The sequence below is a fragment of the Pristis pectinata genome, chromosome 34, assembly GCF_009764475.1.
Source record: "Pristis pectinata isolate sPriPec2 chromosome 34, sPriPec2.1.pri, whole genome shotgun sequence".
Taxonomy (NCBI): domain Eukaryota; kingdom Metazoa; phylum Chordata; class Chondrichthyes; order Rhinopristiformes; family Pristidae; genus Pristis; species Pristis pectinata.
Genome location: NC_067438.1, coordinates 406,574 through 478,662, shown reverse-complemented (window position 1 = coordinate 478,662; position 72,089 = coordinate 406,574). Strand labels below are relative to the sequence as shown.

The window sequence follows — 72,089 nt, the reverse complement described above, 5'->3', positions numbered from 1 at the left end:
TCATCATTCTGGCATGTTGTACTAAAACAATCAAACTGTTAATTTAGTAATGGAACAATCTGTGTGTTTGACATTTCACTGTGATCATTCTAACAGGACAGCTGCACTGACGTAAATACAGTCACAGAGTTGAACAACACAGAAACAGGCCCTTTGGCCCATCCGTCCATGCCAACCTTTCTGCCCATCTATACTAATCCCATTTTTCTGCATTAGGTCTGTATCCTCCTATGCCTTGCGCATTCAAGTGCCTATCTAAATATCTCTTAAACAGTGTGATTGTATCTGAGAAATTGAATGAAAAATGATGGTATTGGTGCTGCTGTGAGAGGGGTAATACAAGTTGGCCTTGCCAGCGATGCCCAAACCCCCTGAATAAATGTAATTTCTGCAGATTCAGTCTTCCACTATATGATTAATGCCCTCTGCAGGGACCCAGTGTGCTGCTCAATGATAAACAATTGCTAACTCACACAAGTACTTGAGAAAAGTTATTTAGCTTGGTCTTTCAGCAGTGGACAGGATCTCCATTCCCTCCCTCATCAGTCAGCTGCAGAATGCAGTGCAGCAAATCACCAAGGATATCCTACTGCACAAATCATCCTCATCAACTCTACCATGAAGAAAGACAAGTACAATAATGTCATTGTAAACTATCCCAAACATCCGGTTAGCCATACATCATTCTGAGTTGGAGATTTATTACTCACTTTTTCATCATCGGTGTTCTGGAATATTCTGACCTGCACCATCAGAAGACTGCAATCAAATGTTTTTTTTCAAACTTGCATCTAGTTCAATGTATATTTTATCCAAGTGCCAATAGGTAATCCAAAATTCTGGACTGCCTGGAATTTCAGAACCAGAATATTCCAACACAAGTTCCAGAGAAGAAGAATATCAGACAAAATAATCACAGAATATAATTGTTTAAACTTACTCTTCTTTATCAAAAATGATCTTTGAAGTTTAGTTTCAGGATGCAAGTAAAGCAAGAGAATATAAATGATCATTGCTATCGTCAATAAAATTCCAAGCCCTTCGATAATCCTGTATGGGATGGGGAACTCTGGAAAAAGGAAATCAAATCTGTGCACAGAATGAACATATTAACTGCTACATGTCAGAACAGAATTTGCTTTTCAAGGTTAACTGTAAGCTTCAAATCGTCTTGGAGTCCGAGCTTTGTATGTTTAAGTCCACTCCAGATGTTGAGCATGTAATCCAGAGTGAGGCAGTGTGAAGCTGCTGGAACACAGCACTGACCTATCGATGGGGTGACTGGACTGGTAGTCTGCAGTATGGAGGCAAGGTGTTGCCTGCTGAAGACACTCTTACCCCATGACTCGATGGTGTGAACTCAGACTCACTTCCTGGTTGAGCATGCTAGAGCAGCAAAGGAGAGCTGATGCAATATCACAAATGCTGGCTTCTAGTTGAGGTCTTCTCTTTATTAACAAATATAAATTTCAAAGGTGAAGGAAATTGCAGAGAATTATCTGTGAAACTGATGGGGTGGAAGGCGAGGACAGTGGAACTTTACAAGTCCATAAACTTCCACATCTGTCTTGATCTCACTCCTCCCACCCTACTCTCTGCAGAGACTCCGTTCCACTCTGGCAGTTTTTCAGGCTCTTTAGTGATTCTGAAACTTGTTTCTTTTTCCTAACTGTGGTTTTCTCCACCATTGTTGACAGGCCTCACAACTTGTAATTCTACTTTCATCCCTTCTCCTACTCCCCTGCAGGGATAGAGTTCCCCTCATCTTTGCTTTCCACCCTTCAAGTTCCACATTCAATGGATCTCCTCCACCTTCAATGAGATGGCACCACTAGACACATCTTCTCCTCCCCTTTCATTATTCCAAAGGGACTGTTTCCCTCTACAACATCCAGATTCACTTCTGCACTTCCACCAACATGCACTCCCCTTCTCCCATTCAACTGCAGGAGATGCAACACCTGCCAGTTAACCTCTTCCCTTCCTTCCATTTAGGGACACACACTTCTGGGTGAAGCAGTGAGTACACAATGTTCATAAGGGTCACCCTCAGCTTCCAGTTATCTGTCACTTTATGTCTCCTTCTTGCTCCCTCTCTGACTTCTCTGTCTATGGCTTCCAACACTGTTCCAATTAAGACCAAAGTTATCTCAATGAACATCATCACATCTTCCTTCCATAGCCCTCAGGGATCAACTCTGAATCCAACAATTTCAGATGACTGGACTATAGTTTATATCAGAATTGGCCAGTTTTGATGCAAGGTCAACTCATAAAGTTATCTCAGTTCTTCTCTATCCACAGTGTCTGCCTTGACCTGTTCCGTATTTCTATCAATGTCTTCAGATTTCCAGCAGTTGTAGTGCTTTGTATCTCACAGTTCCAGCTCTCTCCTCTGTTCTCATTCATCTCCTCCAGACAGACCAATTGTGACTAATAAGTCATCACCATCCTTTCTCAGAGGCACCACCGCCATTTGTTTCAATCAGTGTCTGGTGGTCTCCATCCTATCATAGATGTGTTCCCTTTGTTCTGTCCCCCTTCTCTGCAACTTAAAACATATTTGGTTTCAAACTTTTCCTGTTTCTGATAAAAAGCCATCAATCTGAAAAGTTAACTATCACACAAAAGGAATTGACTTTGACATGTCCAAAATGTGAAGAAGGTATAATATAAATTCAAGATCTTTCTTTGTTATAAATCTTTTACAGTCATCTGAAATAGCATGGGAAATCATTTCTCTCACTCTGCTATTACTGGTAGGTCTAGAACATAGAACAGTACAGCACAATACAGGCCCTTCGGCCCACAATGTTGTGCTGACCTTTAAACCTTGCCAGAACTATCTAATCCCTTCCTCCCACATATCCCTCTATTTTAAATTCCTCCATATACTTATCTAGTAATCTCCTGAATTTGACCAATGTACCTGCCTCCACCACCACCACAGGCAGCACATTCCGTGCCCCAACCGCTCTCTGGGTAAAAACTTCCTCTGATATCTCCCTTGAACTTCCCACCCATTACTTTAAAGCCATGCCCTCTTGTATTGAGCATTGGTGCCCTGGGAAAGAGGCGCTGGCTGTCCACTCTATCTATTCCTCTTAATATTTTGTACACCTCTGTCATGTCTCCTCTCATCCTCTTTCTCTCCAAAGAGTAAAGCCCTAGTTCCCTTACTCGCTCCTCATAATGCATACTCTGTAAACCAGGCAGCATCCTGGTAAATCTCCTCTGCACCCTTTGCAACACTTCCACATCCTTCCTATAATGAGGCAACCGGAACTGGACACAATACACCAAATGTGGTCTAACCAGAGTTTTATAGAGCTGCATCATTGCATTGCGGCTCTTAAACTCGATCCCACGACTTATGAAAGATAACATCCCATAAGCTTTCTTAACTATCCTATCCACCTGTGAGGCAACTTTCAGGGATCTGTGGATATGAACCCCCAGATCCCTCTGCTCCTCCACACTACCAAGAATCCTGCCATTAACTTTGTACTCTGCCTTGGAGTTTGTCCTTCCAAAGTGTACCACCTCACACTTCTCTGGATTGAACTCCATCTGCCACTTCTCAGTCCAGCTCGGCATCCTGTCCCTCTGCAATCTTCGACAATCCTCCACACTATCCACAACACCAGCAACCTTTGTGTCGTCTGCAAACTTGCTAACCCACCCTCATCCAAGTCATTAATAAAAATCACGAAAAGCAGAGGTCCCAGAACCGATCCCTGTTGGACACCACTGGTCACAGCCCTCCAATCTGAATGCACTCCCTCCACCACAACATTCTGCTTTCTACAGGCAAGCCAATTCTGAATCCACATGGCCAAGCCTCCCTGGATCCCATGCCCTCTGACCTTCTGAAGAAGCCTACCATGTGGAACCTTGTCAAATGCCTTACTAAAATCCATGTAGACCACATCTACTGCACTACCCTCATCAATCTGTCTGGTCACCTCCTCAAAGAACCCTATCAGGCTTGTGAGACATGATCTGCCCTTCACAAAGCCATGCTGGCTGTTCCTGATCAGACCATGATTCTCTAAATGCCCATAGATTCTATCTCTAAGAATCCTTTCCAACAGCTTGCCCACCACAGATGTAAGGCTCACTGGTCTATAATTCTCTGGACTATCCCTACTACCTTTTTTGAATAAGGGGACAACATTCGCCACCTTCCAATCCTCCGGTACCATTCCCGTGGACAACGAGGACTCAAAGATCCTAGGCAAAGGCTCAGCAATCTCCTCCCTCGCCTTGCAGAGCAGCCTGGGGAATATTCCGTCAGGCCCCAGGGACTTATCTGTCCTAATATTTTCTAACAGCTCCAACACATCCTCTCTCTTGAAATCAACATGCTCTAGAACATTAACCTTACCAACACTGTCCTCAGCGTCATCAAGGCCCCCTTCCTTGGTGAATACTGAAGGGAAGTATTCATTGAGGACCTCACCCACTTCCACAGCTTCCAGGCACATCTTCCCACCTTTATCCCAAATCGGTCCTACCTTCACTCTCATCTTCCTTCTGCTCTTCACATGTGAAAAATGCCTTGGGGTTTTCTTTAATCCTACTCGCCAAGGCCTTTTTATGTCCCCTTCTTGCTCTCCTCAGCCCCTTGTTAAGTTCTTTCCTTGCTACCCTATATTCCTCAAGAGACCTATCTGATCCTTGCTGCCTAAACCTTATGTATGCTGCCTTCTTCCTCCTAACTAGATGTTCCACCTCTCTTGGTACCTTCACCCAGCCATTCTTTCTCTGCCTCACCAAGACAAATTTATCCCTAACATCCTGCAAGTGATCCCTGAACAATGACCACATCTCCATAGTACATTTCCCTTCAAAAATGTCATCCTAATTTACACTCGCTAGTGCTAGCCTTATAGCCTCATAATCTGCCCTTCCCCAATTAAATATTTTCCTGTCCTCTTTGCTCCTATCCTTGTCCATGAGAATGCTAAATGTTAGGGAGCGGTGATCACTGTCCCCCAAATGCTCACCCACTGAGAGATCTGTCACCTGACCCGGTTCATTACCTAATATTAGATCTAATATGGCATTCCCTCTAGTCAGTTGTCAACATACTGTGACAGGAATCCATCCTGGACACACTTAACAAACTCTGCCCCGTCTAAACCTTTAGTACTAAGCAGGTGCCCATCAATATTTGGGAAGTTGAAGTCTCCCATGATAACAACCCTGTTATTTTTGCACCTTTCCACAATCTGCCTCCCGATCTGCTCCTCAGTATCCTTGTTGCTACCAGGCGGCCTATAGAATACTCCCAGTAGAGTAATTGCTCCTTTCTTGAACCTAACTTCCACCCATCCTGACTCTAGAGAGGATCTTGCTACATTATCCACCCTTTCTGCAGCTGTAATAGTATCCCTGACCAGTAACGCCACCCCTCCCTATCCCTTTTAAAACACTGAACTCCGGGAATATTTAGTATCCATTCCTGCCCTGGTGACAGCCGAGTCTCTGCAAGAGCCACAATATCATAGTTCCATGTACTTATCCAAGCTCTCAGTTCATCACCCTTATTCCTGATGCTTCTTGCATTTAAGTAAATGCACTTTATCCCATCCACCTTACTACTTTTATTTCTACCCTATACTCTGCAGGCATGGTAGTGTAGCAGTTAGCATAACGCTTTACAGCGTCAGCGACCCGGGTTCAAATCTGGCCACTGTCTGTAAGGAGCTTGTACGTTCTCCCCATGTCTGCATGGGTTTCCTCTGGTTTCCTCCCACATTCCAAAGATGTACGGGTTAGGAAGTTATGGGCATGCTATGTTGGCGCCGGAAGTGTGGTGACACTTGCGGGCTGCCCACAGAACACTACGCAAAAAGATGTATTTCACTGTGTGTTTCGATGTACATGTGACCAATAAAGAGATCTTATTTTATCTCAAAGCCTCTCTCTGTTAGATCTGGCTTTACTCCACGCACTTTTCCACTGGCCTATCCCTCCGGTTCCCATCCTCCTTGCAAATTAGTTTAAACCATCCCGAACCACACTAGCAAACCTGCCTGCAATGATATTGGTCCCCCTCAAGTTCAGGTGTAACCCATCCAATCTGTACAGGTCCCACCTTCCCTAGAAAAGATCCCAATGATCAAAAAATCTAAAACCTTGCCCCCTGCACCAACTCCTCAGCTACACATTCATCTGCCATTTCCTCCTCTTCTTACCTTCACTATCACGTGGCACTGGCAGCAAGCCTGAGATTGCTACCCTTGAGGTCCTGTTCTTCAGCCTTCTTCCTAGTTCTCTAAATTCACTTCTCAGGACCTCATCCCTCTTTCTACCTATGTCGTTGGTACCAACATGTACCATGACTTCTGGCTGCTTTCCCTCCCTTAGATAGTCTAATTGAGCTATCTAATAGAAATGTAAGTACCTTTCCCTAATTAGGGGTATATGTACTCTGTGGTGTCTCATTGAGGCACAAATACCTGATTGGTGCTTCACTTTACCCCCGACCTGTGCTGTGTCAGACAATTTTAGGTGGGCTGGTGTTGGTGGAAATCCTTACAGTAATGAACCTCTATTAAGGATCCTGATACTAAAAGATGGTGACTGGTCAGTGATTTTTATCCCCCCTGGGATTCGCATCACTGGTCATAGCTACCATGATGATGATGCTTCACCGTACCAAAGAGAAACCCTCATCAGGTTAGGAGAACAACTAGATTGAATGGCATAAAATTTATGACACAGAAGGAGGTGGCATTTTGGTGCATTGTGTTTGAGGAAGTCTAAAAAGGACTACCCACCTGTGAGTACTAGGTCTGTAGCCCTGTATATCATAATTCTTCAAGTGTATATTCAAGTACTTTTTAAATATTATGTTTATGAGTCGGAGTATAGGAAAGAGATCGAGAGCTAGGTGACATGGTGTCATGACAACAACCTTTCCCTCAATGTCAGCAAAACAAAAGAGCTGGTCATTGACTTCAGGAAAGGGGGTGCTGTGCATGCTCTTGTCTACGTCAATGTGCTGAGGATGAGAGGGTTGAAAGATTCAAGTTCCTGGGAGTAACATCACCAATAACCTGTCCTGGTCCAACCACGTGGACTCCATGGCCTAGAAAGTTCACCAGTGCCTCTACTTCCTCAGTAGGCTAAAAAGAAATTGGCATGCCGCTTTTGACACTCACCAACTTTTATCGATGCACCATAGAAAGCATCTGATCTGGATACATCATGGCTTGGTGTGGAAACTGCTCTGCCCGGGACCACAAAAACCGCAGAGAGTTGTGGACACAGCTCAGCACATCACGGAAACCAGCCTCCCTTCCATGGCCACTGTATATATTTCTTGCTGTCTCAGTAAAGCAGCCAACATAATCAAAGAACCCACCCACCTTGGACATTCTCTCTTCTCCCCTCTCCCATTGGGCAGAAGATACAAAAACCTGAAAGCACCTACCATCAGGCTGAAGGACAGCTTCTATCCCGCTGTTATAAGACTATTGAATGGTTCCCTAGTATGATAAGATGGACTCTTCACCTCACAATCTGCCTTGTTATGACCTTGAACTTTATTGTCTACCTGCACTGCACTTCCTCTGTAGCTGTGACACTTTATTCTGCATTCTGTATTGTTTTACCTTCTAGAGTCATAGAGTACTACAGCACAGAAATAGACCCGTTGGCCCATCTAGTCCATGCCAGCCTGGTTTTCTGCCTGGTCCCATCTACCTGCACCTGGACCATAGCCCTCCATGATTCCTCAGATTCCCCTTAAATATTTCACCTTTCACCCTAAACCTATGACCTCTAGTTCTAGTCTCACCCAACCTGAGGGGAAAAAGCCTGCATGCATTCACCCTATCTATACCCCTCATAATTTTGTATACTTCTATAAGATCTCCCCTCATTCTCCTGTGCTCCAGGGAATAAAGTGCTAACCCATTCAATCTTTCCCTATAACTCAGGTCCTCGATTCCCGGCAACATCCTCGTACATTTTCTCTGCACTCTTTCAAGCTTATTGATATCTTTCCCATAGGTAGGTGACCATAACCACACACAATACTCTCAATTTGGCCTCATCAATGTCTTACACAACTTCAACATAACATCCCAACTCCTGTACTCAATGCCCTGATTTATGCTCTCTTTACGACCCTATCTACTGTGACGCCACTTTCAAGGAATTATGGACCTGTATTCCCAGGTCCCTTTGTCCTACAGCACACCTCAGAACCCTGAGGGGAATAGCTAATGTTGTTCTATTGTTTAAAAAGACTCTAAGAATAAGCCGCGAAATTATCAGTGGGTAAATTACTGTGCAAGTCTTACCCTGTTTTGTCCTCCCAAAGTGCATCACCTCACACTTATCTGCATTGAATTCCATCTGCCATTCTTCAGTCCATTTTCCCAGCTGGTCCAGATCACTTTGCAAGCTTTGATAGCCTTCCTCGCTGTCCACTACACCCCCAATCTTGGCATCATCCGTAAATTTGCTGATCCAGTTTACCACATTATCATCTAAATCATTAATATTGATGATAAACAAATATTGACCCATAATTATGACTGATCCTGAAGCACAAGACCACTTTCCTATCCAATACAGATTGCCTCTGGTTCCAAAATCTAATAATCTTAGTCTTGAATGTCTTCAGTAACTGAACATCTGCAGCCCTTTGAGAGAGAGAATCATAATGGGTGCCCCAAGTGTGTCTGGAAGAGGAGCAGTGTCTGGTCCTTCCTTCAGCTATCAACACCACAATTGGAGACCTGGATACCCATGGGTCCCTGCTCTTCTGGACACCATGGTGTCATGTAAATCGAAGCTCTTTCTCTCTGCCACAGGAGGAGGATGGGGTGGAGGCTCCTTGACTCTTTTTCCTTCAGACTTCCCATGTTTCAATCCAATGGATGGCAAGAAATGGGGCTGATGTGAGAATTTAAATACAAACACAATGGGATACTGACCTGGATCAAAAGCACAGAAGAGGGCTGCAGTCAGTAGTGAGATAAAGGAGAGCAGCTGGAAGAACACAAAAACAGCAGTGAGCTGTACGTGGCGCTTGTGGACTGGAAATACAAACAGATGGAGAGTCAATTCATAATCTCGGAATAATGCACAAGCTTGCAATACGATAGGTTCCATGCAAGGTGCATGAGTTACCTCTGTAAGTTCCTAGGGCAAAAAAGGTGATGAAGACTGATACAGCAAAAGATGTTGATGTGCTCACCAGAGCAATTATGGATGTCACAAAAGCATACCGATGGAGTAACAGCAATCCTGAAACAAGAAACTAGAATCAATATTTCCAAATACAAACTGCAGAAATTAATCACAACTCCAGGTAACATGTAAGAAGCAGACACCATGCGTGCAGGATTGAGGTACGTCAGCTGGTTGAGTAGTGTCGTAACAACAACATTGGGCTCTACATCAGCGAAACCCTTTGTGGACTTTAGGAAGGGGAAGTCAAGCACATACCTGTCCTCATTGATGGGTTTGTGGTGGAAAGGGTGAACAGCTTCAAGTTCCTGGGTGTCAATATCTTGGAGGATCTATCCTGGGCCCAGCACATAGATGCAACCATGAAGAGGGTGCACCAACGTCCCTACTTTCGGCATGTTATTGAAAACTCTGACAAACTTCTACAAATGTACAGTAGAAGGCATTCTGATTGGTTGTATCATGGTCTGATATGGGAACTCCAATGCACAGGAATGCAAGAGGCTACAGAGACTGGTGGACTCTGCCAGTTCCATCACAGGTTACATCTTTCCTCACGTCCATCATTAAGGTTCCCCACCATCCGGGCTATGCCCCCTACTTGATGCTACCATCAGGCAGGAGGTACAGAGGCCTGAAGACCCACACCTCAAGGTTCAACAACAGCTTCTTCCCCAATGCCATCAGGTTATTGAACCGACCTGAAAAACCCTAACACTACCTCGGACTATATATCTTTTCACTTTCTCTTAACTTGCACTAATGTTGTTATGTTTATTTTGTCATGCAAGTTATATATAATTTATGTTAAGTTTATGTTAACTAACGTTTGTGATGTACTGTGTTGCTGCTGCAAAAAGCTAATTTTCATGGCATTTATACCCTGGGTATGCATACCTATGGCAATAAACTTGAACTTGACTTTTCATTCCACGTTGATGGTTAAACCTCCTTGATGCCCATAAGATCTATTTTGTTCTTGTGATGTGGTTGGAGCATAAGGAAGCAGATTTACAGGCACCTACAGTTCCCCTGAGAAGGTGAAGATTGTCACTGAGATTCCTTCCCACTTCCTCTGAGTAGCCATTGGCACTGATGTCTGCTGTTAACTGGGATCTGCCACACACCACACACAGGATGTTTGTGGCCAGTCTCCTTATTTGGGGAACAATACGAAAATTTCTGTGTCCTGTACCATCCTAAACTTCCTTGGTATTTCCACTGCTTATGACACATTGGGGGGTGGGGTGCTGGTCAGGTTGGACTTGCACAACAGCAGTCCAATCCCTGTAAGTTTCCTTCATCATCCTGATTTGGAGACACATTGTTTTTATTCATTGTCACTGAGTCCTGGAACTCTTTCCCTCGCAGTACTATGGCGACACTTTCATCATATGGACTGAAGCAGTTCAAGACAGCAGCAAGCCACCACTTCCTCAAGGGCAACAAACACTGGGACACCCATAAAAGAATAACAGAATCTCAGAGCTTTTCTTTTCTATACAATATCTTAATAGCAAGTTTTGATTGTTGTAGGACAGAAACTTGCTACAGATTGGACCTGGCTTTAATTCAGTGACAAATTATTAACACTTTGTGATTCAAATTTGACTCACAACATCAATGCAAACAAAATCTCTTTCCTTCTAAAGGTGGCAGTGCACAGGCCTTAAAATCCCCAGTTATTTGGTGACATTATAATTTGAAATATAATATAAAAATATAATTTGAAGCATTACAAAACTCACCATTGATAACAAGGACATGAGAGCTCTTGCTCTGGCTGACCTTGTTTTTTATCACACAACTGTACAGTCCACAGTTTTCAATTTGATCACTTTTAATCGTCAACGTTCCATTGTCAGTCGACATTGAGTAAATCTCATCATTTTCAAGTAGTTTGCTTCCTTCATACCACAAAATTTCACCCGTATCCCAACTATTTGCAACACAGGTGAGTTGAGCAACTCTCACGGCATTTTTGGGATTCTGTATTATCATTGGTGCCACCAGAACATCTGTTGAAAGATTATACGAATGCAGTAATTAAATTTGGTGTGTTGTTTGGATCACATGGCAGATAGAAACTGCTGGCTATAATTTAAACCAAATCTGGTCTGATAGCAATGTCATGAAAAGATGTTGATTTCCCCATTATACCCTCCCCCCACCTCTAAACCCCACCAAGAGGCAAGCAGTCAATGCACCTGGGATGTAACATCACTTGGTCTGCAGTTTCCCCAACTGCTGAATTACCAGCGGCTTCTTATCCCAAGTAAACATGTGAAGTGGTGGTTTGAGTTAGTGATTTGTAGCTGAGTAATATGCACTCTCACAGTGATGTACGTGTTTCTACTAGCAGAGGTTACAAGGAACAGGGGTCACATATATGAGGGAAAGGGCAAAAAATACAGCAGAGATGTGAGGAAAACAAGCTGTGATGTCAGGAATTCATTTCCTGTAAGAGTAGAGTCAAGCAGAGTCAAAGCATGGCTTTCAGAAGGAAAATGAATGGACATTCCTTAGGGAAAGAGCTGGGATACAGGACTGAATACAGCCAGCCACAAGGCACTCAGTCAGCTGAGTAACCTCTTGTAATGATCCTAAAATGTACAGAACTAAGATGTGCTGTCCGACCCTGCCCTGCCTTTCACAGGCCAGGCTTGGGGAGGGTTGGGGCCAGTCTGACAAACTGGTGAGTGGAAATCAGACTGGCATTGTGTGAAGACTTGAGGGAGGAGATCAAAATGGATCAGCATGTTTGCCTGAAGGAATGGAGGCAAAAAAAGTCCTGGTTGGAACTGCCAGTTGGTAGTCAGGTCAAGAGATCAGTGAATGGGATTTTCAGTGGGGGGGGGGGGAAATTTTGGGACAGGATGTAAGACGGATGGGACAGTGGGGCTGGTGAGCATAAAGGTAAGTAATTTACATATAGGGTAGGCATCCTTGTCAGGCTTTGTACTGACAAGACCAGGTTAAGCTGGGAGTCGTCCATGAGGGGTTCATGCAGCAAGACTTAGACAACATTCAGGCATGGGCTAGTGGTGGAAAGTAACATCTGCACCATAAAGGTGCCAAGCAATAGTTGCTCCAACAAGAGAAAGTCCACCACCTACTCTTTACCATTACTGTATCTGCCATCATCAACATTCTGGGACACGGGGGTCGGGGCACCATTGACCAGAATCTTAGTTGGACCATTCATGTAAACACTGTAGCTATGAAAGTAGGGAGAGATTGGGTATCCTGCAGTGAGTGACAGGCCTCCTGACATTCCAAAGCCTTTCCACCATGTATAAGATACAGCAGGGGTGAGAGGAAATACTTTTCATTTGCCAAAAATTCTCAAGAAGCTCAACACCACAGGACAAAGCAGACCACCAAACATTCACTCCCTCCACCACCAGTGGATAGTGGCTGTGGTGTGCACTGTCTACAAAATGCATTGCAGTTACTCACCCAGGCTACTCCAACAGCACCTCCCAAACCTATGGCCTCTACTACCAAGGAAGGGCAGCAGGAGCATAGGAATACCACCACCTGCAGGTTCCCTCCAAGTCACACACCATCCTGACTTGGAAATATATCATCTATCCTTCATCATAGTTGGAAATAAATTCTGGAACTCTCTCCCAAACAGAAAATCTGCAGCAGTTCAAAAAGGCAGCTTATAAATACCTTCTTAAGAGGAATAAGGGATGGGCAATCAATGCTGGCCTTGCCAGTGATGCCCAGATCCCAAAAAATGAATAAAAAAGCCTTGCAAAATCCTTTGGTGATCCTTTCAAAATGTGTATTTTCCAATCTTCTGCTGGGAGGCATTTTGGCCATCCAAGGAGCAGCTACAAATCATTGCTGATTACCCAACCACCATCTCACATCTGAGAATTGCATGATGAATGGCTTAAAATCGTATCTTCCCTGATTTCTTGGAAAAACTCATTGGTTAATAATGACAATCTTAATCAAAGATGGAAACACCAGCTAGTAGACATCAGGCCAAGAAGCGTCAGTGAGACCAGCAGCACCTGCTGGATTAGCAGTAGAGTGGTATAACAGGAGCAACAGTTAGAGCAGGAGTGGCCTTCTTGAAATGGACTGTGAAGTAGTTGGTGCTGTGTTTGGATCCCAAGATGGGGAAAATGTTGTAGATAGTATGCTTAGTGAGTTGGTCATGTTGCAGGCACAGGAAGAGAGGAACTGAGTGACTGCCAGGAAGGGCAGTTAGGTAGTGCAGGAGTCCCTTGTGGTCATTCCCCTCTCAAACAGATATACCATGTTGAATATTGTTCGGGGTTGGCCTCCCAGGGGAAAACAGCAGCAACAGAACAGTTTGTTACACCACAGAGTCAACAGGAGATAGAGGAACAGATATGTAGGCTAACAGCAAAGAAATGTGATAAAAATAGGATTATAGTAATAGGGGATTTCAAGTTCCTGAATATTAACTAGGATTGCCTTAGAATTAGGGTCAGAATTTCTGAGGTGTATCTAGGAGAGCTTTTTGACACAGTATATAGGTAGACCAATGAGGGAAGGAACATTACTGGACAGGAAATGTAGCTGGTCAGGTGGAGGGAATGTCAATGGGGGAGCATTTTAAAGATAGTGACCACAACTCCATATATTTCAAAGTGGTTATGGAAAATGATAGGGATGGACCAGAAGGAATAAAGGTCTTAAATTGGAAGAAGGCCAACTTCACTAAAATAAGACAGGACCAGGAAAAGGTAGACTGGAAGTATCCACTTTCAGGTAAGTCCATATCTGCATAGTGGGAAGCATTCAAAAGAGAAATAAGCAGGAGTTCACGGCCATCATGATGCTGTAAGGGTGAAAGCCAAGGGTAACACATATTTGGAACCCTGGATGTCGAGGGATAAGGGTTAAGAATTGAATAAAAAGCAAAAAATGAAGCACATGGCAGGTGTAGAGAACTAAAGACAGGTGGGGCCCAGAAAGGGTATAAAAAATTTTGGCATATGCTTAAAAAGAAAATTAAGAAGGCAAAGAGAGGTTACAAAGTATTACTAACAGACAGGATTAAGGTAAATCTGAAGGCATTTTATAAGTATGCATGAGTATATTAATGTAAAAAGAATAACCAGGGATATAACCAGTTCCATTAGGGATAAGTGGGTTGGGTTGGTGGGGGGGGGGGAGCAATCTGTGTGTGTGGAGTCAGAGAGATGCTAAATTAATCATTATTCACAAAGGAAACGGACTTGTTGGAGAGGTAGAATAAGTTGTTCTCGTGCAAGTCTCCATAAATAACTGCTTTGGTGAGCTTTAAAGTGGATAAATACCCAGGGCCAGATGAGATTTCTCCTAGGCTGCAATGGAAGCAAAGGGAGAGATTGCTGGGGCTCTGGCTAAGATTTTTATATCTTACCTGGCCACGAGTGAGGTCCCAGATGATTGAAGGAAGGCAACTATGGTCCCTCTTTCGAAGGGCAACAGGGAAAAGCCTAGTAATTACAGACCTGTGAGCCTGACATCAGGAATAGAGAAGTTATTGGAAAAAATTCTGAGGGATACAATCAGTGATCACTTGGAAAGGCAAGGACTGATCAAAGATAGCCAGCATGGCTTTGTCAATGGTAGATCTTGTCCAACAAATCTGATTGAATATTTTGAGGTGGTATTAAAGTGTATTGACGAGGGCAAGAAGTAAATATGGTTGACGTGGACTTCAGTAAGGCCTTCCACAAAGCCCCACGTGGGAGATTAGTCCAAAAAGTTAGGGCCCATGGGATCCAGAGCAAGTTGGCAAACTGGATCCAAAATTGGCTTGGAAATAGAGGGTGATGGTAGGGGATTGATTTTGTGATTGGATGCCTGTGACTGATGTTGATCCATAGGGTTCAGTGCAAAGACACCTGCTTTTTGTAATACATGTCAATGATTTAGGTGTGGACGTAGGTGGCATGATCAGTAATTTTTCAGATGATGATACTAAGGCTTGTGGAGTTCTGGAGGGTGGAGGGTGATCTTAGGCTACAGGGTAATATCCATGTGACGGTGAAATGGGCTGAGAAACGGCAGATGTAGTTTAATCCTGACAAGGTCCTAGGGAGAAATCAGGTACCCTGATGTACGAGTCTGAAGACCCTTGAAGGAGACAGTGCGGGTAGATAATGTGATTAAGAAGGCATATGAGATAATCCATTAGTTGGCATATTAAATACAAGAGCAGGAAGGTTATGTTCCAAATTTATAAAACATTGCTCAGATATCAGGCAGAGTACTCAGTGCAGTTCTGGTCACCATATTATAGGAAAAATGTTATAGCACTGGAGAGGGTACAGAAGAGGTTCACCGGGATATGGCTGGGATGGAGCGTTTTGGCTACGAAGTAAGACTGGAGAGGCTGGGTCCGTTCTCCCTGGAGTGGAGGAGGTTGAGAGGGGACATGACTGAGGCACATACAATTATGAGGGATGTAGACAGGTAGACTACAGGAATCTTTTCCCCTTATCAGAGGTGAATAAAACTGGAGGTCATAGATTTAGGGTAAGGAGTCAGAGATTTAGAGGGGATCTGAGGGGGACCTTTTTCAACCAGAGAGTGGTGAGTACCTGGAACACACTGCCGGAGAGAGTGGCGGAATCAGAGTCACTAACAGCATTTTAGTGTCTAGACAAGCACTTGAATTGCCTCAGTACTGAAGGCTATGGGCTGGAAGATGAGATTAATACAGATGAGTGCCCACTGACTGGCATTGACAATGATGGGCTGAATGGACTGATTCCATGCTCTATGACTCTACAACTCGAGGAACATATTCTTCACTCTGAGTATGAATTAGTCACATACAACTGACAAAATTGATCAGGAGGGGAAAAGGGTGCAGGGGAAGAGGGAGACAGGCAGGCTGTAGGCATGAACATATTTAAAACAAGTGTCAGAGGCAAATTGAACAGCATTCAGCATATGGGACAGATGCTGTTACCTTTAACTTCCAGAATTTTTTTATAGTAAAACTTCTCCACAGTTAAACCATATTTTGTTATGGTAATCTCATAAATCCCACGGTCACCCAGATCAATATTGTTCAATGTGAGAGAGCCATTCTTTGTGTTGTAATTTACTCGATGAACGTAGTAATCACTGTAACGAATATCCAATGATCCAATGACATGAAGCACTATCAAGGAATGCCGGTGCCGTAAGACAAGTGACCATTTAATCATCGTTCCCTTTGGAAGTGTGCTTTCATTGTATCCTTCCAGTAAAACTGACGAATAACGGCCAGCAGTAATATATTCCACATTCTCAACAACAGCGTGCAACTGTGAATAAACTACAGACACAAATCATCACCTGATGAGCAGTTTGTTTGAATTAGTGTATAACAGATGGCAAAGAGGGTGTGCGGGATTGGAGGGGAGTGTATCTAGTGAAGTCCACCCCTGTGGGGTGTATCTGGTGAGATGGGGGCTGGAATGTTGTGTGCCTGGTGGGAAAGAGGATGGGGAGGGGGGTATATTACTATGCTCAGTTGCCTGTTGACTGTGCCTTTGTTATGTCCTGGAAAGGGTGGGTGAGAATTCTGCTGAGCTGGGGTCTCTCGGCAATATGTGTTGGGGGGAGGTGGACATTCCAACGGGGTGGTTGAGGGGATTGGGTGACTGTTGTCCCAGGAAGGAGTAGGATGGGGACATCCTGGGGAGGGAGAGAGTGGGTGGACATCTCGGGTAGGTACAAGAACAAATATCCTGGGGGTGGGGGTGGGGGGAGGGAGGGCAGAGTGACTCGGAGAGGGGTAAGGATGGATGACCCAGGGACAGAGAATGGGAGGGAAACAGGGAGGATGTCTTGGGGGGAAGGGGGCAGAGGGAGGACATTCTGTAGAGGGAGAGGGGGTGGATGACCCTGGGTGGTTGTTCCAGTATGTGTCCTAAATTTGGTGGTGGTGGTGGTTGGGGGGGGGGGGGGGGGGAGGGGGTTGTGATACTTTGGAAGGAAGCTCTCTCTCCACAGTGTGTGGAGAAGGATACAGAAGTTGGGACATTACATTGCACAAGACATCAATGAGGCTGCATTTGGAATATTGTGTTTGGGTTTGGTCACCCTGCTACAGGAAAGATGCCATTCAGCTGGAAAAAGTGCAGAGGAGATTAACAAGGATGTTGCTGGAACTTGAGGGACTGAGTTACGGAGAGAGGTTGAGCAGGTTAGGACTTTATTCTTTGGAATGTAGGGGAATGAGGGGTGACTTTATAGAGGTGTATAAAATCAAGAGGGGCACAGATGGGGTGAATGCACAGTTTTTTCCTCAAGGTTGGGGAATCAAGAGCCGGAGGGTACAGGTTTAAGGGGAGAGGGGAGAGATTCAAAAGGAATCTGTGGGGCAACTTTTCCACATGGGGGTGGTGGCTATGTGGAACCAGCTGCCAGAGGAAGTGGTTGAGGCAGGTACATTAACCAGATTTAAAAGACGCTTGGACAGGGACATGGATAGGAAAGGTTTAGAGGGGTAGGGGCCACACATGGGCAAATGGGACTGGCTTAGATGGGCATCTTGGTCAGCATGGACCAGTTGGACCGAAGGGCCTGTTCCCATGGTGTATGCCTCTATGGTTCAGAGAGAGGTGTGTCATTGCTACCATCACCCGGCACCTACCCTCCCCTCCCCTCTCCTCTCCTCTTCCCCCTCCTCTACCCACCTCCCCTCTCCCCCCAGCTCTCCCCCCTCTCTCCTATCTCTCTCTCCCCACACCCCTCCACCTCCTCCACCCCCTCCCCCTCCTCCCTTTTCTCTATGCCCCTCCCCTCTGCCCCCATCTCCCCTCACCCCCAATCCTACCCCCTCACCACCCCCATTCTATCCCCTTACCCCATCCTACCCCCTCTCACCCCCATCCTACCCGTCTCCCACACCCCCCATCCTATCCCCCTCACACCCCCATCCTACCCACTTCCCCCTCACCCCCATCCTACCCCCCTCTCCCCACCTCCCATCCTACCCCCTCACCCCCATCCTACCCCCCCACTCCCCACCCCCATCCTACCCCCACTCCCCCTCATCCTATCCCCCCACCCCCCATCCTATACCCCCATCCTCCCCATCCTATTCCCCCCTCCCCACCATCCCCCCCTCACCCCCATCCTATCCCCCTCCCCCTCACCGGGCCACACCCCCATCCTACCCCCGCTCCCCCTCCCCCGATCCTATCCCCCCGCTCCCCCTCACCCCCATCCTATCCCCCCTCACCCCCATCCTATCCCCCCGCTCCCCCTCCCCCCCATCCTATCCCCCCCTCACCCCCATCCTATCCCCCTCCCCCTCACCCCCATCCTATCCCCCCCCTCACCCCCATCCTATCCCCCTCCCCCTCACCCCCATCCTATCCCCCTCCCCCCATCCTATCCCCCTCCCCCTCACCCCCATCCTATCCCCCTCCCCCTCACCCCCCATCCTATCCCCCTCCCCCTCACCCCCCATCCTATCCCCCTCACCCCCCATCCTACCCACCTCCCCCTCACCCCCATCCTACCCCCCTCCCCCTCATCCTATCCCCCTCCCCCTCATCCTATCCCCCCCTCACCCCCATCCTATCCCCCCCTCACCCCCATCCTATCCCCCCCTCACCCCCATCCTATCCCCCCCTCACCCCCATCCTATCCCCCTCCCCCTCACCGGGCCACACCCAGACCAACATGAACCAGGCCCGGAACCACATTCCGCTCGAGCGCCGCCTCCAACCGACGGATCTCCGTCACCCGGGAGACGGGGCGGGGCCCGGTGCAGGGGGCGGGGCCCGGGGGGAAACCGGTGCAGGGGGCGGGGCCCGGTGTAGGGGCCTGGGGAGGCGGGAGCGCGCGGAGCCCCCGGGTCTCCATGGTGACCGGCGGGGGGGGGGCTCCGGTGTGAGGGACGCCGCAAATTGGTGGAAAAATGAGGTTGTGGAGGCGTGTGTGGGCCTGGTGGTGGTCCGGTGAGGAGAGGGGGCTGTGAGGGAGGGGCGGGGGACTGAGGGGGAGGTAAGAGGGGTGTTGGGGTGAGGGTGGGTGGTCCGGTGAGGAGGGGGCTGTGTGGGAGGGGCGGGGGACTGAGGGGGAGGTAAGAGGGGTGTTGGGGTGAGGGTGGGTGGTCCGGTGAGGAGGGGGCTGTGAGGGAGGGGCGGGGGACTGAGGGTGAGGTTGGAGGGGTGTTGGGGTGAGGGTGGGTGGTCCGGTGAGGAGGGGGCTGTGAGGGAGGGGCGGGGGACTGAGGGGGAGGTAAGAGGGGTGTTGGGGTGAGGGTGGGTGGTCCGGTGAGGAGAGGGGGCTGTGAGGGAGGGGCGGGGGACTGAGGGGGAGGTAAGAGGGGTGTTGGGGTGAGGGTGGGTGGTCCGGGGAGGAGGGGGCTGTGAGGGAGGGGCGGGGGACTGAGGGGGAGGTAAGAGGGGTGTTGGGGTGAGGGTGGGTGGTCCGGTGAGGAGAGGGGGCTGTGAGGGAGGGGCAGGGGGACTGAGGGTGAGGTTGGAGGGGTGTTGGGGTGAGGGTGGGTGGTCCGGTGAGGAGAGGGGGCTGTGAGGGAGGGGCGGGGGACTGAGGGGGAGGTAAGAGGGGTGTTGGGGTGAGGGTGGGTGGTCCGGTGAGGAGAGGGGGCTGTGAGGGAGGGGCGGGGGACTGAGGGGGAGGTTGGAGGGGTGTTGGGGTGAGGGTGGGTGGTCCGGTGAGGAGAGGGGGCTGTGAGGGAGGGGCGGGGGACTGAGGGGGAGGTAAGAGGGGTGTTGGGGTGAGGGTGGGTGGTCCGGTGAGGAGGGGGCTGTGAGGGAGGGGCGGGGGACTGAGGGGGAGGTAAGAGGGGTGTTGGGGTGAGGGTGGGTGGTCCGGTGAGGAGGGGGCTGTGAGGGAGGGGCGGGGACTGAGGGGGAGGTAAGAGGGGTGTTGGGGTGAGGGTGGGTGGTCCAGTGAGGAGGGGGCTGTGAGGGAGGGGCAGGGGGACTGAGGGTGAGGTTGGAGGGGTGTTGGGGTGAGGGTGGGTGGTCCGGTGAGGAGGGGGCTGTGAGGGAGGGGCGGGGGACTGAGGGGGAGGTAAGAGGGGTGTTGGGGTGAGGGTGGGTGGTCCGGTGAGGAGGGGGCTGTGAGGGAGGGGCAGGGGGACTGAGGGTGAGGTTGGAGGGGTGTTGGGGTGAGGGTGGGTGGTCCGGTGAGGAGGGGGCTGTGAGGGAGGGGCGGGGGACTGAGGGGGAGGTAAGAGGGGGGTTGGGGTGAGGGTGGGTGGTCCGGTGAGGAGGGGGCTGTGAGGGAGGGGCAGGGGGACTGAGGGTGAGGTTGGAGGGGTGTTGGGGTGAGGGTGGGTGGTCCGGTGAGGAGAGGGGGCTGTGAGGGAGGGGCGGGGGACTGAGGGGGAGGTTGGAGGGGTGTTGGGGTGAGGGTGGGTGGTCCGGTGAGGAGAGGGGGCTGTGAGGGAGGGGCGGGGGACTGAGGGGGAGGTAAGAGGGGTGTTGGGGTGAGGGTGGGTGGTCCGGTGAGGAGGGGGCTGTGAGGGAGGGGCGGGGGACTGAGGGGGAGGTAAGAGGGGTGTTGGGGTGAGGGTGGGTGGTCCGGTGAGGAGGGGGCTGTGAGGGAGGGGCGGGGGACTGAGGGGGAGGGAAGAGGGGTGTTGGGGTGAGGGTGGGTGGTCCGGTGAGGAGGGGGCTGTGAGGGAGGGGCAGGGGGACTGAGGGTGAGGTTGGAGGGGTGTTGGGGTGAGGGTGGGTGGTCCGGTGAGGAGGGGGCTGTGAGGGAGGGGCGGGGGACTGAGGGGGAGGTTGGAGGGGTGGGGTGAGGGGTGTGGTCCGGTGAGGAGAGGGGGCTGTGAGGGAGGGGCGGGGGGACTGAGGGGGACGTTGGGGGGGTGAGGGTGGGTGGTCGGTGAGGAGAGGGGGCTGTGAGGGAGGGGCGGGGGGACTGAGGGGGACGTTGGGGGGGTGAGGGTGGGTGGTCGGTGAGGAGAGGGGGCTGTGGGGGAGGGGCAGGGGGGTTGCGGGGGTGTAGGGTGAGGGTTGGTGTTGTGGGTGTGAGAAGTAGGGGCAAGGGGGTGTATGTGAGGGTGTTTGACAGGTGAGGGCCTGTGAGGAGTGGGGGTGTTGAGGGATGGGGTGAAAATGAGGGTGAGGGTGGGGATTAGGGTCATTAAGTGGTTGGTGAAAGGGATCAAGATCAGTGGGCAGGGGGTTGGCGAGGGGGCATCAGAGAGGGTGTGAGGGATCGGTAAGAGAGGGTGAGGAGGAGTTGGTGAGCAAGTGTCAGTGAGGAGAGGTCAGCAAGGGTGAGAGGGATCTGATGATGATGAATCAGGGAAGGTGAGAGAGGTGGGTAAGGAGAGGTTGGGAAGGAGGGGCTGGAGAGGTTTGTGGGTGGGGTTGTGGAGGATGAGAGGGCTTTGCGTGGAGGGGTCAGGGTGGGTGAGGGAGAGAAATTGGTGAGCAGGGGTCAGGTTGGGTGAAGAGGGGTCAGGGATGAGGAAGATCTGTGAGGAGGGGTCAGGGAGGTCATGGGTTAGGGAAGGTGGGAGGAGTGGATTAGAAGTACAGAATAGTGGGGGAATAGGGAGGGGAGTGTGGAATTGGGGGAGGTTTGGGGATGAGGAATGGACTGGGGGATGTAAAAGTGGATGTTTTTAAAAATATGACAGCTCCTGAGGTTTGGCTCCTCCTTCTGCAGCTCCCGTGGTTGGACATCACCTTTGGCCTCTAGTGAACAGTACATTGTTCCAGTTACAAGTTTTAATCTTTGCTGGCAAATCCGATATAGTCTTCCTGAGGGTCGTTGTAGCTGTCTGCTCTACTTGTCTGCCAAGCAATCAGTGACTGGGTGGCCACCACTCCATCCCCTTTCCCCACAAGGAATGGTACAAAAGACTTCTTGGGTGGAGAGGGAAGGATGGTGGAGGAGTGGGTGAGGGCAGAGAGGGTAGGATGAGTGAGGGGATTGTGGCTGAGGGAGGGGATGGTGGGTGGGGAGGGAGAGTGAGGGAGAGGATGGTGGGTGGGGAGGGGGAGTGAGTGAGGGCAGAGAAGGGCGGGTAGGTGAGCAAACTACATGTCACTGTGGTTTGGGCAGCATTCACTTTCCCCGAATGTAGTGGTAATAGGAGGAGATGATACTGTTCCCTGCAGCCCTGAGGGCAGTGTTGCCCACAGTGCCAGGGTTAACATCATCTCCTTCGTGCCGAGAGGAAAGATCTGTGGAAGACTGGAAAACCACACAAGTGAACCACACCATGACGATAAACTAACTTTTAAGGAACTAATATATGGGCAAGAAGGTCAATGGAAAGAGTGGTCCAGCTTGGCTGTTGAGAAAGGTCATGGATAGTATTAGATCAAAGGAAAATGCGTAATTTTGCCAAAAAAGCAGTAAGCTTGAGTGTTTGGAAAATGTCATAATTCAGCAAAGCTGATGCAAGTCAACGATTGGGGAAGGGAAAGGAGAATAAAGGGGTAGGGTAGTGAGAAATGTAAAAACATCATAAAAACTTGTGTACATATACAAAAAGGAAAAGAAATAGCTTAAATTGATCTGGGTCCCTTAGACTGAAACAGGATAAATTATTTTGGGGAATAAGGACACAGCAGAGCAATTAAACAAGTTGCTGTGTTGTCTTCATGGAAAAAGACATAGGAAACCTGGAAATAGAGAAGAATTACAGGTGTAGCGTGAATAAGGAGCACAAAGAAATGGTATTAGCAAAATATTGCTATTGGAAAAATTAATGGAATTGGAAGGAGGTAAATCACAAGACCTGATTAACAGGTTATTAAACTATATTAGCGGGCAGGATGTATGGTATCATATGATGGCACAGATTAAGGATTGATTAACTCCTCCCAGAATTGGAATAAATGGATAATTTTGGTGTTGGGAAGCAGTGGGGTGTCACAGGGATCAGTGCCGGGGCCCCAGCTGTTTGTTATCCATCTGAAAGATTTGGATGGGGAAGCAGGTACTCATACAAAGCAAGATGGCAGTGTGGGTTGTGAGCAGGATGTAGAGAGTCCTTAGGGCAAGATGGATGAATTAATTGAATGGACAAGGACAGGGAATACCTTAAACCTATGCCCTTTTGTTTTTGATATCACTACCTTGGGAAAAACACTTTGACTATCTACCGTATCTATGGTCTTGTACACTTCTGCTGGGACGCCCCTTAGCCTCCTTTGGTCCAGGGAAAACCAGCCAATCCAATCTCTCCCCATAACTAATGTCCTCAAATCCAGCAACATCCTGGTGAATCTCCTCTGTACTCCCTGCAGTGCAATCACACTGTTTATCAACATTCCCTAGTGCCCTACAATTTACTGGAAATGTCCTATCCCTATCGGACTTCCAAAAATGCATCACCTTGCACTTGTCAAACTCCATCCGCCAGCTCTGCCCAACTTCCCATCTGTGTGGGAAGCAAGGTGGTACAATGGTGTGCTTCTGTCCCTGGTCTCATTGACTGTGGAGGCAGCACGAGGGGACAGGTGGCCCACTTCTGGCTTGAGTTGTCTTGCTAGGTTTTTATGCCAATAAGTAACAGTAGAAGCTGACCAACCTCCTCTGGTTTTTGCAAGATTGCATCCACCCTCTTCATGCCAGTTGGAGGACCTGACTGAATGCTGCAGAGGCTACTGGAGGGCCTTGCCTGACCCTCCCCTCCCCTCCCCTCCCCTCCCCTCCCCTCCCCTCCCAGTGGACCTGGAGGATCTGACCTGACCAAACCCAACCTGTCTCAGTGGTGACTGGAGGACCTGATCTGATACTCAATAATAAGGACGATCAGACGTTATCTGAGAGTGAGGTGTCCAGTCTTTTTATTTCCAAAAGTTTCCTCAAAAGTATTTGCATTTCCTGGATTTTTCTGCAACACCTTGCCTTTTTATTGTTTCTGTTCTCCATATGGTCCCTTAATTTGTGCTAAACTACCATTGCTGTCATTGCAGGGTTTTTAGCCAGTGCGTCTGCAGCACCTAGGTTTGCTTTGTTGCTGCCCCCTGCCTCAGGAGGAGGAACAGAAAGTGGGGATGTGCTGAAGTGGGGGTACGTCACCCCAGCTTCCAGACACACCAAGGGGAGATTGGATCCTGGACAAGGCGTATCGAATGTAAGCAGCAGGTCTCTCTTGATTGGCAAGTTACTTGACAAGGCTGAGAAGCAAGAGAATGGAAAGGATCGGCATCCCAAACAGGGATATCGCTGTAAGTGCTACAAACTGAGAGGAAGTAGTCAACTCTATGACCATGCTGGCAGAGAGCATTCCTGTCATGTGGTGCAACTAATATCCCCTGAGTTTCATTGTACATTCCTCTATCTTGCGCATTCACTGAGAAATGACACCTGTTATTCAGCGTGGTTAGATCTCTCCCTTCTTCTTTCTGTGCCCTGATCAATGACACTGTTCTGAGTGAGATCTCACCTTGGTTGTCAAACACAAGATGCCCAAACAGGGCATCTGTTCTCAGTCTTCATGAGTGGAACAATGGACAGACGGAGGACTGAGACTGATGGTGTTTAGTCAAGTACTCCAAGCATTCATGAAGGGATTGCAGGAAGGAATGCAAGCTGTTGGATAATGGGTGCCAGTGGTAATAAGAGTGGATCTGACAAACTTCTGGGTGATTTTTCCCCACATCGTTTCAAACGGAGCAAAAACCACCACATCTGATGAAGGGCATACCTGCCTTGGAATTAGTGCAGGAATAGATTCACTAAGTTGGTAGCTGGAATGAAGTGGCTGTATCATGAAGAGAGATTGAGTAAAATTGGCTGAACTCTTGGGTTTACAAGAAAGAGAATTGTTCTCATTGAAGCACAGGATTCCGAGGTGAATTGAAAGGGTAGATAGAACAGAACAGCACAGCACAGGCCCTTCGGCCCAGGGTGTTGTGCCAACCCATACAAACCTACCTTGCAATCAATCTAACCCTTCCCTTCTGCACAACCCATAACCCTCCATTTTTCTTACATCCATGAGCTTATCCAAAAGTCTTTTAAAATGTTCCTATTGTATCAGCCTCTACATCCACCCCTAAACGTTCCTCTACTCATCTTAAACGGATGTCCTCTGGGATTGGCCATTGCTGCCCTGGAAAAAAGTGGTGGCTGTCCACTATCTATCCCTCTCATAGTCTTAGAAACCTCTATCAAGTTGTCTCTCATCCTGTGTCGCGCCAAAAGGATTGAGATACATGATTGTGCAACAAAGTGGACTTCAGGTGCATGATCTTACTGAATGGCAGAGCAGGCCCCAGTAGCTGAATGACCTACTTCTGTTTATGTTCTTTTATTCTTACAACCCCAATTGGCCCTTCTTGTTTGTCTATCCAAGCCAACTTTGAATTCCTTCCTGCAGCTCTCACATTCAGATGTAAATCATTAAGTTTTTAACCTACTCTACTCTTTGCAGACGTGGCCTTGAGATATCCACAATGTTCTGAATGCACCCGATTCTGTGATGGATGCTTCTGGTGCTCAGAACTCTTAAGCCTGGTGTGAAAGCCAAAAATATTGATTGCATTAAATTGTTTAAACAACAGGGAATGATAATTTGATGTAAATTTGTTCTCTTACAGTTAATTTCTTCCATTCAGATACAGAATTTTCACAGCCAGAATTCTACTTGAGGCGTCCTGCTGGTTCTTCTGTGCTGCTAACGATCCTCCCGAGTAGGAAGAGGCGCAAGGTTATTTGGCGGTTTCTGAGCCACGAGTATGATCTGATCATCCTGGAACATGTGGCTTACAGTAACATTGTGTCATTCAATTCCTACTTCAGACACCGGGTCAAATATGATTTAAAGACTGGCTCTCTTTTAATTAATAGATTGGAAGTAGAAGATAGTGGCCTATTTGAAGTGATATTAAGTGAACTCTTGGTCACCAACACAATTCAATCCAAATATGTCCATTTTCACTTGGAAGTGCAGGGTAAGTATGCCTGATGTGACCCACTCAAAATGCAACTTTCATGTGGAGACGTGAGAGACAGCAGATACTGAAATCTGGAGCAACAAAGAATCTGCTGGAGGAACTCAGCGGGTTGATTTGTCCTGTGCCCCACAGATGGTGTTCGACCTGTTGAGTTCCTCCAGCAGATTGTTTGAAGCACCTTTCATAGTTGTGGGGCAGAAGCCCTGTGGTGGTTTTTGTAAAGAGCAGCCTTGCTTGGATGCACCTCCCTGCTTTTTTCCATTATGGTTTAAGTTTCTTGTCCTCAGTTACCCTTCCAACTCCCTTCACATTTATTTCTGACAGCAGCCTTCACCGCCTTTTATTGTAGAGTGCCCTAGGCCCCAACAGCTCTCCCAGGAGTACAGAATGTTGCATGTCGGTGAGACGAAGGAAAACCCCAAAGCATTTTGTAAGTATATTAAAGAAAAGAGGGTAGCCAGGGGAAGAGTGGGGCAAAAGTGACAACTTGTGCATACAGCCAGAAGATGTAGTTGGTGTTAAATGCATTCAGTAAGGTGGAGGACCTTGTAGATGGAGAATTCAAGAAGGGGGATGTGAAATTCTTTGCTTGCCACAAGTGAGATGCCAGATGACTGGAGGACACCAAGGGTGACCGGGTTATTTCAGCCTATGAGTCTAATTGTCACTGGTAGGGAAATTATTGAAGAAAACTCAGGGGAAGTTCAAGGGAGATATCAGAGGGAGGTTTTTCACCCAGAGAGTGGTTGGTGCCTGGAAGGCACTGCCTGGGGTGGTGGTGGAGGCTGATACATTGGACGAGTTCAAGAGATTGTTAGGTAAGCATATGGAGCAATTTAAGTTAGAGGGATATGTGGGAGGAAGGGGTTAGATCATCTTAGGTGTGGTTTGAAGGGCGGCACAACATGGTGGGCCGAAGGGCCTGTATTGTGCCGTATTGTCCTATGGGGCAAAATATTTTGGTCCTTGTAGACTGCATCAAATTACGTTTCCATATGGGAAACTGGTCTAAAAATTTAGAGCCCCTCTCACCTTAAATACATGCCCTCTAGTACTAGACATTTCAATCCCAGGAAAAGATACTGACTGTCCACTCTACCTATGTCTTGTGTCATTTTATCAAATCTCCCCTCAGCCTCTGCCACTCCAGAGAAAACAGCCCCAGCTTGTCCAACCTCCTCCGAATCAGGCAGCATCCTGGTAAACCACCTCAGCACCCTCTCCAAAGCCTCCACATCCTTCCGATAATGAGGTGACCAGAACTGAATGCATTACACTAAATGTGGCCTAACCCGAGGTTTATAAAGTTCTAACATGACCTCCTGGCTCTTGAACTCGATGCCTTGACTAAAGAAGGCAAGCATGCCATATGCCTTCTTTACCACAATATCAACCTGTGCAGCTACGTGCCTGGACCCCAAGATCCCTGTTTCATCACTGCTGTTAAGAATCCTGCCATTAACTGTGTACTTTCCTTTTATGTTGGATCTCCCAAAGTGCAGCATCTCAGGCTTGCCCAGACTAAACTCCATCTGCTACTTCTCTGCTCATGTCTGCAGCTGATCTATATTCTGCTGTATCCTTTGGTAATCTTCAATGCAATCCACAATGCCACCAATCTTTGTGTTGTCTGCAAACCTACTCACCCACACGTCACATTTTCATCCAGATCCCGGTACAGATCACATTGGAACACCACTAGTTACAGACCTCCATCTAGAATGAGGCCCTCTGTCTTCTATGGGCAAGCCAATATAGGATCCAATCAGCCAAGTCACCATGGATCCCATGCATCCTAATTTTCTGGATGACCGTACCACGTGGGACCTTGTCGAATGCCTTACTAAAGTCCATGTAGACAACATCTACGGCTCTACCTTCATCAATCACCTTCGTCACCACCTCAAAAAAAAACTCAGATTTGTCAGACATGACCTACCCTGCACAAAGCCATGCTGACTGTCCCAAATTAGACCATGCTTTTCCAAATGCTCATAAATCCTATCCCTAAGATTCCTCTCCATTAGTTTCCCTACTTCTGACGTGAGACTCACTAGTCTACAATTTCCTGGATTATCCCTATTTCCCTTCTTGAACGAAGGAACAACATGAGCTACCCGCCAGTCCTCCGGCACCACATCTGTGGCCAGTGAAGATACAAAAATCTTGGTCAAGGCCCAGCAATCTCATCTGTCACCTCTTTCAATAACCTGGGGTATATCCCATCAGGCCCTCGGGACTTATCCATCTTAATGTTTTAAAGAGACCTAACACTACCTCCTTCCTAACCTCAAAATGCCCTAGCATCTTAGCATGCTCCACTCGCATTTCACTATCCTCTACATCCTTCTCCTTGGTAGATACCGGCACACAGTACTCATTTAGGATCTCGCCCACATCCTCAACCTCCAAGAATAAATTCCCTCCTTTATCCTACTGCTCTTGATGAATGTGTGGAATGCCTTGGGATTCTCTTTAATTCTATTTGCCTGGGACTTTTCATGACCCTTTCTAGTTCTCCCAAGTCCTTTCTTGAGTTCCCTTCTGGCTCGTTTATGGTCCTCAAGTGCCTGTTTGATTCCAGCTTCCTAAGCCTTACTTACGCTTCCTCCTTCTTGACAAAATTAACTACCTCTCTCGTCATCCAAGGTTCCCTTACCTTGCCATCCTTGGCTTTCCCTCTTACTGGAACAAACTGGTCCTGAGCTGTGCAGCTAGTCTTTAAGCAACCTCTGCATGTCAGATGTGGTTTTGCCTGGAAACAACTCTTCCCAATTAACTCTCCCTAGCTCCTGTCTAATGCCTTCGTAACTTGCCCTTCCCCAATTTAATACTTTCTTGCAAGGTCCGCTCTTGCCCTTATTCATAGCTAGTTTAAAGCTTGAGGAGTTGTGATCACCCACTGAAAGGTCATTCACCTGGCTGGGCTCATTCCTCAGTACAGGATCCAGTATGGCCTTGAGGGAACAGTTGGACAATCCACATACTGCTTCAAGAAACCCTTTTAGACACACCTAACAAATCTGCCCCGTCTAAACATTTTGCCCCAAGGAGTTCCTAGTCTCTGTTGGAGAAGTTGAAGTCACCCACAATGATAACCATGTTGTTTTTGTTTCTTTCCATAGCCTGTTGCGTATCTGCTCCTCAGGATCCATATGGCTATTTCAGGGTCTATAGTCTAAAACTATCAGAGTGATGGCAACCTCCTTATTTTTGAATTTTACCCAAATAGTCGATGAGCCCTCCATTTCTTACCGAGTGCAGGTGTGACATTGTCCCTGACCAGTAATGCAAACCCTCTCCCTTTTTTACTTCCCTCCCTATCTCTTCTAAAACATTGAAACCCTGGAACATTAAGCAGGCAGCTCTGTCCCTCTCTCAGCCTGATCTCTGTAATGGCCATACCTTCAGAGTTCCATGTACTGATCCAAGCTCTGAACTCATCGCCCTTACTCTTAATGCTCCTTGAACTGAAACAAATCTCAATCCACCTGTCATATGACGGTGGAGGGTTTTTGTGATATGGCAGCCTGCAGCCAGTGCTCAGTGTAGAACCCTTACTGTTTGTTATTTAGATTAATAATTTGGATATGAATTTAGGAAGTATGATTAATAATTTCACACATGACATGAAAATTGGTGGTTTTGATGGGCAGAGCAATGGCAGATGGAATTTAATCCTAACAAGTTTAAGGTGATGCACTTAGGACTGATAAGAGTAGGACATACACAGTGGTGCTCTAGGGAGTATTGAGGAACAGAGGGACCCTGGTGTACAAATCCAAGGATCCCACAAGTGGCAATGCAGGTAGATTTGGAGGTGAAGAAGGCATACGGGATAGTTGGGGCACAGAATATAGAACAGTACAGCGCAGGAACAGGCCTCCATGTCTGCGATGACCATTCGTCCATGCCAACCAAGTTGCCTACCTGAGATCGTCCCATTGGCTCATATCCCTCCAAACCTTTCCTATCCATCTACCTGTCTAAATCCTTTTCAAACATTGTAATTATACTGACCTCTACCACTTTATCATTCCACATATACACCACCCTTTGTGTGGAAAAAGTTGTCTTTCAGGTCCCCTTTTAAATCTTTCCCCTCTCACCTTATACCTATGCCCTCTAGTTTTAAACTCCTCTACCCTGGGAAAAAGACCGACCATTCATGATTATATGAGAACCAGAGTGTTAGATCAGATGATGGAGCAGTTGGTGTAAAGGTAGATGCATTATGCAGAGAGACTCTGAGGAAGGATAGACAGTCATAAACACGGTCAGTTGGATGGGTTGAAATGTCTTGTTTTTAATGCAAGTAGTATTAAGAATAAGGGTGATGAACACAGAGCACGGATCAGTACGTGGAATTACAATGTTGTGGCCATTACAGAGGGCAGGATTAGCTGCTTGATGTTCTGGGGTTGAAATGTTTCAAAAGGGATAGGAAAGGAGGTAAAAGAGGGGCGTGGGGGAGTGGCATTGCTAATCAGGGATAGTATCACAGCTGCAGACAGGGAGGATATCGTGGAGGGATCATCTACTGAGTCAGTGTGGCTAGAAGTCAGAAACAGGAAGGGAGCGATCACTGTATTGGAAGTTTTCTGTAGGCCCCTCAACAGCCACCGGGACACTGAGGAGCAGATAATTGGCAGATTTTGGAAAGGTGCAATAATAGTAGGGTTGTTGTCATGGGAGACTTCAACTTCCCTAATATTGATTGGCACTACCTTAGTGCAAATGGTTTAGATGGGGCAGAATATGTTGGGTGTGTCCAGGAAGGACTCTTGACACAGTACGTGGACAGGCCGACCAGAGGAGAGACCATACTGGATCTAGTACTAGGCAATGAACCTGGTCAGGTGACAGACCTCTCGGTAGGTGAGCATTTCGGAAATAGTGACTACAGCTCCCTGACCTTTAGCATAGCCATGGAGAGGGATAGGAGCAGATGATATGGGAAAGTTTTTAATTGGGGGAGGGCTAATTATGATGGCATTAGGAAGGATCTTGGGAGCGTAAACTGGGAATAGATGTTTTCGGGGAAATGCAAAGAGGAAATGTGGATCACTTGCGATCACTTGCATGAGGTTCTAGATAGGTTTGTCCCACTGAGAAAGAGAAAGGATAGTAGCGTAAGGGAACCATGGTTGACAAGAGAGGTGAAGTATTTCGTCAAGAGGAAGAAGGAAGTATACAAGGTAAAGGAAGCAAAAATCATGCAGGGCTCTTGCAGCTGTTATAGGTCCCTGGTCAGGCCCCACTTGGAGTATTGTGCTCAATTCTGGTCGCCTCACTACAGGAAAGATGTGGAAGCCATAGAGAGGGTGCAGAGGAGATTTACAAGGATGCTGCCTGGAATGCGGAGCATACCTTATGAAAGCAGGTTGAGGGAACTCGGCCTTTTCTCCTTGGGGAGATGGAGGATGAGGGGGGGACTTGATAGAGGTGTATAAGATGATGAGAGGTATTGATAGGGTATATAGTCAGAGGCTTTTCCCCAGGGCTGAATTGGTGGCCCCAAGAGGACAAAGGTTTAAGGTGCTGGGGAGTAGGTATAGAGGAGATGTCAGGGGTAAGTTTTTTACTGAGAGTGGTGAGTGCATGGAATGGGCTGCCGGAAATGGTGGTGGAGGTGGATACAATAGGGTCTTTCAAGGGACTGTTGGATGGGTACATGGAGCTGAGTAACATAGAGGGCTATGGGGTAAGCCTAGTAATTTCTAGGGTAGGGACATGTTCGGCACAGCTTTGTGGGCCGAAGGGCCTGAATTGTGCTGTAGTTTTTCTATGTTCTAATTATAAGGTTGCCAGGAAAGACCTTAAGAATGGACTTGGGAGAGCTAGAAGGGGACATGAGAAGGTTTTGGCTAGTCAAATTAAGGAACACCCCAAGGAATTCTATACAGACATGAGGAACAGAAGGATGACAAGACTGAGGGTAGGACCACTCAGGGATAAAAGAGGAAACATGCCTGGAGGCAGAGGAGGTCCTTAATGAATACTTTGCTTCAGTATTCACCAGGGAGAGGGACTTTGACGAATGTGAGGTCAGTGTAGAACAGGCTAATGTGCTGGAGCATGTTGAGGTTAAGAAAGAGGTTGTGTTGGAGCTTCTGAAAAACGGTAGGATAGGTAGGTCCTCGGACTGGACGGGATATACCCCAAGTTACTACGGGAGTTGAGGGAGGAGATTGCTGGGAAGTTGATGATAATATCTGCATCCTCCATGGCCACAAGAGTGGTACCAGAGGATTGGAGGATGGCAAATGTTGTTCCCTTGATTAAAAAAGCTAATAGGGATGATCCTGGGAATTATAAACCACCGAGTCTTATGTCAGTGGTAGGCAAACTATTGGAAAGGATTCTTAGGGTCAGGATGTACGAGAATTTGGAAAAGCATAGTCTAGTTGGGGATAGTCAGCATAGCTTTGTGAGGTGCAGATCGTGCCTAATGAACCTAACCGAGTTTTTCAAGGAGGTGACAAAACAAATAGACAAAGGTAGAGCAGTGGCTGTGTGTGTCGACTTTAGTAAGGTTCCCCATGATAGGCTCATCCAGAAAGTCATGAGGCATGGGATCCATGGAGACTTGGCTGCATGGATTTGGAATTGGCTTGCCCACAGAAGGCAGAGGGTGGTAATAGATGGAGAGTATTCTGCCTGGAGGTCGGTGACTAATGGTGTTCCATAGGGATCTGTTCTGGGATCCCTGTTCTTTGTAGTTTTTATAAATGACTTGGATGAGGAAATGGGGGGATGGGTTAGTAAGTTTGTGGATGACTCGAAGGTTGGGGGTGTCGTGGATAGTGTAGAAGGTTGTCGTAGGTCACAACAGGATATGGACAGGATGCAGAGTTGAGCGGAGAAGTGGCAGATGGAGTTCAATCCTGAAAAGTGTGAAGTGATTCACTTTCGAAGAATGAACTTGAAGGCAGAGTACAAGGTTAATGGCAGGATTCTTAGCAGTGTGGAGGAACAGAGGGATTTTGGGGTCTCAAGTCCAAAGAGCCTTCAAAGTTGCTGTACAAATTGACAGGGTGGTTCGGAAGGCGTATGGTGTGCTGGCCTTCATTAGTCGGGGGATTGAGTTCAAGAGCCGCGAGGTAATGTTGCAGCTCTATAAAACTCTGGTTAGACCACACTTGGAGTATTGTGTTCAGTTTTGGTCACCTCATTATAGGAAGGATGTGGAAGCTTTAAAGAGGGTTCAGAGGAGATTTACCAGGATGCTGCCTAGATTAGAAAACATGTCTTATGAGGAAAGGTTGAGTAAGCTAGGGTTTTTCTCTTTGGAGCGAGGTAGGATGAGAGGTGACTTAATAGAGGTGTATAAGGTTATGAGGGGCATAGACAGAGAGGACAGCCAGCACCTTTTCAGAGGCCAATACCAGAGGACATCCATTTAAGGTCAGATAAGGCATGTTCAGGGGAGATGTCAGAGGTAGGCTCTTTACACAGAGGGTGGTGGGTGCCTGGAACACACTGCCGGGGGTGGTTGTAGAGGCTGATACAGTAGGGACTTTAAAAGGCTCTTAGATAGGCACATGGAAGTAAGAAAAATGGAGAGTTATGGGCTGTGTAGGAGGGAAGGGTTAGATTGACCATGGAGTAGGTGTTCATATAGTTCAGCACAACATTGTGAGCCGAAGGGCCCGTACTGTGCTGCACTGCTCTATGTTCTATATGCCCCTCATGATTAAATAAGCCTCTACTGCCACTGATGTCACTGATCGGGTCCACAGGATTCTAGAGCGGGAAGGAGAACAGCCAGAAGTCGTGGTTCATGTTGCTACCAACGACATAGGTAGGAAGAGGGATGAGGTCCTGAAAAGTGAGTATAGGGGGCTAGGCAGAAGGCTGAAGAACAGGACCTCAAGGGTAGCAATCTCGGGATTGCTGCCAGTGCCATGCGATAGTGAAGGTAGGAATAGGAGGAGATGGCAAATAAATTTGTGGCTGAGAAGTTGGTGCAGGAGGGAAGGTTTTAGATTTTTGGATCATTGGGATCTCTTCTGGGGAAGGTGGGACCTGTACAAAGAGGACATGTTACACCTGAACCCGAGGGGGGCCAATATCCTTGCAGCCAGGTTTGCTAGGGTGGTTTGGGAGGGTTTAAACTAGTTTGCGAGGGGGATGGGAACCGGAGGAGTAGGTCAGAGGAAGAAGGGGATGGGGAAATTCAGATCTAACAGGTAGAGAGGCTTTGAGGAAGGAGAAGCAGAATATAGGGTATAAAAGTAGTTAAGGTGGATGGGCTAAAGTGCATTTACTTAAATGCAAGAGGATCCTCTCTAGAGTCAATATGGGTGGAAGTTAGGAACAAGAAAGGAGCAGTTACTCTACTGGGAGTATTCTATAGGCCCCCCGGTAGCAGTAGGGATACTGAGGAGCAGATTGGGAGGCAGATTTTGGAAAGGTGCAAGAATAACAGGGTTGTTATCATGGGAGACTTCAACTTCCCAAATATTGATTGGCACCTGCTTAGTGCCAAAGGTTTAGACGGGGTGGAGTTTGTTAAGTGTGTCCAGGACAGATTCCTGTCACAGTATGTTGACAGGCCGACTAGAGGGAATGCCATATTAGATCTAGTTTTAGGTAATGAACCGGGTCAGGTGACAGATCTCTCGGTGGGTGAGCATTTGGGGGACAGTGACCACTGCTTCATAACCCTTAGCATCGTCATGGACAGGGATAGGAGCAAAGAGGAAGGGAAGATATTTAATTGGGGAAAAGCGAATTACAAGGCTATAAGGCGAGAACTTGCAAGTGTAAGTTGGGATGATATTTTTGAAGGGAAATGTACTATGAAGATGTGGTCGTTGTTCAGGGATCTCTTGCGTAAATTTGTCCCGGTGAGGCAGAGAAGGAATGGCAGAGTGAAGGAACCATGGGTGAGAAGAGAGGTGGAACAACTAGTTAGGAAGAAGAAGGCAGCATACATAAGGTGTAAGCAGCAAGGATCAGATAGGGCTTGTGAGTAGCAAGGAAGGAACTTAAGAAGGGGCTGAGGAGAGCAAGAAGGGGACATGAAAAGGCTTTGCGTGTAGGGTTAAGGAGAATCCGAAGGCTTTTTTCTCATATGTAAAGAGCAGAAGGATGGCAAGAGTAAAGGTAGGTCCGATTAAATACAAAGGTGGGAAGATGTGCCTGGAAGCTGTGGAAGTGGGTGAGGTTCTCCATGAATACTTCTCTTTAGTATTCACCAAGGAGAGGGGTCTTGATGACGCTGAAGACAGTGTTGGTAGGGGTAATGTTCTAGAGCATGTAGCTATCATGAGAGAGGATATGTTGGAGCTGTTAGAAAATATTAGGACAGATAAGTCCCCACGGCCTGACGGAATATTCCCCAGGCTGCTTCATGAGGCGAGGGAGGAGATTGCTGAACCGCTGGCTAGGATCTTTGAGTACTCGTTGGCCACGGAAATGGTACCGGAGGACTGGAGGGTGGCGAATATTGTCCCCTTATGCAATAAAGGTAGTAGGGATAGTCCAGGGAATTACAGACCAGTGAGCCTTATGTCTGTTAGAAAGGACCTTTGAGCATTTCGAAAATCATGGTCTGATCAGGGACAGCCAGCATGGCTTTGTGAAGGGAAGATCTTGCCTCACAAGCCTGATAGGGTTCTTTGAAGAGGTGACCAGGAAGCTTGATGAGGGTAGTGCAGTAGATGTGGTCTATATGGATTTTAGTAAGGCGTTTGATAAGGTACCTCATGGTAGGCTTCTTCAGAAGGTCAGAGGCCAAGGGATCCAGGGAAGCTTGGCTGTGTGGATTAGGAATTGGCTTGCCTGTAGAAAGCAGAGGGTTGTGGTGGAGGGAGTGCATTCGGATTGGAGGGCTGTGACTAGTGGTGTCCCACAGGGATCGGTTGTGGGACCTCTACTTTTTGTGATATTTATTAATGACTTGGATGAGGGGGTGGAAGGGTGGGTCACCAAGTTCGCAGATGACGCAAAGATCGGTGGTGTTGTGGATAGTGTGGAGCGCTGTCAAAGCTTGTAAAGGAATATTGATAGGATGTAAAGCTGGGCTGAGAAGTGGCAGATGGAGTTCAATCCAGAGAAGAGTGAGGTGGTACACTTTGGAAGGACAAACTCCAAGGTGGAGTACAAGGTTAATGGCAGGATTCTGGGCAGTGTGGAGGAGCAGAGGGATCTGGGGGTTCATATGCACAGATCACTGAAAGTTGCTTCACAGGTGGATAGGGTAGTTAAGAAAGTTTATGGGATGTTAGCTTTCATAAGTCGGGGGATCGAGTTTAAGAGCCGCGAAGTGATGATGCAGCTTTATAAAACTCTGGTTAGGCCACACTTAGAGTACTGGTTCCAGTTCTGCTCGCCTCATTATAGGAAGGATGTGGAGGCGTTGGAAATGGTGCAGAGGAGATTTACCAGGATGCTGCCTGGATTAGAGAGTATGGATTATGAGGAGAGCTAGGGCTTCACTCATTGGAGAGAAGGAGGATGAGGGGAGACATGATAGAGGTAAACAAAATATTAAGAGGAATAGAGTGGACAGCCAGCGCCTCTTTCCCGGGGCACCAATGCTCAAGACGAGAGGGCATGGCTTTAAGGTTATGGGTGGGAAGTTCAAGGGAGATGTCAGAGGGAGGTTTTTCACCTAGAGCGTGGTTGGTTCATGGAATGCGCTGCCTGGGGTGGTGGCGGAGGCTGATACATTGGACAAGTTCAAGAGATTGTTAGATAAGCATATGGAGGAATTTAAGATAGAGGGATATGTGGGAGGAGAGGGTTAGATAGTCTGAGGTGTGGTTTGAAGGTCGGCACAACATGGTGGGCCGAAGGGCCTGTATTGTGCTGTATTGTTCTATGGTTCTACAAGGTCAGCCCTCACCCTGCTACACTTCAGTGAAAAAGTCCCAACTATCCAATCTCTCCCTATAACTCAAGCCTTCCAGTCCCAATAATCTCCTCAGGATTTGTTTCTGCACCTGTTCCAGCTAAATGACATCTTTCCTACAGCTGGGTTACTAGAACTGTACACAGTTTTCCAGGTGTGATCTCACCAACGTCATGTATAACTGTAACATGACATTCCAACCCCCATACTCAATGCACTGACCGATAAAGGCAGGCATGCCAAATGTTGTCTTCACCACCCTGTTGCCACTTTCAGGGAACTATGTACCTGTACCCCAAGATCGCTCTGTTCTACAACACTCTCCAGGGCCCAGCCTTTTACTGTGTAAGTCCTGCCCTGGTTTACCTTCCCAAAATGCATCACTTTGCACTTGTCCGAGTTAAATTCCATCTTCTATCCCTTTGCCCACTTTCCAAGTTCTGGATATTGTCATAATCTTCAATAACCTTCTCTATCCACTATACCACTCGTTTCTGTGTCATCTGCAAACTTACTGATCATTCCAACTACATTCTCATCCAAATCATTAACACAGATGACGAACACCAGTGGACCCACTGATCCCTGTGGCACGTCAATGGTCACAGGCTCCAATCTGGAAAAACTACTCTCTGCTCTGACTCCTACCACCAAGCTAATTTTGTATTCAATTGGCTACCTCACCCTAGATCCCATGTGATCTAACCTTCCAGGCCGGACTGTTATTCGGGACCTTGTCAAAAGCCTTGCTAAAGTCCATGTAGACGATGTCTATGGTCCTACCTTCGTCAATTCTCTGAGGTCACCTTTTTTAAAAAAACTCAATCACATTCGTGAGACATGATTTCCCATGCACAAAACTACACTGACAATCCCTAATCAGTCCTTGCCTTTCCAAATGCAGCTAGAACCTGTCTGAGAATCCTCTCCAGTAACTTTGTCACCACTGATGTTAGGCTCACTGGTTGTGGTTCCCTGGCTTGTTCTTGCAGCCCTAACTAGAGGCACAAGGAATGAAATGCCCTTCCCAACAGCAAATGAGGGTGCCTTCACCACATGGACTGTAGTCCTTCAATGCGTTAGCTGACTAAATTTCTCTCTCTTCCCTTCCTTTGTGGCTGCAGGGTGACCAAAGCAGGGAACTAAATATTTCAGGGCATTTTCCATTTAGGGAGGACAGGCAGAAAAGCAAAGGTGTGGTTAGCATTTATATTAACAAGTAGAAGAGTTCAGCGGTGAGATATGATCTTTGCTTGGCAGATCATGATGTAGAACTAAAATTAATTTGGGCTGAGTTAAGAAATAGCTTATTTATTTACAGGCATAGGTGGGGCATAAATCAGGAAATTAGAGTTGTGTGTAACAGGTAAATCAGTAACCCTGACATGCAATTCTGCAGATGCTGGAATCTGGAGCAATACACACAGTGCTGGAGGAACTCAGCAGGTCAGGCAGCATCCATGGAGGGAAATAAACAGTCGCGTTTTGGGCCGAGATCCTTCATCAGGACTGGAAAGGAAGAGGGCAGAAGCCAGAATAAGAAGGTGGGGGGAGCGGGAGAAGTACATGCAGGCAGGTGATCGGTGAGTCCAGGTGAGGGGGGAAGGTAGGTGGGTGGGGGAGAGAAGAAGATGTAATAAGCTGAGAGGTGACGGGTAGAAGAGGCAAAGGGCTGAAGAAGGAGGAATCCGGTAGGAGAGGGCAGTGGACCATGGAGTAAAGGATGGAAAAATGGAGGGGAGGAGATGGGCAGGTCATCAAGGCAGGGCAAGGGAGCCACAGGAATAAGGAAAGACAAAGGAGTGTGGGGAAAGGAAAAGGAAGGGTGGGGTTACTGGAAGTTAGAGAAATCGGTGTTGATGCCATCAGGTTGGAGAACACCGAGGCGGAATACACGGTGGTGCTCCTCCAACCTGTGTCTGGCCTCAACGTGGCACTAGAGGAGGCCGTGGATGGACATGTCAGTGCGGGAGTGGGACGTGGAATTGAAGTGGGTGGCTACCAGGAGGTCCTGGCTGTTGTGACGGACAGAGCGAAGGTGCTCGACGAAGCGGTCACCCAATCTGCGTCAGGTCTCGCCAATGTACGGGGGTTATCAATGGGGAGGGACGAGTGGACAAGGGAGTCGCGGAGAGCGTGGTCCCTTTGGAAAGCGGAGAGAGGAGGTGAGGGGAAGATGTGCCTAGTGGTGGGATTCCGTTGGAGGTGGCGGAAGTTGTAGAGAATGAGGGGATAACCAACAGTCATAGGATGGTAATCTTAGAAGGCTTTAACCTACGTGTAGACTGGCAAATCAAATATGTTGTAATAAAATAGAAGATGCACAGAATGTGTACAAGATGCTTTTCAACATTGATATTGCTGAGGAGCCAACTAGAGAGCAGCCGAGAGACACGAGAATGCAGATGCTGGAATCTGAAGCAACAATCTGCTGGAGGAGCTTAGTGGGTCGAGCTGCATCTGTGGGGGGGGGAATGGAGTAGCTGACATTTCGGCAGGGTGTCGAACAGAAACATTGACAATTCCTTTCTCCTACAGATGCTGCTCGACCAGCTGAGTTCCTCACGTGGATTGTTTGTGGTTAGAGAAAAGATATTTTACATCTGTTTAGTGCAATGAAAAGGGGTTAAATGATAATCTTGTCAAGGGATCTTTGGAAACAGCGACCATGATATACCAGCATGCTACATCAGATCTGAAAGCATTGTAAATCCATGCAAAGCTAGAGTCTTAATTAAACCCCAGAAATTATGAAGGCGTGAGAGAACAGTAGGCTGTGCTTGATTAGGGGAATACATTGAAGGGCAGGATGATGCAGACAACAATTAGTCTTGAAAGAAATAAGGCAAAGAAACATTCCTTTAAGGCACAAAAACCAGCAGTTAAAGTCATTCATTCATATCTGATAAGATAAATTAAAGATAGCATTAAATTCAGAGGCTTATAAAATTAACAGAAATAGTGGTAGGCCTGATGATCGGGAACACTATAGAACTTATGGTGGCCCAGGTAGTTGATAAAGAAAGCAGATGAAGTACAGGTCTGGTTGCCACGTTGTGGGAAGGACACGAATTACACTGGAGAGGCTGCAGAGGAGATTTACCAGGATATTTTGCATGGGATGTAACCTTTCCATGAGGAGACACACAACAGGCTGCATTTGTTTTCCTTGCAGCAGAGGAGGCTCAGGGGTACCAAAAGAGGTTTACAAAATTATGAGGGATGTAGGCAGGGTGGATAATGAGAAATATTCCCATAACATGATCTGAGGGGCAAGTTTTCCTCAGAGAGTGTGGTGGGTATATGGAACGAAGTGCCAAAGGTAAAGGCAGATACAATTACAACGTTTAATAGGTTTAAACCCTTCCCTCCTACACAGCCTGTAACCTTCCATTTTTCTTACTTCCATGTGCCTCAGAGTCTCTTAAATGTCCCTATTGTATCAGCCTCTACCACCACCCCCAGCAGTGCATTCTGGGCACCCACCACTCTCTGTGTAAAGAACCTACCTCTGACATCTCCCCTAAACATTCCTTCTCTGACCGTAAATGGATGTTCTCTGGTATTGACCATTGCCACCCTGGGGAAAAGGTGCTGGCTGTCCGCTCTACCTATGCCCTCATAATCTTATACACCTCTCATCCTGTGTTGCTTCAAAGAGAAAAGCCCTAGTTCACTCAACCTTTCCTCATAAGACATGTTCTCTAATCCAGGCATCATCCTGTTAAATCTCCTCTACACCCTCTTTAAAGGTTTCACATCCTTCTTATAATGAGGTGACCAGAACTGAACATAATACTCTAAGTGTGGTCTAACCAGAGTTTTATAGAGCTGCAACATTACCTTGCGACTCTTGAACTCAATCCCCTTTCTAATGAAGGCCAGCACACCACACGCCTTCTTAACCACCCTATCAATTTGTGCAGCAACTTTGAGGGATCTAGGATATAGACCCCAAGATCCCTCTGTTCCTCCACACTGCTAAGAATCCTGCCATTAACCTTGTACTCTACCTTCAAGTTCGTTCTTCCAAAGTGTATCACTTCACACTTTTCCAGGTTGAACTTCATCTGCCACTTCTCAGCCCAACTCTGCATCCTATCTATATTATATCTTATTATAACCTATGGCAGCCTTGTACACTATCCACACCTTCAACCTTTATGTCATCTGCAAACTCACTAACCCACCCCTCCACTTCTTCATCCAAGTTATTTATAAAATTCAAGATGCCACTGCCCTCTCTTACTGGATTCCTCCTTCTTCAGCCCTTGGCCTCTTCTACCTATCATCTCTCAGCTTATTACATCTTCTCCCTCTCCCCCACTCACTACATTCCCCCTCTCACCTGGACTCGCCTTTCACCTGGACTCACCTATCCCCTGCCTGCATGTACTTCTCCCCCTTCCCCCCGCCCCACCTTCTTATTCTGGCTTCTGCCTTCTTCCTTTCCAGTCCTGATGAAGGGTCTAAGCCCGAAATGTGGACTGTTTATTTCCTTTCATGGATGCTGCCTGGCCTGCTGAGTTCCTCCAGCACTTTTTGTGTTTTGCTCCAGATTCCAGCATCTGCAGAATTTCTTGTGTCTCCATCTTGTGTGTTCCTCTGGTATTAGACATTTTAATCCTGGGAGAAAGATACCGGCTGCCCACACTATCTATGCCTCTTATCATCTTATAAACCGCTATCAGGTCTCCCCTCAGCTTCTGCTTCTCCAGAGAAAACAACCCATTTGTCACACCTCTCCTGATAGCACATGCCCTCTAATCCAAGCAAACCTCTTCTGCACCCTCCCCAAAGTCTCCACATCCTTTCTGTAATGTGGCTTGACTGGAGTTTTATAAAGCTGCAACATAACTTTCTGGCTCAAGAGTCTTCGGCGAGCAGAGGCCGAGGAAGAGCTAGCACCCTGAGAGGTAAGGCCTGTAAGTTCCTTTAAGCTAATTAAAGTTGGATTGGGTAATGAAGGCAGCAGCTAGGGCAGTTGTGTGCTCCGAATGCAGTATGTGGGAAGTTAGGGACAGCACGCTTATCCCTGATGACTACACCTGTAAAAGGTGCATCCAGCTGCAGCTCCTGTCAAACCGTGTTAGGGAACTGGAACTGGAGCTGGAGCTGGATGAACTTTGGATCATTCGGGAGGTAGAGGCAGACATAGGAGTTTCAGGGAGATAGTTACACCTAAAAGTCAGGAGGTAGGTAGCTGGGTGACAGTTAGGAAAGGGAAGGGGATTAGACAGAAGGAGCAGAGCACCCCTGTGGCCGTTCCCATCAACAATAAGTATACCGTTCTGGATACTGCTGGTGGGGATGACCTACCAGAGACAAGTTACAGTGGTCGCGTCTCTGACACTGAGACGGGACCCTCAGCTCAGATAGGAGGGAGGTTAAAGAGGAGAGCAGTAGTGATAGGGGATTCAATAGGTAGGGGGACAGATAGGAGATTCTGTGGGAGAGATCGAGAATCCCGGATGGTCTGCTGCCTCCCTGGTGCCAGGGTCTGTGATATCTCAGATCGAGTTCTTGATATTCTCAGGAGGGAGGGTGAGCAGCCAGATGTCGTGGTCCATGTTGGGACCAATGACGTGGATAGGAAGAAGGAGGAGGTCCTGCAAAGAGAGTTTAGGGAATTAGGTGCAAAGTTAAAGGACAGGACCTCCAAGGTTGCAATCTCAGGATTGCTACCAGTGCCACGTGCTAGTGAGGCTAGAAATAGGAGGATCATGCAGCTAAATACGTTGCTAAGGAGTTGGTGCAGGAGGGAGGGCTTCAGGTTTCTGGATACTTGGGCTTTGTTCCAGGGAAGGTGGGATCTGTTCCGAAGGGACGGTTTACACCTGAACTGGAAGGGGACTAACATACTTGCGGGTAGGTTTGCTAGTGCTGCTCTGGTGGGTTTAAACTAGATTTGTAGGGGGAGGGGAACCAGAGTGTTAGAGAAGAAAGGAGGAAAATGATCATGCGAGGTCTGCAGGTATGGACAGAAATCAAAGGTTTGTACATGATAGTAATGTTCTCAGGTGCATCTATTTCAATGCAAGGAGTATTGTAGGTAAGGCGGATGAGTTTAGGGCGTGGATTGGCATGTGGGATTACGATGTTATTGCTATTAGTGAGACATGGTTGCAGGAGGGGCAGGACTGGCAGCTTAATGTTCTGGGCTTCTGTTGTTTCAGACGTGATAGAGGGGGAGGGATGAAAGGGGGAGGGATGAAATGGGGAGGAGTGGCATTACTGGTCAGGGAACAGATCACAGCTGTGCGTAGACAGGACAGCCCGGAGGGCTCGTCTACAGAGGCCATATGGGTGGAGTTGAGGAACAGGAAAGGTGTGGCCACACTAATAGGGTTGTATTATAGACCGCCCAATAGTCAAGAGAGAATTGGAGGAACAAATCTGTAGGGAGATAGCAGACCGATGTAAGAAACAGAAAGTTGTAATAGTTGGGGATTTTAACTTTCCACATATTGACTGGGACTTCCACACTGCGAAAGGGTTGGATGGCTTGGAATTTGTCAAATGTGTTCAGGAAAGTTTTCTAAATCAAAATATAGAGGTACCAACAAGAGAGAATGTAATACTTGATCTCCTATTAGGGAACCAGGCAGGTCAGGTGACAGAAGTATGTGTAGGTGAGCATTTTGGGTCCAGTGACCATAATGCAATTAGTTTCAAGATAATTATGGATAAGGATAGGTCTGGTCCTCGAGTGGAGGTTCTAAATTGGAGAAAGGCCAATTTTGTGGAAATGAGAAAGGATCTAGGTAGGGTGGATTGGGATAAGTTATTTTCTGGCAAGGATGTGCTCAGTAAATGGAAAGCCTTCAAAGATGAAATTTTGAGAGTGCAGAGTTTGTATGTTCCTGTCAGGATTAAAGGCAAGGGTAGCAAGCATAGGGAACCTTGGTTTTCAAGGGATATTGGTGAGCTGGTTAAGAAAAAGAGAGGTATATAGCAGGTATAGGCAACTAGGAACGGATGAGGTACTTGAAGAGTATAGAAAATGTAAGAAAATACTAAAAAAGGAAATCAGGAAGGCAAAAAGAAGACATGAGGCTGCTTTGGCAGATAATGTGAAGGTAAACCCGAAGGGTTTCTACAGGTATATTAAGAGCAAAAGGATGGTAAGAGACAGAATTGGTCCCCTAGAAGATCAGAGTGGTTGTATATGTGTGGAGCCTCAGGAGATGGGGGAGGTTTTAAACGGTTTTTTTGCATCAGTATTTACTCAGGAAACTGGCATCGTGGATATGGAAGGAAGGGAAACAAGCAGTAGTGTCATGGAACATATAGAGATTAAAAAGGAGGAGGTACTTGATGCTTTACAGCGAATAAAGGTAGATAAATCCCCAGGACCTGACAAGATATTTCCTTGGACCTTGAGAGAGACTAGTGTAGAAATTGCAGGGGCCCTGGCAGATATATTTAAAATGCCCTTAGCCATGGGTGCAGTGCCAGAGGACTGGAGGATAGCTCATGTTGTTCCATTGTTTAAGAAAGGCTCGAAGAGTAAACCGGGTAATTACAGGCCAGTGAGCCTGACATCAGTAGTGGGTAAATTATTGGAAGGTGTTGTGAGAGATAGGACATAGAAGTATTTGGATAGCCAAGGGTTGATTAAGGATAGTCAGCATGGCTTTGTGCATGCTGTTTAACGAATCTTGTGGAGTTTTTTGAGGAGGTCACTAAGAAAGTAGATGAAGGTAAGGCTGTGGATGTTGTCTACATGGACTTTAGTAAGGCCTTTGACAAGAGATTAGTTCAGAAAGTTCAGTCAATGGGTATCCATGGAAAGGTTGTAAACTGGATTCGAAATTGGCTGTGTGGGAGAAGACAGAGAGTGGTTGTGGATGGTTGTTTCTCAGATTGGAGGCCTGTGACTAGTGGTGTGCCTCAGGGATCTGTGTTGGGGCCATTGTTGTTTGTTGTATATATCAATGATCTGGAAGATAATGGGGTAAATTGGATCAGCAAGTTTGCTGATGACACTAAGATTGGAGGTGTAGTGGACAGTGAGGAAGGCTTTCAAAGCTTGCAGAGGGATCTGGACCAAATGGAAAAATGGTCCAGAAAATAGCAGATGGAGTTTAATGTAGACAAGTGTCAGGTGTTGCATTTTGGAAGGACAAATCAAGGTAGGACATACACAGTAAATGGTAGGGCACGGAGGAGTGCGGAGGAGCAAAGGGATCTGGGAGTTCAGATACATAATTCCTTGAAAGTAGAGTCACAGGTGGACAGGGTTGTAAAAAAGGCTTTTGGCATCCTGGCATTTATAAATCAAAGTATTGAGTATAGGAGTTGGAATATTTTGGTGAGGTTGTATAAGTCATTGGTGAGACCAAATTTAGAATATTGTGTGCAGTTCTGGTCGCCGAACTACAGGAAGGATGTCAGTAAGATTGAAAGAGTGCAGAGAAGATTTACAAGAATGTTGCCGAGTCTTCAGGAGTTGAGTTACAGGGAAAGGTTGAGCATGTTAGGACTTTATTCCTTGGAGCGGAGAAGATGGGGGGGAGATATGATACAAAATGATGAGGGGCATAGACAGAGTTAATGCAAGTAGGCTCTTTCCACCTAGATTAGGAGAGAGAAGTACAAGAGGACATGGCTTTAGGGTGAAAGGGGAAAGGTTTAGGGGGAACATTAGAGGGAACTTCTTCACTCAAAGAGTGGTGGGAGTGTGGAACGGGCTGCCATCTGATGTGGCAAATGCGGGCTCGATCAACTTTTAAGAGTAAGTTGGATAGATACATGGACGAGAGAGGTCTGGAGGGGTATGGGCTGGGGGCAGGTAAATGGGACTAGCCGAATAATGTTTTGGCACAGACTAGAAGGGCCGAATGGCCTGTTTTCTGTGCTGTAGTTTTTCTATGGTTCTTCTGTGGTTTCATGGAACTCAATGCCTCGACCTATTAAGGCAAGCATGCCATATGCCGCCTTTACTACCCTATCAACCTGTGCAGCCACTTTCAGAGAGCTATAATATGTTATTTGTAAGTTAGCATCCGAGATGGTGCAGTGTTCTGCTCTCTCACTCTGCAGCAAATGTCACTCTGTGTTATTGCCTCAACTCCCTGCAGTGAAAGCTGAACTCATGACCTTGTGCACGGGGTGAGAGAGTTCTCTCCTATACTCTCGTCAAGACTGTTATAAGTAGGATTGGGAATCTGAAGACTGATTAAGTTTGACCAACTTTGTCTTTACTTTCTAACAGATCAGTTGCTAACCCCACTGATCTTCCAGGTCCCCAACTATGTCTTAGATCGTGTTCGGCTGAGCTGCGTTGTGAAAACTGGCAAAGCAACTGACATCGAATGGCTGAAAGATGGTGTGCAATTGAAGAACCATTCACATTACAGAGTAGGATTAGATGGTACTTCGCTATTCATTGATAATTTGGAAGTCTCGGACTGTGGCTTGTATACCTGCAGAATAACCAATGACGTCAGCAAAAACCAAAACACTCACTTTGTCACTGCAAACGGTAGGATTTCGCATTGTATTAAGGGAGAGTTCACAGTTGGACACCATGTGCCACACAGATTATTTTTTGATTGTACTGGGTGAGATTTATAGTGCTAACCACTTTGTAGAAAATGGAACATTTTCCTGTCCCCTGTAAAATATATCTTAATCTTCTGAAATTAATTTCCTCGCTGTGAAATTTCCAATGAGATATGGTATTAACCTGCTGGTTCCTGCCCTGCCCCTGTGGTTATAGAATTGCCAATCCCATGGTAACATAAAGTATTTCTTAAGATGTAGTGGGAGCAACAGGGAAACGTGTTACATTCTGCTGAGCTGTGACTGTGTTTCCCTTGGAATGTTGGATTGTGATGGAGATTTCTTGGAGCAATGTTATGCAAACAGTTAGCTCGTTGGTACCAAATTCTGTCTCTGCTGTTTAATGGAAGTGTGATACGCGCAATTTGTCCCAGTTCGTTAACCATTTTTGTCATCCCATCTGATTGCTGTCTTAATATGAAACATGAGGAGTAGAAGCAGCAAGAGGTTCTGCAGCACCCAATGTCAGGGTTCATTCACTAGAATGAACTCCACTGTGCTGCTTGATGTGTCGAGATTTGTTGATTCCCTTAGTACCCAAAAATCCACCAATTTCAACCCTGAATATACTCCATCATTGAGCATATCTGGAGAAGAAATTTGCAGATATTCACCACGCAATGAGTAAAGAAATTCCTCCTCATCTCAGCCCTAAATATCCAGCCCTTTACACTGAGTCTGTGCCCCTGCTTGTCGAGTCTCCCACCTGAGCAAACTTCCCAGCAGTCCCTCTGCTGCATGTCGGAATGACAACAGACCTTTACCGGACTAACTTTCAGTGAGTATGAGGAAATCATATTCAATCTCTCTTTACCAAACATATCATAAGACAGGACCTGGCAGAATTAGACTGGAGCAGTTTCTTGCAGCTCCGTCTTCATCGGGCAAATTGGAATAATTCAAAAGAGAAATAATGTCGGTTTGGGTCCAATATGGGTCCAAGGATTGCTGGATGTCATGGATATTGCAGGCTGGATGATGAAAGAATCTGTTCTTGGGTATTCTCTCTCTCTCTCTCTCTCTCTCTCTCCAGTACTGCAGTTTTCTCTTTAGCCATCTTTTTTCCCTTCTCTGTCTTTTCTGAACACGTTACATTGAGGAATATTTAGTACCCAGCTCTGCACATTTTAGCCACGTCTCTTGCCATAAAATCATAATGCCACATGGCTAATTGTGCCTGTAGCTCTCCAACCTCGTTTAGCAAATCTTAACACATCAAAGAACTTTCCAGTATGGATGCTTTTTAAGTCATTTTCTGTTTCCGTATAAAACTTTACTTGTCTTATGTACAGAAGTGGTGTTTTAAAAAAAATGATGAACCTGCTTCAGAGGGAGCAAAGATTCATCAAATGTTCTTGGCAGATGCTTCAGTTACTGGATACGAGAAGAGATGGAGTAGGATATGTCTCTACCTTCGAGAGCTTAGAAGAATGAGAGATGGCCTCACTGAGACATTGAAACATACAAATGAACAATGTAGTTTAGCTGAAGTAAATTGGTGTTATTTTTCTGTTTCAGGTATTCTGTTGATTATTTTCTATGCATATCTGATGTCGGTCGTTGCTCTGGTCAGTAATTCCACCTCCTTCATCGCAGCTATAATGATCACCTTCATCATCATCAGGAATACACAAGGTGTTTGTGTTCAGTGCTCGTCAACTCCTTGTCCTTTTGAGATTACAATATCAGATTTGTTGATTCTCAACCCATAATGTTGTGGTAATCTGTTTTCATTTTTGCAGTTGAGAAGTACCGGAGAGAATTTACCACCATCTTTCTGACCTTTCAGCTTCTATCGTTTATCTGCCTGCTCATTGCAAGTCTTCTCTGTGTATGTGATTCAGGTAAGAGCCCACAGAGCCGTTCAGTCTAGGAATAGGCCCTTCGGCCCAACACGTCCACGTTGACCTTCAATAATCCCATTTACCAGAACTTGTCTGTTACCTTCTAGGCCCCTGGCCAATTCCAGTGCCTCATTTGTATGATGCTCGGGCCTGCAGGTGGCTGCTCGGGCCTGTACACCTTGTAAACACAAGCACTACTGCTGCGTGCCAGGCTGCCATTGCTGTTAGTGTCAGTTTGCAGCACTGGCCCACACTCACTCTCACCTGCTCTCATGTGCTCAGTGGTTAAGCCACTTGACTCGCATTCGGAGGCTTTGATCACTGACCTGCAGGCATGAACTTATTTCCCACTTAAAACAAGTGATTAAACAAACTGGAATAAAAAGCTGGTTTCACTTAGGGCGACAGTGACATTGCTGTTTTGGCAGGCAAGGCTGTCTAGTTCACTGATGCCCATCAGACGAGCTGTGTCATCCTATCTGATGCGTGTGCGAGTCCAGAGCTCTGAGGTGGTGCAGCAAGCCATTCGATTTGAGAGATTAGGGAGGGACAATGATGCTAGCCCTACCATTGATGATTGCACCGGGGAATGAAAAGGCAACAATTCTCCCTTGCTTTCCACATCCCTCCTTCCTCGGTGACTTTCTCCTCCTCCTTCTTCACGTGCCCGTTCTGCTATGTTTTTGTTTGAGACTGACTGACAGATCCAGCCTTGGTTCTCATCAGGCAATGTTATAGAACTGAGTGGACAAGGCTCGGAGTGCAGTGGGTGAAGTCCCATATCACTCTGATATTTCACAGCACCCTCTGGTCCCTTTTCCAGGATTCGCACCATTGTTCAGAATCATTGCAGGGTTTGGTTGTGTCTTCAGTGTAACGATGATCATCTATGTTGCTGTACTCTTCCTAAATCCAGAAACCGAGGAGTCTTCCATATTCGTATTCAATAACTGTAAGTTTAAAGAGTGATATTCATTGCCGTGTCTGTTCTCTTCCTCTGCCCAGCTGCAGGAGGCTTTCTGTTCACAGTCCCTTCACAAGTGGATGGTCATACAAACAATGAATTCATTAATGATGTGATTCTGTCTGTGATACTGGGGATGTATTATATATACAGTGTGATCCCTGGTTATCAGGACATGGTCATGATTGGGCTTAGAGATTCCTCCATGTTCAAAAGCAGATGATACCACAGTATAGAGCTATACAACACTGAAACAGGCCCTTCACATCCATCCCAACCAAGTTATCTACTTGAGCTATTCCCATTTCCCCACATTTGGTCCGTATCCCTCTAAACCTTTCCTATCCATGTACCTGTCAAAATGTCTTTTAAACATTGTAGTTGTAGCTGCCTCTACCACTTCCTCTAGCAGCTCATTCCACATCCCCACCACCCTTTTGTGTGGAAAAAGTTGCACATCCCCTGTCAATCTTTCCCCTCTCACCTTAAATTGATGCCCTCTAGTTTTAGACTCCCCTACCCTGGGGAAGACAACTGTGACCATTCACCTTATCTACGCCCCTCATAAGATCACCCCTCAGCCTCCTGCACTCCAGGGAAAACAGTCCCAGCCTGTCCAGTTTCTCCTTACAACTCAAGCCCTCTAGTATGGAAAATGATTGTTGTTCAGGGGTGTGGAGTACATGGAACACTAGTGTCCACTTGTAGTTTAGGAATGGTAAGGTAACATGGTCCCTTTAGAAAATGAAGAACTGAGATGAACTGTTTTATTCGCTTCCAGATCATCGTTGTACCATGTATCTACTGGGCCCGGTTTCTGTGCTGGTTCCATCTGTGTTACTCTACAACACTGTACACATTGGTGAGTGTGCCAGAGGAATGAAAATTGGAAAACCAAAGTAGTAGGTGAGGCAGTGCCATTTGTAGCAGTTAGATAAGTGAACTGGTAATATGTCAATGCCAAGGGCGTACTTGTTCTCCTAGATTTGTTATGTATAAAGCCCCCCAAAGAGGATACTGAATCAATATCTAATTGAAATCCTGCATTTGATATTGATGTCTCTATACTGTTTAGCACTGTTTGTCGACTATGTTTAATATTATTCACGCTGGTGTGTGGGCACTGTATTTAAACTTGTTGTCTTTCTAACCTGTACTGTTTGATAGTGTGAGTAAAATTTCATCTTGGTCTATATTGTTTTTCTGTGTAAACTACTGAGGATTGGTGTCTTTTACACTTAATCAGTATCCTCTCATACTGTTAGACGATACTATGGGCTGCATTGAACATTTCAAAGTGTAATCTGAACTGTTTGACATTGTATGTGACCATGTTTAACAGTGCTATCTCTGTAATAGGTACTTTCTGACATTGTGCTTGTGTGGACTGTGTTGAATCTTGCTGCTGCCTCTCGTCTGTAGTGTTTGTCTTTGTGTGTGGACAACAGTTAACACCGTGGTCTCCATAATTCATAACTGTTTTTCAGTGTGTGTTGTGATTTTGGTGTCTTTAACACTGTGGGCTGTATTTAATACTGCCAGTCTTTGATTAATAAAAAGGGTAAATTTCTGGAAAATTACGTTAAGCAAAATTTTGGAAATTGAAACGGCTGAGGGAAATGAGTGATGGAAATTTTGGTTCAAAGTATTCCGATGCACAGAGCTGAAGTATATTTTAGTGGAAAATAGCTTTGTTACTTGAAAATACATTCCTCTAAGATTCAAAGGTGTTACGGAGAAATTTTTGTAAATTGAGGAGTTAGTATGTTTGTGTCTTATTATCTATAATGTTTTGCTGCATATGAATTGTACATAATATTGATACTTGTATAACCATGAATCATTAGACAAGTGTCCTTGTGTGGGCTGCGTTAGTTTCTGTGATCCATGTCTGCATTAATAATGATACTGAGATTCTCACAGTGTGATTTTCCCCCCTTGCTGTCCAGCTATTCAATGCCGATATTCAAATGAACTGCTGATAGTACGGGGTATTCTTGCTGGGCTCATCTCCATCTTCCCAGTTCTGGTGTTTGCACTCTTTTATACCATGCACAGTAAGTAGTGGGCAAAGGTAGCTCAGATGAGGAATTCACAGAATGGCTTTTGAATAGTTTCTTATACTACCTGGTGCAGTAAAACTCGGATAACCTGACACATTTTCTGGACAATTGTATGCTATTCCCATTGATACCCCACACAGTATTAATCCACTTTTTTTGCTAGATGCTATGCAGTGTTATAAGATTCCCAGTGTACCAGACAGGTATAAAGGGAGCCCAAGAAAGAGGACGCTGGTTAGTTTAATCACTGCAGTTCAGAAACACTGACCATTTTGATCACTTTACACTAAAATAGACCTTGTTTTTTCTTGTTCTAAATGTGTTTTTCTTGTAAAAATTGTGTACAGTTGATGGTTCTCTTGTGAATGCTGCTTATTTGATGCTCTGTGCCTGTGATGCTGCTGCAAGTAAGTTTTTCATTGCACCTGTGCACACTTGTGCATATGACAATAAACTCGACTTGGATTTTTAAAGAGTAGGTGGGAAACAGGAGCAGGGTGAGTTGAATGGGAGATTCAACACAAACTGGGGCCCTGGTGAGTGGGAAAGAGCTGTAGAAACCGGGGCCCTGGTAAGCGGGAAGGCAACATGGGAAGTGATTCCCCACCTAGTGGTCAATGTCCTTCCTCTGTTTAAGAAGGGCAGTAAGAATAATCCAGGCAATTATAGGCTCGTGAGTGTCACATCAGTGGTAGGGAAATTATTGGAGAGACAAGGAAACTGCTGGAGGAACTCGGCGGGTCAGGCAGCATCTGTGGAGAGAAATGGACAGTCGACGTTTCGGGTCAGGTTCCTTCATATGGACTGAAAGAGGGGAGGTAGCCAGTATAAAGAGGTGGGGGGGAGGGTTGGAGCAAGAGCTGGCAAGTGGTAGGTGGATCCAGGTGAGGGGGGAGGGTGATAGGCAGATGTAATAAGTGACAGAGACTGGGAGTGATAGGTGGAGGCTACAAAGGGCTGCAGATGATGGAATCTGATAGGAGAGGAAGGTGGAACCAAAAAAGGGAGGTGGGGAGGGCAGATGGGAAACAGTGTGGGGAGAGGACACCAGTGGGGGAGGTTGTTCTGGGTGACAGATGGAGTGGGTGGAGGAGGGGCTCAGAGGGTGGGATGGGTGTAGGAGAAATGGTATGATCAGGTGAGGGGGGGGGAGGGGTTAGAAAAGGGACAGGGGCAGAAGGGGAGCAATTTACCTGAAACTGGAGAATTCAGTGTTCATGTCATTGGGTTGTGGACGACCCAGGGGAATATGAGGTTCTGTTCCTCTAGTTTATGCTCACCCTCACCCTGGCAATGAAGGAGGCTGAGGACAGACAGGTCAGTTGTGGGAATGAGGAGGGGAATTAAAATGGCCGGCAACATACGGCCATAGCTGACAGAGCACAGGTGCTCAGCAAAGCGGCTGCCTGGTCTGCGCTTGGTCTCACCAATGTAGAGAAGGCCACATCAAGAGCACCAAATGCAATAGACGAGGCTGGGGGAGATGCATGCGAATGTACTGCCTCATCTGGAAGGGCTGTTTAGGTCCTTAGATGGTGGTGAGTGACGGAGATGTAAGCTGGATGTTGCGCTCCCTACGGTTGCAGGAGAAAGTGCCTGGGGAGTTCCGCAGGGATTAGTGCTGGGACCTCTGTTATTTGTGATATCGGTTGTGAAGAAGGTCGTCAAAGGATACAGCAGGATATCAATGAGCTTCAGATAAAGATGGGGAAATGGCAGGTGGAGTTTAATCCAGGGAAGTATGAGAAATTGCACTTTGGAAGGTCAAATGTAAAGGGAAAGTATACAGTAAATGGCAGGGCCCTTAGCATCATTAATGTACGGAGGGATCTTGGGGTCCTAGTCCATAGCTCCCTGAAAGTAGCAACACAAATGGATAGGGTGGTAAAGAAGGTGTATGGCATGCTTGCCTCCATTGGTCAGGGCATTGAGTATAAGAGTAAGGAAGGCACGTTGCAGCTTTACAAAACTTTGGTTAGGCCACATTTGCAGTACTGTCTTCAGTTCTTGTTGCCCCATCACAGGAAGGATGTGGAGGCTTTGGAGAGGGTGCAGAAGAGGTTCACAGGATGCTGCCTGGATTAGAGAGTATTAGCTATAAGGAGAGATTGGACAAAATTCGGTTCTTTTCCCTGGAGTGTCAGAGGCTGAGGGGACACTGATTTAGGTTTATAAAATTATGAGAGGCATCGATAGGTAGGTAGGTAGAGTCTTTTTCCCAGGGTAGAAATGTCAAATCCTGTCCCATTTCCCAAGCGTAGGTAAAGCTTTGCCGTCTCCCTAGTAGGGTCTTCAATATATTGCGTGAGGAAACTTTCCGGAACACAATAAATTCGACCTCATCTCAGCCCTTAGCACCACGGCAGCCCTAGTCTATATCGGGAAAGTGAAAATCCCCTGCTATGACAACCCTATCATTCTGCAAACTCCTTGCGTATTTGTTCCTCTAATTCCTGTTGACTATCAGGGGGCCTATAGTACAATCCCAACAAGGTGACCATCCCCTTCTTATTTCTCAGCTCCACCCATAAAGCCTCACTGGATGATCCCTCAGTAATTTAATCTTGGACTACTGCCGTGATGTTCTCCTTCATCAGAAATGTAACTCCCCCTCCTCTCTTTCCTCCTCCTCGATCCCGCCTGTAGCACCTGTCCCCTGGAACATTTCGCTGCTAATCCTGTCCCTCCCTTAGCCACATTTCTGTAATGGCTATAATATCCCGGTCCCACCTAGCTATCCATGCCCTGTTCTCCACCTTACCTGCCAGACCTCTTGCATTGAAATAAATGCACTTTAATCCAACAGTCTTTCCTCGTTCCATCCGCCATGGCCGTTTGCAGCTCCCAGTCGCCAGCCATTTTAATTCCCCTTCCCATCCCCACACTGACCTGTCTGTCCTCCGCCTCCTCCACTGCCAGGGTGAGGCCAAACACAAACTAGAGGAACAACGCCGATGGCAAGAACATTGAATTCTCTAATTTCAGGTAACCTGCTTCCCCTCTGTCCCTTTTCTCTCCTCCTGATCTTCCCAGTTCCTTGTACGTCCCTCACCCCCAACCCGCATCACCCTGTCTCTTTCCCCTCCCCCACCCACTCCATCTGCCCATCACCCACACACCCCTCCCACTGGTTGCCCTCCCACTACTCTTCCCATCTGCCCTCCCCACCTCCCTTATTTGGTTCCATGCTTCACCTTCCTCTGCTATTAACTTCCGCCATCTGCAGCTCTTTGTGGCCTCCACCTATCACCTCCCAGCTTCTGTCATTATTTCCACTCTCCCCTTCTCACCTGGATCCACATCGCCTGCCAGCTCTTACAGAGTCATAGAGTACTACAGCACAGAAACAGGCCTTTCGGCCCATTGAGTCCATGCCACCTGATCTTCTGCTTAGTCCCATCTACTTGCATCCGGACCGTATCCCTCCAAACCTCTCCCATCCATACACCCATCCAAACCTCTCTTAAATGTTGCAATTGAATCCACATCTACCACTTCCACTGGCAGCTCGTTCCACACTCGCTCCACCCTCTGAGTGAAGAAGTTTACCTGCAGATTCCCCTTAAGTATTTCACCTTTCATCTTAAACTTATATCCTCTAGTTCTAGTCTCACCCAGCCTGAGGGGAAAAAGCCTGCATGCATTCACCCTATCTATACCCCTCATAATTTTGTACACCTCTATAAGATCTCCCCTCATTCTCCTGCGCTCCAGGGAATAAAGTCCTAACCAATTCAACCTTTCCCTAAAACTCAGGTCCTCAAGTCCTGGCAACATCTTCATAAATTTTCTCTGCACTCTTTCAAGCTTATTGATATCCCTTCTGCTGGTGACCAGAACTGCACACAGTACTCTAAATTCAGCCACACCAACGTTTTGTACAACTTCAACATCCCAACTCCTGTCTTCAGTGCTGTGATTTACGAAGGCCAAAGTGCCAGAAGCTCTCTTCATGACCCTATCTACCTGTGACGCCACTTTCAAGGAACTATGGACCTGTATTCCCAGGTCCCTTTGTTTTACTCCACACCTCAGAGCCCCACCATTCACTGTCTAAGTCTTACCCTGGTTTGTCCTCCCAAAGTGCATCACCTTACACTTGTCTGCATTAAATTCCATCTGCCATTTTTCAGCCCATTTACTGAGCTGGTCAAGATCATGGTGCAAGCTTTGATAGCCTTCCTCACTGTCTAGTGTGCCCTCGATCTTGGTGTCATTTGCAAATTTGCTGATCCAGTTTACCCCATTATCATCTAAATCATTAATATAGATGATCAACAACAAAGGACCCAGCACCGATCCCTACCGCACACCACTATACACAGACCTCCATTCAGAGACACAACTATCTACTACCACTCTCTGGGTTTTCCTGCTAAGCTAATGTTGAATCCAATTGACTACTTTATCCTGAATGCCAAGTGACTTAACCTTCTGGACCAGCCTCCCATGCGGGACTTTGTCAAAGGCCTTGCTAAAGTCCATGTAGACAATGTCCACTGCCTTTCCATCATCGACATTCTGGTAACCTCCTTGAAAACCTCTAGAAGATTGGTTGGACATGACCTACCACGCACAAAGCCACATTGACTATCCCTAATCAGGCCCTGTTTATCCAAATACTTATATATCCTGTCCCTCAGAATACCTTCCAATAATCTACCCATGACTGACATCAGGCTCACCGGCCTATAATTTCCTGGCTTATCCTTAGAGCTTTACTTGAACAATGGAACAACATTAGCTATCCTCCTGTCCTCCGGCACCTCAACCATGGCTAAGGACATTCTAAATATCTCTGCCAGGGCCCCTGCAATTTCTGCACTAGCCTCCCACAAAGGTCCGATGGGGGACACCTGGTCAGGCCCTGGGGGTTTATGCACCTTCATTCGCCTCAAGACAGCCAGCACCTCCTCTTTGGTAATCCGGATATGGTCCATGACCTCACCACTCTTTTGCCTCTGTTCTATAGACTCTGTGTCTGTCTCCCGAGTAAATACAGATGCAAAAAATTCATCTAAGATCTCCCCCATCTCTTCCGGCTCCATGCATGGATGACCATGCTGGTCTTTAAGTGGACCAATTTTGTCCCTGCTATCCTTTTGCTCTGAATATTGGCTGTAGAAACCCTTGGGATCCTCTTTCATCCTGTCTGCCAGAGCAAACTCATGTCCTCTTTTAGCCCTCCTGATTTCTCTCTTCAGTGTTCTCTTGCATTTCTTGTATTCCTCAAGTGCCTCATTTGATCCTACCTGCTGATACCTGATATACGCCACTTTTTTTCTTTACTAGGGCCTCAATATCCCTCAATAACCAAGATTGCCTAAACCTGTTAGCATTGCCTTTTATTCTAACAGGAACATACAGATTCTGTACTCTCAATATTTCACTCTTGAAGGCCTCCCACTTACCAAGTATCTCTTTGCTGCAAAACAACCTATCACAGTCCACGCCTGCCAGATCTGATGCCATCAAAATTGGCCTTACTCCAGTATCGAATCTCAACCCAAGGACCAGTTTCATCCTTCTCCATAATTATCTTGAAACTAATGGAATTATGATCACTGGATCCAAAGTGTTCCCCTACACACACTCCTGTCACCTGCCTGTCTCATTCCCCAAGAGGAGATCCAGTATTGCGCTCTCTCTAGTCGGATCCTCTACATATGGATTGAGGAAACTTTCCCGAACAAATTTGACAAACTCTATCCCATCCAACCCCTTTACAGTATGGGAGTCCCAGTCAATATGTGGAAAGTTAAAATCACCTACTATCACAACCTTATTTTTCTTGCAACAGTCTGCTATCTCTCTACAAATTTGTGCTTTAAATCCCACTGACTATTGGGAGGTCTATTATATTGTCCCATTAATGTGGTCGTCCATTTCTTATTCCTCACTTCCACCCAGATTGCCTCAGTAGACGAGCCCTCGAGTATGTCCTCCCTGAGCACTGCCGTGACATTTTCCCTGATGAGTAATGCCACCCCTCCCCCTTTAATACCTCCCCCTCTATCATGTCCGAAACATCAGAACCCCAGAACATTGAGCTGCCAGTCCTGCCCCTCCTGCAACCAAGGCTCACTAATGGCTACAACATCATAATTCCACGTGCTGATCCATGCTCTATATTCATCTGCCTTACCTACAATACTCTTCACATTGAAACAGACACATCTCAGAACATTAGTCCCACCACACTCATCAACTAGCCGATTTCTGTCTTTGCTTGTAGGCTTAACATCTACTTCCCCAACAGCTACTCCACTTGCTGCCCTGCCACTCTGGTTCCCAGTGCCCCCCCCCCCCCCAGCAACTCTAGTTTAAACCCCACCGAGCAGCACCAGCAAACCTTCCTGCAAGGATATTGGTTCCCCCTCCAGTTCAGGTGCAAACTGTCCCATTTGTACAGATCCCACCTGCCCTGGAAGAGAACCCAATGATCTAAAAATCTGAAGCCCTCCCTCCTGCACCATCTCCTTAGCCACATGTTAAACTGCATGATCTTCCTATTTCTTGCTCACTCGCACGTGGTACAGGTAGCAATCCTGAGATCTCCACCCTGGAGGTCCTGTCTTTTAACTTGGCTTCTCGCTCCCTGAACTCACTGTGCAGGACCTCATCGCCCTTCCTGCCTATGTCATTGGTACTGATGTGGACCATGACTTCTGGCTGCTCACCCTCCCCCTTAAGAATGCTGTGGACTTGATCTGAAATGCCTCTGACCCTGGTACCTGGGAGGCAACATAACATCTGGGAATCTTGTTCTCGTGCACAGAATCTCCTATTTGTTTCCCTAACTAATGAATCTCCTATCACTACTGCACTCCTCTTCCCACCCCGTCACTTCTGAGCCAGACTCAGTGCCAGAGACCTGGCTGCTGTGGCTTTCCTCTGGTAGGTCGTTCCCCCCCAAAAGTATCCAGCACAGTATACTTAGAACATAAAACAATTACAGCACAATTCAGGCCCTTTGGCCCACAAAGCTTTGCTGAACATGCCCCTACCCTAGAAATTACTAGGCTTACCCATAGCCCTCGATTTTACTCAGCTCCATATACAGATCTAACAGTTTCTTGAAAGACCCTATCGTATCAGCCTCCACCACCATTTCCGGCAGCCCATTCCACGCACTCACCACTCTGAGTAAAAAAACTTACCCCTGACATCTCCTCTATACCTACTCCCCAGCACCTTAAACGTATGTCCTCTTGTGGCCACCAATTCAGCCCTGGGGAAAAGCCTCTGACTATCTACCCTATCAATACCTCTCATCATTTTATACACCTCTGTCAGGTCCCCCCCTCATCCTCCGTCGCTCCAAGGAGAAAAGGCCGAGTTCCCTCAACCTGCTTTCATAAGGCATGCTCTGCATCCCAGGCAGCATCCTTGTAAATCTCCTCTGCACCCTCTCTATGGCTTCCACATCTTTCCTGTAGTGAGGTGACCAGAACTGAGCACAGTACTCTAAGTGGGGTCTGACTATATAGCTGCAACAATACCTCCTGGCTCCTAAATTTAATTCCCCAATTGAAGAAGGACAATACACCATATGCCTTCCTAACCACAGAGTCGACCTGCGCCACCACTTTGAGCATCAAAGTGTACCTGCCCCACCCCTTCCCCTCACTGCTTTGTACCGGCTATCTCCCCTCTATCTTTCAGTCCAAATGAAGGGTCTCCACCCAAAATATTGACTGTCCATTTCCCTCCACAGAAGCCGCCTGAGTGCCTCCAGCAGTTTGTTTTTGAAAAAACTTCTAAAGGATGTTTAGATTCACACACAATATCTGTCTTCCAGTTCTTCTAGAGTTTGAGCCTCGAGTAAAATTGAAGCACATCAAACGAGCAAGATAATCTCACTGAGGTTGTGATGAATGCAGCCAAGGTACAGTAACCAAGTATGACATTAAGCACACTCTGTGTTGCCATGAAGTGCCCAGTATAACATGTTTGTCCCCCACTCCCTGATGGGGTTTGTTTCTCTCCCTCCATTGCCCCCTGCTCCCATCACTCCCACTAGGCCAGTGGTTTTGAGTTGCTGTTTCTCAGTAATCTTCCACTGGAATGCTCTCCAAATCGTTAGCACTGTGGTGCTTACAGCTGCCACTGCCTGTAGCCTGTCTGACTGCCCATCGTGGACCCTGTGATTTGGAGCTGCTGATGGAGTCTGTGCTTGTTTTTGCAGAGTTCCAGGTTCCAGCAGGATGCCAACGAGCTTTGTGAGTGTGTCCTGTGCCCTCTTCCTCTCATTTACATGGACTGCTGAGCCTCCACCAAAGTTGGTCAGAGAAATCACAACTCAGCCACAGAAAACAGCAGTTTATGACTATAAACATCCTTACAAAGACCTCCAGGCAAAGACTACACTGGACTCTGGTAACGTAATGTAAAACGGGGAAGTACTTGACACGCATGTAACATTGGACATTAAGTTGTGAAAGCACAGTTGAAACTGTTGGATTTACCTACATGCCCCTATTGTTCATTAAATGAGGCTTCAGCTCTGCTGTTGTGCTGAACTTGACCTTCCCTCCTCCCCAGAGATGAATGAATGGCAGAATGTGTCCCTCTGTGTGAGGGAGAACGGTTCATGAGGGGCTTTGGTGGGCTGTGAATCATGGAGAAAGACCGCACTGGGTGGTGAACCACTGGCGGGGGTGGGGGGGGGGTGCAGTGGGTTGAAGGGTGGGGGGACTGTGAATGGTGGGGTGGGTGAATTGGGGGGGGGTGAATGATGGTTGGAGGCTGAATCAAGGGGGTGTGAATAGTGCGAGGATGGTGAATTGAGGGGGGTGAATGGTGGGGGGGTGAATCGAGTGGGGCTGGATGATTGGGGGTGAACAGTAGGGGGGGAGGTGAATGGTGGTGTGGGAGTGAATTGAGGGGGCATGAATCGAGCGGGGATGGATGATGGGGGTGAATAGTGGGGGGAGGTGAATGGTGGTGTGGGAGTGAATTGGGTGGGGGATGTGAATGGTGGGGGGTTGAATCGAAGGGTGGAGGGTGAACCTCTTACAAGAACACCATTGTTCAGGGTGTACTTGAACACATCTTTGGGTAGAGGACTATCCCGGTCATGGGGACCGGGCTCCCGTCAGATGGAGCTGCCTGAGGTTCAAAACCATTATTTCTGTTTGTGGAAACTTACTTACCTTGTGCTCCCGACGTGTTTACAGTGAATACACTGACTGTCAGAGGTACTGACCAGACATTATAACCACTGTAGAAATGCTAGTCATTGTAAGTTTGGACAACTTTTGTCTTGGAGGGAGAGGTAGAGGTGACAGTGAAGGCTGATGCAGTAACAATCTGGATGTAAGTCTGCAAAGTCCAGAGATAACATGATGTCGTCAGGTAAATGCAGCACATGATAAAACACAATGACTTTGCCTCACAACTATACTCCTGTGGTAATCACAATTAGCTCAAGCAACTCAACGATTCACTGCATCGTTTCAAACAAGACACATCAACTCTTTAGTTTAACAACTCTTTGACTTACTCAACTCTTTGGTTTACTTTCACAACTTCCATCTACCTGTGTTCAGATATTATCCACTGTTGAACCAGGCTGAGGTTTGATATCAGTAAGTTCTTCTCTGAGTTCCTGACTGAGGGTCTACTTCAGTGGTCGCTCTCCGGGGTCACTGCTGCTGGTTATCTCACAAGGCACTTTTTTTTTACATTTCTTCGCATACCTTCCAGACATTGCTTAGCTCTTTGTTGCCAATTATACGGCTACAAGTCCATCCTCATCCATATGAGTATGTGTTTCTTTAACCCCTTCAAATTCCTGGTGGGACCAGTCCACAACTATCTCAACCGTCGGTTCCCTAGTTATAGAACGTAGAATAGTGCAGCATAGGAACAGGCCCTTCGGCTCACAATGTTGCACTGAACTAATTACATTAGTAATAAAATGCCCAACTAAACTAATCCCTTCTGCCTACAATGCCCATATCCTACCATTTCCCTCACATTCATGTGCCTATCTAAGAGTTTCTCGAACACCCTCATTGTATTTGCCTCCACCACCACCCCAGGCAGTGCATTCCAGGCACCCACCACTCTCTGTGTAAAAAAAAAACTTGCCCCACACATCTCCTTTGAACTTACCCCCTCTCATCTTAAATGCGTGCCCTCTGGTATTAGACATTTCAACCCTGGCGAAAAGATACTGGCTGTCTACTCTGTCTATACCTCTCATAATCTTATAATCTATCAGATCTCCCCTCAGCCTCTGCTGCTCCAGAGAGAACAGCACATTTGTTCAACCTATCCTCATAGTACATGCTCTCCAGTACAGGCAGCATCCTGGTAAACCTCTTTGGCACCCTCTTCAAAACCTCGACATCCTTCCTATAATGGGGCAACCAGAACTGAATGCAATACTCCGGATGCAGCCTAACTAAAGTTTTATAAAGTTGCTGCATAACTTCCTGACTCTTGAACTCAGTGCCTCGACTAATGAAGGCAACCATGCCATATGCCTTTTGTACCACCCTATCAACCTGTGTAGCCACTTTCAGCGAGCTATGGACTTGGACCCCAATATCCTTCTGCTCATCAATGCTCTAAGGGTCTTGCCATTAACAGTGTACTGTCTCTTTACATTTGATCTCCCAAAGTGCAACACCTCACATCTGGCCGGGTTGAACTCCATCTGCCACTTCTCCGCCCATATCTGCAACTGATCTATATCCCGCTCTATCCGCTGCCAGTCTTCCACACTATCCACAACACCACTGATCTTCGTATCATCTGCAAATTTACTAACCCACCCATGTACATTTTCATGCAGGTCATTTATATGCATCACAAACAGCAGAAGTCCCAGTACAGATCCCTGAAGAACACCACTAGTCATGGACCTCCAGCTAGAGTAAGTCCTATCAACCACTACCCTCTTGTCTTCTATGGGCAAGCCAGTTCTGAATCCAAATGGCCAATTCACCATGGATCCCATGCATCTCAATCTTCTGGATGAGCCTCCCATGAGTGACTTCGTCAAACGCCTGACTAAAATCCATGTAGACAACAACCACAGCTCTACCTTCATCAATCACCCTCGTCACCTCGTCAAAAACTTCAATCAAGTTAGTAAGGCACAACTTGCCCTGCACAAAGCCATGCTGACTGTCCCTAATTAGACCATGGTTTTCCAAATGCTCATAAATCCTATCCCTAGGAATCCTCTCCATTAACTTCTCTATCACTGACGTGAGACTCACCGATCTATAGTTACCAGGTTTATCACTGTTTCCCTTCTTGAATAATGGAACAACATTAGCCACTCGACAGTCCTCCAGGACCTCGCCTGTGGCTAGAGAGGACAAGGAGACAGAGAAACAATGGACTACAGATGTTGGAATCGAGATGAAAAACACAATGAAGCTGGAGGAACTCAGCAGGCCGGGCAGCATCCGTGGAGAAAAGCAGGTGGTCAATGTTTTGGGTCAGGACCCTTCTTCAGGACTGAAGATAGGTAAAGGGGAAGTCTAATATATAGGAGGGAGAAGCAGAACAGTGATAGGTGGACAAAAGAGGGGAGGTGGGGCGGGCACAGGGTGGTGATAGGTAGATGCCAGTCAGAGATAGTGATAGGCAGGTGTGGGGGAGGAGGGGAGAGCTGATCCACCGGGGGATGGGTCACAGGTAAGGAGAGAAAGGGAAAAAAAGGTTGAAAAAAGGGAAACAGGATAGGAAAGAGAAGAAGCCTGGTGGTGGGGGGGGTTACTTAAAGTGGGGGAATTCAATGTTCATGCTGTTAGGCTGCAAGGTTCCAAGGTGGAAAGTGAGGAGCTGTTCCTCCAGTTTGCGCTTGGAATTCTCCTGGCAGTGGAGGAGGAGGCTGAGTACTGACATATCAGTGACAGTGTGGGAGGGGGAGTTGAAGTGACCGGCAATGGGGAGATGCAGATCGCGGTTACAGACAGAATGCAGGCGTTCTGTGAAACGGTCACCTAGTCTGCGTTTGGTCTCACCAATGTAGAGGAGGCCACACTTGGAGCACCAAGTGCAGTAGATGATATTAAGGGAAGTGCAGGTGAATTTCTTTCTCACCTGAAAGGACTGTTTTGGTCCCTGAATGGAGGTGGTGTAGGAGCAGTGTGTTGCACCTATGGCAAGGTCAGTGGAAAGTTCCCGGGGTGGGAGTGGGATGGGTGGGCGGGGGTAGGAGTGAACTAGGGAGTTGCATAGAGAGAGCCAAAGCAACAAAGAGCCATAGAAAGAGGACACGAAGATCTTGGTCAAGGCCCCAGCAGTCTCATCTCTTGCATCCCTCAAACCTGGGGTACATCCCATCTGGCCCTGGGGACTTATCCACCTTAATGCTCTTTAAGAGACCCAACACTACCTCCTCCATTATCTCAAAATGCCCTACATATTAGCTCGCTCCGAACTGATCTTCCATGTCCTTCTCCTTGGTAAATACTGATGCAAAGTACTCATTAAGGACCTCACCCACATCCTCCGCCTCCAAGCACATGTTCCCTCCTTTATCCTTGAGTGGTCCTACCCTCTCCCTCGTTATCCTCTTCATGGATGTATAGAATGCTTTAGGATTATCTTTAATCCTACTTGCCAAGGATTTTTAATGGCCCCTCCTGGTTTTCCTAATCCCTTCTTGAGTTCCTTCCTGGCTTCTTTATAATCCTCAAGTGCTCTGTTTGATCCTAGCTTCCTAAGCTTTACATACTTTTCCTTTTTCTTCTTGACTAAATTCACCACTTCTCTGGACATCCAAGGTTCTCTTACTTTTCCATCCTTGTCCTTCCTTCTTGCTGGAACGTACCTGTCCTGTACTCTGTGCAGTTGGTCTTTAAACACCCTTCACATGTCAGATGTGGACTTGCCCAAAAACAGCTGTTCCCAATTAATTCTCCCTAGATCCTGCCTAACGCTCCCGTAATTTGCCCTGCTCCAATTTAATACTCTCCCGCCAGGTCAATACTTATCTATAGCTTTATTAAAACTTAAGGAGTTGTGGTCACTGTTCCCTAACTGTTCTCCCACTGAAAGGTCAGTCACCTAGATGCATCTAACAAATTCTGTCCAATCTAAACCTCTGACACTAAGGAGGTCCCATTTTATATTGGGGAAGTTGAAGTCCCCCATGACAACAACCCTATTAGTTTTACACCTTTCCCTAATCTGCCTGCATATCTGTCCCTCAATGTCTCAGTGGCTGTTGGGGGGTCTGTATTATAATCCCATCAGAGTGATTGCACCTTTCTTATTTTTGAGTTCTACCCATTTAGACTCAGTGGACAAGCTCTCCATTATGTCCCCTCTGAGTGCAGCTGTCATATTGTCCCTGATTAGTAGTGCAATTCCCTAATGCTGCTACGCTTCCCCCCCCCCCCCCAACACTCTTATCTCCCTCTCTATACTTTCAAAGCCCTGGAACATAAGCACCCATTTCTGTCCCTCTCTCAACCAAGTTGCAATATCATAGTTCCGTGTACTGATCCATCTTCTAAGTTCATCACCCTCCTAGCATTCAAATACACACTTATCAATACATCAGTGTCTGTTTGTGCCTTTGCAATTTATCAGAGTGTCCCTTTCATAAGATGTCAGTTCCCAAAACATCCCCATTGCTTGTTCTGCTCTCCAGATGGTTCAGAATGAGATAGGTCACACTGGGATGGAAAGCTCTATCAGCCATGTTCTCACATTGACATTGATCAAGTGTCAATCACATGACCTTCCTTCACTGAGCTTCTTGGTTCCCACCGTCTCTTCCTTGTCAGCAGAATGTTCTCCCAGAGCCTGATGGCGTACTTGACATCTCTCTTTGACTGCTACAATGAAAATTGATGGTGGTGTTGACTGTGAGAAGGTGGTCTTCAGCTGTAAAACAAAACTGAACAACATTGAATACAGGAGTTGGGACATAATGTTGCAACTGTAGAAGTTGTTGGTGAGACCACACTTCAAGTATTTTGCACAGTTCTGGTTTCCCAGCTAGAGGAAAGATTTCATTAAGCTGGGGAGGGTGCAGAAAAAATTAACAAGGATGTTTCCGTGACTGGAGGGCTAGAGTTATAAGAATAGGCTGGGATGTTTTCCCTGGTGTGTAGGAGGCTGAGAATGACCTCATAGAGGTTTATAAGAAAATTAAGGTGGATGTCCCCAGGGCCTGATGGGATACGCATTGCAGTGCCAGCGACCCGGGTTCAAATCCGGCCACTGTCTGTAAGGAGTTTGTATGTTCTTCCTGTGTCTGCGTGGGTTCCCTCCGGGTGCTCCGGTTTCCTCCCATATTCCAAAGATGTAAGGGTTAGGAATTTGTGGGCATGCTATGTTAGCGCTGGAACCCTGGCAACACTTGCAGGCTGCCCCCCAAATCACTACGCAAAAAGATGTATTTCACTGTGTGTTTCGATGTACATGTGACTAATAAAGAAATCTTATCTTAACTTATCTTATATACCCCACGTTATTGAGAAAGGCGAGGGATGAGATTGCTGGGGTCTTGACCGAGATTTCTGTGTCCTCTCTAGCCTCAGGCAAGGTCCGGGAGGACTGGTGAGTAGCTAATGTTGTTCTGTTGTTCAAGAAGGGAAATAGGGATAATCCTTGAAACTAAATACTGGTGAGTCTCTCGTCAGTGGTGGAAAGGATTCTTACGGATAGGATTTATGAGCATCAGAAAACCATGGCCTAATTAGGGCAGTCAGCATGGCTTTGTGTGGGGAAATTCATGTCTTACTAACTTGATTGAGTTTTTCAAGGAGGTGATAAAGGTGGTTGGTGTAGAGCAGTGGATGTTGTCTACATGGATTTTAGTGAGGCGTTTGACAAGGTCCCTCATGGGAGGCTCATCCTGAAGATTAAGATGTCTAGGATCCATGGTGACTTGGCTGTTTGGATTCAGAATTGGCTTGCCCATAGAAGACAGAGGGTAGTGGCTGATGGGACTTCTTCTGGCTGGAGGTCCGGGACTAGTGGTGTTCCGCAGGGATCTGTATTGGTATTAGTTTATTATTTTCACTTGTACCAAGGTACAGTGAAAAACTTGTCTTACAAACCGATCTTACAGGTCAGTTCATTACATAGTGCAGTTACATCAAGTCAGTACAGAGTGCATTGATGTAGTACAGGTAAAAAAAACCAATAACAGTACAAAGTGTCACAGCTACAGAGAAAGTGCAGTGCAATAAGGTGCAAGGTCACAACAAGGTAGATCCTGAGGTCATAGGTCATAGTCCATCTCATTGTATAAGGGAACCGTTCAATAGTCTTATCACAGTGGGGTAGAAGCTGTCCTTAAGTCTGGTGGTACGTGCCCTCAGGCTCCTACCCGATGGAAGGGTAGAGAAGAGAGAATGTGGTGGGTGGGGTCTTTGATTATGCTGGCTGCTACACCAAGACAGTGAGAGGTAAAGACCGAGTCCAGGGAGGGGAGACTGGTGTCCATAATGTGCTGGGCTGTGTCCACAACTCTCTGCAGCTTCTTGCGGTCTTGGGCAGAGCAGTTGCCATACCAAGCTGTGATACATCCTGATAGGATGCTTTCTATGGTGCATCGGTAAAAGTTGGTGAGAGTCAAACTGAATTCCTTTAGCCTCCTGAGGAAGTAGAGGTGCTGGTGAGCTTTCTTGGCCATGGCATCCACGTGGTTTGTCCAGGACAGGTTGTTGGTGATGTTCACTCCCAGGAACTTGAAGCTGTCAACCCTCTTGATCTCAGCACCATTGATGTAGACAGGTGTATGCACACTGCCCCCTTTTCTGAAGTCAATGACCAGCTCTTTAGTTTTGTTGACATTGAGGGAAAGGTTGTTGTCATGACACCATTCCACTAAGCTCTCTATCTCCTTCCTGTACTCCGACTCATCGCTGTTTGAGATACAGCCTACAACGGTGGTATCATCTGCAAACTTGTAGATGGAGTTAGAGCAGAATCTGGCCACACGGATGTGAGTGTACGGGGACCTCTGCTGTTTGTGATAAATGCCTTGAATGAAAATGTAGATGTGGTAGTAAGTTCGCAATTGATCCAAAGATTGGTGACATTGTGGATTGTAAGGAAGGTTGCCAAAGGATACAGCAGATACACAGTAGATCAGTTGCAGATCTGGGCAGAAAAATGGCAGATGGGGTTTAATCCGGGCAAGTGTGAGGTGTTGCACTTTTGGAGATCAACTGTAAAAGGACAGTACACAGTTAATGACAGGACCCTTAATGGTGTTGATGTACAGAGGGATCTTGGGGTCCAAGTCCATGGCTCCCTGAAAGTGGCTGCACAGGTTGATAGGGTGGTAAAGAAGGCAGATGGCATGCTTGCCTTTATTAGTCAAGGCACTGAGTTCAAGAGTCAGGAAGTTATGTTGCAGCTTTAAAACTCTGGTTTGGCCGAGCCTGGAGTATGGCATTCAATTCTGGTCACCCCACTGCAGGAAGGATAGAAACATGGAAAACCTACAGCACAATTCAGGCCCTTCAGCCCACAAAGCTGTGCCAAACATGTCCCTACCTTAGAAATTACTAGGCTTATCCATAGCCTTCTATTTTTCTAAGCTCCATGTACCTATCCAAAAGTCTCTTAAAAGACCCTATCGTATCCGCCTCCACCACCATTGCCGGCAGCCCATTCCATGCACTCACCACTCTGAGTTAAAAACTTACTCCTGACGTCTTCCCTATACCTACTCCCCAGCACCTTAAACACAGCTCTTGTGGCCACCATTTCAGCCCTGGGGAAAAGCCTCTGACTATCCACATGATCAATGCCTCTCATCATCTTATACACCTCTATCAGGTCACCCCTCATCCTTTGTCACTCCAAGGAGAAAAGGCTGAGTTCACTCAACCTGTTCTCATAAGGCATGCTCCCCAATCCAGGCAACATCCTTGTAAGTCTCCTCTGCACCCTTTCTATGGCTCCCACATCCTCCCTGTAGTGAGGTGACCAGAACTGAGCACAGTACTCCAAGTGACCAAGGTCCTGTACTGCTGCAACATTACCTCTCGGCTCCTAAATTCAATTCCACAATTGATGCAGGACAATACACCGTATGCCTTTTTCACCACAGAGTCAACCTGTGCAGCTGCTTTGAGCATCCTATGGACTTGGACCCCAAGATCCCTCTGATCCTCCACACTGCCAAGAGTCTTACCATTAATACTATACTCTGCCATCATATTTGACTTACCAAAATGAACCACTTCACACTTATCTGGGTTGAACTCCATCTGCCACTTCTCAGCCCAGTTTTACATCCTATCTATGTCCCGCAGTAACCTCTGACTGCCCTCCACACTATCCACAACACCTCCAACCTTTGTGTCATCAGCAAACTTACTAACCCATCCCTCCACCTCCTCATCCAGGTCGTTAATAAAAATCACAAAGAGTAAGGGTCCCAGAACAGATCCCTGAGGTACACCACTGGTCACTGACCTCCATGCAGAATATGACTCATCAACAACCACTCTTTGCCTTCTGTGGGACAGCCAGTTCTGGATCCCATGCATCGTTCCTTTCTCAATAAGCCTTGCATGAGGTATCTTATCATGTGGAGGCTTTGGAGAGGGTGCAGAAGAGGTTTACCAGGATGTTACGTGGATTAGAGGGCATGTGCTATAAGGAAACGTTCGACAAATTTGTGTTGTTTTCTCTGGAGCGGTGGAGGCTGAGGGGAGACCTGGTAGAATTTTATAAGATTATGAGAGGCATAGAGTAGACAGCTGGTATCTTTTTCCCCAAGGTCAAAATGTTTATTACGAGAGGGCATGTATTTAAGGTTAGAGAAGTTCGAAGGAATTAGAATTGGTTTATTATTGTCGCATGTTCTGAGGTACAGTGAAAAACTTTGTTTTGCATGCCATCCATACAGATCACTTCATCACACCAGTGCATTGAGGTAGTACAAGGGAAAACAACGACAGGATGTAGAATAAAGTGTTACAGTTACAGAGAAAGTGCAGTGAAGCCAGACAATTAAGTGCAAGGCCATAACAAGGTAGATTGTGAGGTCAAGAGTCCCATCCTATCGTACTAGGGGACCGTTCAATAGCCTTATAACAGTGGAATAGAAGCTGTCTTTGAGCCTGGTGGTACATACTTACAGGCTTTTGTATCTTCTGCATGATGGGAGGGGGGAGCAGAGAGAATGTGCGGGGTGGGAGGGGTTTTAGATTTATGTTGGCTGCTTTACCAAGGCAGTGAGAAGTGTAGGCAGAGTCCATGGAGGGGAGGCTGGTTTCTGTGATGTGCTGAGCTGTGTCCGCAACTCTCTGCAGTTTCTTGCGGTCATGGGCAGAGCAGTTGCTGTACCAAGCTGTGATACATCTGGATAGGATGCTTTCTATGGTGCATCTGAAACCAGAGTGCATAGGTTTGGGGTGTGTGGACAAAGATATAGAGAGTACGTGAGGTTTTCCACACAGAGGGTGATGGGTATATGGAACGAGTTGCCGGGGAAGCTGTAGAGGTGGGTAAAATTACAAAGTTTAAAAGACATTTAGCAGGTACCTGGAAAGGAACAATTTGGAGGGATATAGGCCAAATGCAGGCAAATGGGATCAGCTCAGATAGACACATTGGTTGGCATGGACGAGTTGGGCCGAGAGGCCTGTTTCCATGCTGTATTACTCAATGACTGTAATAACTATGGGCAGAGAAATGGCAGATGGCATTCTGGAAGGTGATGCATTTTGAGAGGAGTAATTACAAATGAATTGTGTTCCAGGAAGCACTGAGGAATAGAAGGAGCTTGGTGTACATGCCCAAGGATCCCTGAAGGTAGATAAGGTGGTGAAGGAGATGTACAAGGTACCTGCCTTCATTAATAGGGGCACTGAATATAATGGGGAGGTTATCGTACAGTTATAAAGAACAACACACAAACTCCAGATTTCCAGCATCTGCAGTCTTTCTTGTGTCGCAATTATATAGAACATTGGTTAGGCAGAACCATGTGCATTTCTAGTCACCACACTATGGGGAGGGCACGATTGCAGAGGAGAGAGTGCAGAGGAGATTCACCAGGTCGTTGCCTGGGATGGACCACTTCAGCTCTGAGAAACTGGACAGGCTGAGTTTGTTTTCCGGAGCAGAGAAGGCTGTGGTGGTGTGTGAATAGAGATATGCAATATCATGAGGGGCATAGATAGGGTAGATAGTGAGAAACTTGCCTCTTACCGGAAAGGGTTGTTCCTGTGCTGTCAGATGCTGGCTCTAGGGTGGTTCTAATGGAGGCCCCTGAGGTAAAGTATTCTCTCTGCTCCTCAGCTGCCCACCGGTCCCAGCACATGAACTGCTGTTAGGTAAGGGCAGAGAGGTGCTGACAAAAGCAATCACAACAGTTTTTATGCCCAAGAGTATTCCTTTAACTCCTTAGTTTCGTTTTATGCAATGTTAAGCTGGTTAGTTTCAAGTTCCCTTTTACTTTTTTAATATCCTGTTGTGATCTTGTTCTGGAGAGAGTAATCAAAAGTGATTCTGAAACTGCTGAGCTAAGTGAGGGGAGGTAGTGTGGGGGAAGTGGTGGTCTTGAGGGAGTGGAGGGATGATGCAGAGGGAGTGGGATGGAAAAATGGGGGAGGGGAGATGTGGGGAATGGAGATGTGGGGTGATATTTCAGGGGTGAGGGAGGAGTGGGGAGGGTAAGGATGAGGAGGAGGGATAGAGGAATGTGATATTCCTTGGCCAGTCAGGGTCACCTCAATGTTTTATTCACGCACAGGATGGGGGTGTCAATCGGTAATGTTGACAGGTATTGCCCCTTGCTGATGGCTGGGCCTGTACAGGGGGCATTGACTGCATGGCTGTGTATCAGGACTGACATATAAGCAGTCAGGGAAAGGATGAAAGATTTGCTTCCCGAGGAGCCAGGTGCATTTGTACAAGTTGCTGGTTTCCTGCTTGCCATCACTGAGCTTAGTGATTTTCAAAGATGAAAGCAAACATCTGCTATCACGTTAATGTGGATTTAACATATTAGGGGAAAAGGGAATTTCCAGCCAGTGCTGTAGTTTCCAAATCACTTCACTACTGCAGCGGAATGCCTCATCATCAAAACTTTTCAAATGTCAAGATCTTGCTTGGCTGGTAAGAAGAAGACCTTCCTCTTCAGATCCTGCATCACAGCCACACCATTCCACATTGCCCTCTGAGATTTTCTGGAGGTGCCATAAGACGTAGAAGAGAATTAGGCTATTCGGCCCTTTAAGTCTGCTCCACCATTCGATCATGGCTGATTTATTTTTCTCTCTCAACCCCATTCTCCTGCCTCCTCCCTGTAACCTTTGACACCCTTACTAATCAAGAACCTATCAACCTTCGCTTTAAATACACCCAATGACTTGGCCTCCACAGCCGTCTGTGGCAATGAATTCCACAGATTCACCACCCTCTGGCCAAAGCAATTCCTTCTCATCTCTGTTTTAAAGGGACATCCTTCTATTCTGAGGCTGTGCCCTCTGGTCCTAGACTCTCCCACTACTGGAAACATCCTCTCCACGTCCACTCTATCCAGGCCTTTCAATATTCATATGTTTCAATGAGATTTCCCCCTCCTAAACTCCAGCGAGTATAGGTCCAGAACCATCAAACGCTTCTCGTATGTTAACCCTTTCAATCTGGGAATCATTCTTGTAAACCACCTCTGGACCCTCTCCAATGCCAGCACATCCTTCTATGGTTATGGGGCCCAAAACTGCTCACATACTC

At 46.9% G+C, this 72,089-nt stretch overlaps 1 protein-coding gene across 1 annotated transcript; it reads left to right on the top strand.

Annotated features, from left to right (window-relative positions):
• The first annotated feature begins 19,039 nt into the window (after positions 1-19,039).
• On the top strand, positions 19,040-59,910 carry LOC127586054 (uncharacterized). The gene is made up of 10 exons (XM_052043840.1): positions 19,040-19,154; positions 24,117-24,371; positions 25,764-26,099; positions 46,181-46,450; positions 48,049-48,165; positions 48,273-48,374; positions 49,198-49,326; positions 50,120-50,200; positions 59,203-59,289; positions 59,590-59,910. Exons 1-9 carry the CDS (start codon positions 19,115-19,117, stop codon positions 59,256-59,258), a joined length of 1,386 nt encoding a protein of 461 aa, XP_051899800.1. The 5' UTR covers positions 19,040-19,114; the 3' UTR covers positions 59,259-59,289; positions 59,590-59,910.
• The last annotated feature ends 12,179 nt before the right edge of the window (positions 59,911-72,089 follow it).

Excerpts from the sequence above, each read along its gene's own strand:
- LOC127586054 (XM_052043840.1), top strand. The coding sequence starts at position 19,115 with ATGAGGTTGTGGAGGCGTGTGTGGGCCTGGTGGTGGTCCG. Across the intron at positions 24,372-25,763 it reads TCCCAAACAGGGATATCGCT|ATACAGAATTTTCACAGCCA; the intron begins GTAAGTGCTACA and ends TCTTCCATTCAG. Across the intron at positions 48,166-48,272 it reads CATCATCAGGAATACACAAG|TTGAGAAGTACCGGAGAGAA; the intron begins GTGTTTGTGTTC and ends TCATTTTTGCAG.